Genomic DNA, 72089 nt, shown 5'->3' with positions numbered 1-72089 from the left:
GCTGGTATGCATGTTGGTTGCGATGAAGGGGAGTGTCTGAGAGAATCCCTTTCTCAGGTGCCTCTCCACCAGTCTTTCTAATGTTTTCAGTAGAAACGAAGATAAACTGATGGGACGAAAAGATTTAGGGACAGAGTAGTCCGCTCTCCCTTTTTTAGGGATGAAGACCAACCCTGTTGAGACGCCAGACTTGTGGTATGTACCCATAGGCTAGGCTCGCCGCTGAATAGTTCACATAGAAGGGTAAGGAGATTCTCCGGCCCTTGTTGAAGCAGGGCCGGAAAGATTCCATCCCCTCCTGCAGATTTGAAAGGGGCAAATTTAGAAATTGCCCATTTGGCTTTAGAGAGAGTGACAATCCTTCTGGCAATGGCCCAGCTACCACGACAAGCTCTTGGCCGTGAGCCTGCCTCGTGATTACCAGACGTTCCAGTGTCGTCATTCTCAAAGATACAATCAGGGAAGTGAGTCTCAAGGAGAAGTTTGAGGCTATCACTAGACCCGGAAGTGTGTTGACCTCCCTGGGACTTAAAGATCCCAAGTGACGGTTGGACTTGAGGCTAGCAAGCGTTGCAGTCTAGCTGCCGCGCTTAATCATTTACCTTCTGTGTAAACTGCCTCCAGGAACTTTGTTTTGCTTTTTTAATTGCTAGGCTGTATTCTGTTAGAGCTCTATGATAGGACTCCCAGATACGGCTCCTTTTGCATTGATTGTACAGCTTCCTGACATCAGCCCTTTTGCGAGCGAGGTCTGCAGTCCACCACTTACTATTGGTTCGACTCTTCCCCCGTCGCAATGGGCAATTGTCATGGAAGCTATTGATTATAGCATTCTGCAGGTCAGAAGCTATCTGATCTATGTCTGTGAAGCATCGCACCCTTCCGCCTACCGATCCCAACTGTGACTGAAGGTCAGACTTATATCCCAACCAGTCAGTCCTCCTGGGATTACGATAGAGGACCTCTGCAGCCTCATCTTGCAAGTTAAAGAGGATATACCTGTGATCCGATAATGAGGCCTCTTCGCTTAGTGCCACTTATCAACCATTCCAAGTATTCCTTGTGTGCAGATTGTTATGTCAATAACTTCTTGTCTAATTGTGTTGCGAACGTAGGGCGGTTACCTTTATTACATATAAATAGGTCCCTACTTAGAAGAAATTGTAAAAGTGCCTCACCTCTAGGGTTAGTGTTGGTGCTGCCCCATCCAGCAGAGTGATGGGCGTTGGCGTCACAACTAGAAGAAGTTGTTGACGTTCTGGCTTGTGCTTCTTCCACCAGGAGCTAGGTCTCTTGATGGAGGGAGTTCCCTGGCATCATATGGCAAGTATACGGAGCTACAATTGTGCTCTGCACTATACCTCCATTCTTCCAGGTCAGTAATGCCACAGTGAGATCTCTGGAGCAGAATTCGTTGAGGGTTAGAAAATCCAAGCCTCTCCTCAACAGGATCATAAATTAAATGATCATAAATTAATATCTCAAATCAAAAACCTCCTCAGACCTAAGGCTGTCAATTAAGTACGTTACATAACTTATGAGAAAGCTAACATAGCATTTCGTCTGTACAGCTACATAAAGTTTAAGGTGTAGTTTCTATATGAGAAAAATGAGAATAATAGGTGCACTAAAACGTACGTCACTAATTAACTGAAATTTATAGGGTGGAAAATCAACACTTGTATGTTTGTTATTGCTGCAGTGATGAGAGCTGACTGTCGGGAAACAATCGGCAGTGAACAGTTCAGTTGTAGGTGCGGAAGTGATATTAAAATGGCATCGTCCCAGCGAGGAAATTGACGTCCTTAAATATCGATGTTGTCGTATAAACGTCTCGCTGATAAATGATTTTGTTATCAATTAATTTATTCGTTTAGTTCACGTAAGGGAATTGATTTTATGTATTTCCGAAATTCAATGATTGTAGTACTATACATACCTTTACAATGTTTCTAGCATAGATTGATCAGTAGGCTATATTATGTAAAGGTGATCAAGATTTACCAAATTTCAGTTAATACAAATTGTTTTGACAACAGATATAGAAATCTTACCCGTGATTGTCACCAGGCTCTTCAACCTCAATCTATTCGGGTTAAGTTCACAAACTTATATAAAAAAAATATAAAAGTAGACTGAAATTTAACATTTCAAATAGTCAGTATTCATATGGTTAACAGACGATAATTTAACCTTTATTAGCGTATCTTACTATATACGTGTGGAACTAAAAAGTATACTATGAGTAAAAGACTATACTTTTACATTTTGTATACCTTCCCATTTCGGACGTACCAAAAGCAAAAGAAATAGATTTTCTTTTTAAGAGAAAATTCTTCTACAGTAAAACTAGGTTGTTTATTTGTAAATGCCAATTGGCTTCTGAATCCTAGATTAGTAGCAGGCCTGCACATATAGAACCGTTTTTACTTCAACTTTAAAAATTGTACACGTTTGTGAAGATTACCTACTTATTTTCCAGGGAAGTTAAAATATTTAAAAAAATTTGAAACAAATAATCTGATTCGGCAGAAATCAGATAACGGCTCGATGTTTCTTTACTAGTACATTGACGTCACTTATTAAAATGTTATATTTCTAAATCCTGTAGATTTATAGTTATAGTAAGGTCTAAGACACAAAATGGAATAGTCGATTTCATATAGAAAATGAAACCATTTGTTTGTATAGATGCAAAACAAATGATGAGCTCTGTCAACTACGTCTGTTAACATAACATGTTTACTATATAGACTAGTAAACAAACTCATATTTTATACATTAGACGCTTCTACTTAGTTATATTGTTGGAATTGTCATCAGTACACTAAAACATGTTTATACAATAAATACAATATTTCTAGCATTTTACGGTTTTTAGTTTTGTAAAAGACTACTTTTTTCTTTAAATAATCAAAATGCTAAAACAAGTCTAAACTTGGTACATAAATTGATATCATAAATAACTCGACTGAACCAAACCAGATTTGGCACCAGACCAAATTGATATGTTGTTTTGTTCCATTATTGTGGCTGTTCAAATTTAAACAAATTCATATCTCCGTTATTTTGAAACTAGAGAATAAACAAAAATGCTTTGAAATGTTTATAATATGTTCGAAACGTTTCGTATTAATTTATATCTTGAATGGTTTTAGACATTTAGTTCATGTAGATCCCACTTAAAATAAATATATAACATTTTATCTGTCTCAAAATTTACCTACTTCTTCCGGGTGTACCAGGAAGGTCTATTTCGTTATTAAAGTACCCTTTACTCAGAAAATAACATACGTACATTTTAGCCATTTTAACTATAGCTTTGCTTTGTATAATTTAACTACAAACACTATTATTAAACCATTCATACCAGCAAATTATTATATCGTTAGAGCGTTAAAAATGATTCCTAAAATAATATAATCGAAATATTGTTATGGCTTTAAAAATATGTAAGGTGTTCAGATCGTTAGGCTATAATTTTACAGTGTTTAAGAAAGAGTCAAGAAACTATACTAAATTTAATATTACCGACAATTTAACACATATTATTTGACGTCATGAGTATCTCGTTAGTACTTTAGTTTAAATTGTGCTAATGATGGCTACACTCAGTAATGTTAGCCTTTCTCGAGGCTTCATTATCTCAATCCGTGGGACAGAATGCACCTACCGCGGCGTGTTAGAAGTGTAAGAGAGTCCATAGTATTTTAAAATTGTTTTATATTTCTAATTAACTTTTGTTTTATTAGTTATTTTGAAAATACATAAGGTTAATATAAAGAAACAGTTTCTGAGTTCTAAACTACATACAATAATGTATTTATATTTCAATTAATTACAAGGTAAACCCTCATAAAAGTACAAAGTACAAAAAAATCAAGTTCAACTTTGCATTTTTTAAGTTGACAAAAGTGCAAGAATTTAGTTTTTTTTTTTAGATGTTATTACTAGAAATCTTAACACAACATAAAATAAACTATGAAAAAGACAAAACTAGTCCTTAATCAGTTACGTTTTCTTTTCGCTTTGAAAGATTTACTTAATTCCTGTACGAAATTCATAATAAATAAAAAAAATACTTATCATACTAAGAACATTTACAATGTGTGTTCAAAATGTTATTTGTTTGTTTTTTCACACCTATAAAAGTCAACCAATTGTACTGAAATTTTTGAAATTTTGCATGGACATTCCTAGGGTCTCTAAGATGAACACAGGCCTATTATTATTTTGTAAATCCTTCCATGCTACGCCCCACTGGTCTTTAAAGCAGCAAAAACTCCCATCTGGGCCTATAAAGTCGTGTAATGTGAATTCAAAGAGCGAGTTAACATGTATTCAACTGTTATGTGGAAACATTGTATTACGACTGCACGACCATATTTTTAACTATTTTAAGCAATATTTTCCATTTCTTAACATTTATAGAGTGTAGTATAACAGAATTAACAACATTTTTTTATTTCAAAAATCATGGTAACAAGGAAAACCTGTTTTTTATTCTGGATCACATGTGACACTAAATGCAATTGTATGATAGAAACCCGTGAGATGACATTTCATCCATTTCTCACTGATGAGGTAATAATACTGATTAGGTATATAAATACTGATGTAATTTTTAGACTAGACTGAGGAAATGGTATGATATGGAGAGCATGGATAGGGGTGCAAGAACTTACATCATGTATTATCTATAAATATGGCTGGCAACTGCCATAATGTAAGTATATAAACGTGTTAGTATTATTGATGTTGAGTTTGGTTTTGAATTTTCAATAACAATCTATATACATACAATTTAGAAAACTATACTGTTTTGAATCCAACCTCATTACACAATTATACATAGGTCAATTTTTTTCGTAGGGAAAAATAGCAAACTCAAACTTTGCTTAGGAAAATATAATTAATTAATTTGAACTACAAGCGCAAATCCTTAAATCCTCTTAATCATAAACACTGTAAAATGGGTACCTGTGGCACGATATATGACGAATTCCGCTTAAAAAATATCATAGGACCCAGTTATTTTACATCACTACATCTATTTTACAAGTAGTTTTGCTAAGAAAACTATGAACTTCGACTTTGGAGTCCCTCTACATTGATCTAAAATAGTTTAAGGGTTAATGAAATCGTGAGAGCTATTCAAACAAATACAGGGAATGTTAAACTAAAATTGCGAGCAGAGCCGCCGTTATGTGCTAGTATGTCTATATAATGCGACTTTTAATAATATTAAAGTAAGAGTTGTGTACTAGTGTGTAGTAAAATGTAACATTGTTTCAAAGTGAATATGAATTTCAGAGAATGTCTCTTTATAAATGATTTACAAAACCATATTTTAATATTTTGGACTTTTTTTATTCTTTGGTCACTATAATTTCTATTTCTAGAATATATTTCCAAAGTATCATGTTGTCATTTATTTGTGTTTTCTCCTTCAAGCTCTCCCTTCTTTGTTTTATTAGTTTGTACCTATTGTTATAATATGTGTTAGTAAAGCATACCCATTTTAAGATTGTAAAATCTTTATTTGCTACAAAAGAACTGTACAAATCTAATTTTCCTGTAGATGATGGTCCTGGATAATCTGTTAAATCTACTCCATCGTATTTTGCTTGTATTTATCAAAAAGTGTTCTTTTGACCATAGATAGACAAATATCCTCACAGATAAGAAGAATCCAATAATCCTCCAGAGGTATTTCTTCTCATTATTCTTCTTAGTAATCTAGAATTCCCAATTACCAAATAAAACAAATTTCATCCAACCAAGATGTTCTTGGTGTTTCAAATAAAAATTAACCAAAGAATCCATGGTACTTTAATGAGACTAAATTTTAAGAATTAATAATTTTCTGCGAATCCCCTCCCTATCGCGAGGGCAACTATAAAAAGGCTCATCAAAAGAGCACGTTATACGATCCCTGGCTGAAACTAATCGATAAGGAAGATCAGAAAGGGCGCTTTTTGGTATCCAATATAACTTTATTAGACTAGATAAGGTTTAGATGTAAGTTGTTAAAAGTTTTATCTTAACTAAAAGCAAGGTTTTTGCTATCTTTCATGGCATGAAATTATTTATGGTGGTTAGCATTTCTGTTGGCTCTTTCTGTTCGATTATCAGCTAGTCTTTGGTGTTACCCAATTCCGATCATGAATTTTGTGAATACTGGGCTTATCCTGGACACATTAAGAAATGGTGGCGACGTTCAGGCTAAAAATATCATAACTTTTTTGCGTAGGCTTTTGTGCACCAACTTTGGTTGTTACCTCATGATTTTTCAAAGAATTACTTGAGAAGAGTCATGTCAATGATTTTGTTACTAAGACTGATCACTTCAGGGGAAAACATGCTTTAAATAGATAATCTGCTGTAATTACTTTATAATGATATTAAAGGCTATATGTAGCCTAGCATATGAATCTGCTGATTTTATCTTCTAGGTACATAAATAAATATGTCAATAGCGTTTAAATTAAAATAATCTGGATAGGTTCATTCACGAGCCTTTATTCTATTTTAAATTAAGTAAATTAGGTATATAACTTAAATCTCAATCTGTATAATGACAAACTATGATCTCTCTGACCCATGTTTAATGAATTGCAATTGATGGTCAATCCACATGTACAAAATTAGGCTCATACAAGATAATTATTTTTTTCGTTTAGACAATAATGTTTTGTTATAGCAAGATTACTTCCATAACCTTTATAAAGTTCGTATAGGAATATAGTTCCCAAATACGGAAGAAATGTTACTGGCCAGTCAGTACTTGTATTGTTTCTTTTATATTGCATTTTGTTTTTTATATTACCATTGGTAGTACAAGTTTTAAGGTTGCTCTAGTTATAATTACATGAGTAAGAATATTTAAATATAAATTAAAGGAATTTTAGGAATACAAATCCTGAGAAGATAAGTTTATCCTTCGACCTCTAAAAAATTCTCAAGAAGTATTTATACCGTAAGTACTAATGATTTACAATATTAGGTAGTATGGTAATCGTCATGAATGCTTCTTATCTATTATGTGGCCGAGATAAAGACCCACTTTCTGCACAAGTGAAATGATATCAGTTAGACAAATTGGCCTGGCTTAGGCATAAAGACAAAATCCCACGAACTCTACCCGAAAATATTAATTTTGTGTATAGTACTAGTTATTTGTCGAGAATTTCTTTCAAAATTAATATTAAACTATTGCATAGTAAATGGTAACATGATTTCACTTATTGTTTTTGATTATTAAAACCCAGCAATGTATTGAAAATGTTTTACGCTTATTTTGAATCAATTTTTATTTTATTAACGAAATCTCTCGGCATACAGCTAATTAGTTCCGGTTTCTCTTAGGTGGGCTCGTGGTGCACATTATTGAAGTGACAGCAACATTTCGTGGTCAATACTTAGTGGTCGTCAAGTTTCGTGGTAATCATACATATTTCATGGTAAAGCTACGTGGAAGCAACACTTCATGGACCTAAGATTTGTGAGCACCCAAAATTTAGGGAAGTATTTTATTAGATAAACTATTTGGGAACTTTGCGGTGTCATGAAGGAAGTTTTTGGATTTAGAAATAAAACAACCAGGACCATGTTTTGAAAGGGCTATGTAAGTTCATACGGCCATTCAACCAGTTCGACCCAAAATTTGAATATCTAACATAAGAGTGTAATAATAAATCAGTATCGTTATAAAAGGCTATTAACTTATTAATATACACTCCCCTGTTCACTATAATGTAGGATACCATTTTACCACTTTTAATATAAAATTCTATGTATATTCCTGGAGGTTCAGATATTATGGTTACTTTACATAACATTCTTATTATTAATATAAAATAATAGCTATTCAAAATAGTTAACAAATATAAAAAATGTATCAGAAGCCATTAAGAACCGTAAATCCCACGGATTGAGATAATGACGCCTCTAGAAAGACCAACATTGCTGAGTGTTTCTTTGCTCACAGCCTTCATTAGCACAACTTATTGTAAACTTAAACATTTTAACACTAACGAGATACTCGTGACGTCATTATATGTGCTGACCTACTTTACTACTGATACATTCGTACATTCGTAATCTGCTGTTAGAGTTTATAGTATAAATCAGTAGGGCACTCTGTACTTAATAAATAACACTTCTGCATTTCATACAGATCATCAATCATTTTCTTAAACAATACAAAATATCAGGCCTAATGGTCTGATGTTTTAGTCTGTTTTAAATACTTTTGATAAGAAAAATAATATTCACATGGTATTATTTTAAAATATGTTATGATTTATTAATGCGGTGGTTTCGCTAGTAGAAATAAGATTAGTATAATAAAATTAGGATAAGTAGAAATCAGCATTAAATCATACAAAATAAAGCTGAAGTAAAATGCCTGGTCTTTAGGTATATTAACTCTGAGTAAAAAGTAAAAAGGGATTAAACATTTAGATTGTTTAATAGGTACAGCGCAATCTGTAAAATTTGAAAAGAATACAGTTTAAAAGTTTTCATACCTCTATTAGAACACACCTATTTCGTGGACTTTTTTTCTTTCTTTTTCGTTACACTTTTTATGTTTATTTTACAACATCATAATCTAGATAAATAATTTATATAGTGATTTTATACTAATATTAAATAGAAACGAAGACTTTTTAACAAAAAGATTAAATGCTAAAAACGTATTGCCATACAAATGGGTTTTTTTACTTTCATAAATACCATAAGTAAAACTGAATAGATACGAGTATGTTCAAATTTAAAAAGTATAAGCTTATGTAGTACAAAGATAATATATAACCTAAGATTTCATGCATTTGTGCATCAATTTGAAATTTATATTTGAACTTTTTATAAAATTATAAAACTTCGTGTAGTGGACCCCACAGACAGGAAACATTGATAATTACCCAATCACTGTGGTGGCAAGTTCTTGAAGTTTCAAAATTGTTATTTTTTTCGTGCCTATCACATATAAGTAAGTTGTGTAACATCACTGAAAGGTTTCCTAAGGTTGCTAGTTAACTATAGTCTAAAAATATTTGCGTAACCATCAAGGAGTTTACTACATATACGATACGAGTACTTGTATCCATGTTAGGAACAGTGGGAGGGCAGAAGACTTGTCATGCTAATTAAACGTACGCGCAGCCTGGAGTCGTCCACGTGATGTGTCACAATCTTGTAACAATAGTTTTCGTAACAAAAGAGAAAAAAACGGTGTGGCTCTTCTAAAAAAACCGCTTTTCGGGTTTGGAGTAATATTATAAAAATAATATAACATTTACAATATAATATTTCATTTACCTTAATATACGACATAATGGAAAATAATATTTTGAACGTAATTTTTGATTATATATTTGATCATCAAATATTTACACAGGCACAGTTTATTTCTTCAAATTTTGAAACATTCGATCTCTTCAGAAATTCTTTTTGCGCGTTGTGTAGGCTTAATGTTAATGATACAACGTTTGGCAGTGAAGATATACACATCAAAATTAAAATAAGTAATACTGTTTGGATAGAATCAACTTTTACTCTTATGACAGGGGAGACGAGATATAAAATAATAAATATTATATGTTGACCATATTTATAAGACTATTTTACCTTGATGTCACGGAAACAGGATTTTTCCGGACATTTGCCATCGATCAGTGAAACAAGAAAACAGTAACACTACGTTTCGAGATCTGCAATCTGATCTCTTCTTCAGGTAAAGAACTAACCTAATACATAATTACAAACTAAGTTAAAATAAACAAATCTTACTAAAGCGTTGTGGCACGCCTAAGTCAGGAATCACAACCTACATGTTGTTGTCAACTTCACTAACACTAAAGACATGCACTTAATACAAAACTATACAAAACACTAATCATTAAAAGTAAACTACGGAATACAGGTCACAATGCGTCTTCACTCGTCTACTGACCACCTACGACTATGTCCGGAAAAATCCTGTTTCCTTCACAATCCTTCCATCGTCAAAAATAACCTTTAAACAAAGAATTGATGTCACGATCAAGAAAATATGTCAAAAATGTATTGTACATGCATAATGTATTTTATTACAAAGTGGTCTACCACTCAACCTTTAAGTTCAACCAAAAATTTAGTTTAGACAATTATACATCATAACTTAGCGCCTTCAAATAGTGTTTCACTGTTTAATATACGTATCTATCTCGTAATTGCAGGTTATAATGTGCAGGCGCTTTGAAAACTTTTCTTCATTTTATTCGTTTATATTCACGACATAAGCGAATAATTCAGATAATAACTATCCTATCTTCTAAGTTAGACTAAATTACGGATACATGTGAAATTTGATTGAAATTGGTTCAGTCGTTTTGGAGTTTATTGGCAACATACATCGTGACTCAAGATTTTTATATATATAAGATAACGACGCTGTGAGCGAAATAAAGACAGTTGCCAAATTCGGTAGGCCCTACTGTATTAAAGATTTGTAATGTTGGATACAAAAACTTTCTATAATAAAAATAAAGAATTAAACGTTGCATTATACAAATAAATTTTAAAACTAAGAAAGCCAACAAGATCATGCTTCGTAAGACGATTTATGTTGAAGAAACATCCTGATTCGATATCAGAGAGAGAGGGAGGGAAGTCTAAAGATCTATTTTACTCCATTTTAGATTCATTTTATGAAATAAGTTTCGATGAAAGTGTAGACCTAGATTCTCATCTATGTCGAAATCGGTATTATGCTTGAAGAACCAATAAATCTTATTACAAAATGCAATAAAGAGATAAATTCGAATATGCTATAAACATAAACCTCTCACATTGAATATCACATTAAGTAAAATAAAATAAATTCACGTAATGTAACCAAGTTCACAACAACTTAAATAATAACATTAAATTTACAAAAATATAATTTATCAGCGAGATGTTTTTTATGACAACATCGATGTTTAATTTCCTCGCTGTGACGATGTCATTAAATATCACTTCCGCGCCCATGACTGAACTGTTCAGTGCCGACTGTTCCCCGACAGTCCAGCTCTCATCACTGCAGCAATAAAAACATACCAAGTGTTGGTTTCCACCCTATAAATTTCAGTTAATTAGTGACGTACGTTTAACTAATGCAAACAATTATTTTAGTTTCCCTCAAATTGGCTACACCTTAAACTTTACGTAGCTATCCAGACATTGTGTTTGGCTTGACAAACAATATGGTGAGGAGTTAGCAACGTGTTCGTACCAGTGCGTGTGTTCCTTACACTTTTTTCAACAGTTTCAAGTTCAAAATTACCCAGAAAGTATTTTGAGACCCCAGTACTTAAAATGAAAAGAATTAAAGTACGAACAGGTCTCCCATCGTCCAATTGAAAATTTGCAAAACTTTTTGCAGGTTGAGTTATGGTAATCTCGCCGTAAATTAAACGAAAATTTCTGCAATATATTTCTCAAAGAGACAGTTATGATTACTGTATAATAATAGATTAATTAATTATTTGAAAGAGACTATTAATTATTGAAAAACTAATAAATGAATGTATGTAACTTAACAAATATATTACTTGTTCCCAAGGACGCTAAATACAATTTAATACAATTGGACTATATTATGAAATATATCCATTTACAGAAACATTTAAAAGCAATAAACATTTTCAAACCAAGGAAATTTAGACTTATTACTAATAATAAATGTGTTTGTAATTTATAATATCACAATAAACGGTAGCCTATACAATTAATAAATACATATTCATTGGTTACAAGTTTTTAAGCTGGAATAGTACGCATCAGACTGAACAGCAGAAGTGGAAGTGATAGAGAAAAACGATCTTTTTTATAAAGGGCTTTTTAGCTCAGGATCAGTTTGCTACTAATCAAAAGATCCTAACAATTTTAGGGTATAATAGAATAATCCTGTGTACTGATGTAATAACTGTCTAAAAAGTTTATTATTATAAACTTTTTAGACAGCATAACTTTTCAATTAACATAACTTGTTTTTCAGTCCAATGTACTATCTGTTGCTCTATGTGAAAAAGATTCTGATTATGAAAAGAGCACATATAAAATAAAAATTGTTAAAAAATATACTACAAATATGTTGTACATGATTATGTACACTGATCTGTTATGCAATTAATATTTACGACCATGTACGGAACATTGTCGTTATGGCTTACAAGATATTAGGCTTCATCACGCGTCAAAACAGATTATTCAACGATCCTAAAATAACTAGTCACCTTGAAGTTTACATTTTATAACGACCCAAAATTGCGTCAACCACATTTGTCTCCTAAATTTATTGCAATTTGATCGGTCGGAACTGAGGCGAAAGTGACTGACTCGTCTGTATTTTTGAGAGGTGTGATGTTCGGGTTTATCGAGACGCTGGCCCTCGTGCCGTGGCATGTGCCGACACGTGGTGGTAGAGCAGCGCGTTGTCTCAGGTTGTGATCAGGAGGCAATGGAATCGTTGGTATGGTTGGTTCCTCTTAATGATAGAAATACTTAATTAATGCGAATTTGATGCTTGTCACTTGGGGTCGCCGAACCCGTGTCCCACCACTACTTAAATTGGTAGTTGTTTTTTTTATCGTTAAAACAAACCATTTTATACTACACAATAATACTTTTACTATTAGTTTCACATTATAATTTAGAAAATTAAACTGTTTTATTAACTAAATTGCTATATTAAATTCCACAGTTTTATTTTATTTTAGATATATATTTTTCTTTTTTTCTCCGTTATTAGGCTATACTCGTATATTTTGTTTCCTTTTTGGAAAGCTGAGCATTATATATTCTAACTCTGTTATATCTTTTTCTAACTAAATGGGTTGCCTTATGAATATTCCTTTATGATTTAGTCAACAGCTCCCTCTGTAATTGGACTTTGTGTGTTGGAGCAGCTGGTTACGGTATAATTTACGCTGCGAGTGTTAACGTTTCGTTTGTTATCATTATTTTAATCCGTTTAAAAATGTTTTACTGTGTAGTTATACGTTACATCATTAGTTTTGATTAGTTTACATAACATATTACAGACATACATAATTATGTTTGTTTTTATCTTTGTATTTTGAGATGTAGTTAAAATTAAGTATGGTTTTATTTCTTTAAATAAATAATTAGAACAAAGTTCCTTTACTACAATTCACTAAGACATTCTCATAAGAAATATGCGATCTATGAAAGTAATCTCCAGTTGTCTGGAGTATTTAAACAACTTACTTGGTTTAAATTAAAGTTATTAATGTATAAAATTAAAATAATATTAAAATGAAGTTACTGGTACAAACGACGCACATCAAACGAGCTATTATAATTCTCAAATCATTTACAGTACACATAGTTTAATTTGTTTTTTGACATCTCAAATGTTTTTTAGATAAATATTGTAAAAATATTTTAGAAGTATATACGATGATAGCATTGTGAAATACGAGTAAGTTAATTGCTGTAGTTTCTGTAATTTCTAACCGATTCTGAGGGATAATATTTGTTTACTCAACCAATGGATTGGACGAGTTCGTTATACAGCGCTAAGAAAAATGAAGTTCAAAGACAGCGGCTATTTACATAATTAAGTAATTATTATTTCGGATATTACACATCATAAACTAAAATTACACTTTTTTGTAATGCTATGCAATTTCAAGTTGCCTTTATACTTAATCTTTAGTTGTTTTGTTGGCATCTCTTAACATTTCACAATTGCAGCAGTTCAAATTGTAAACACATAATTGTTTTACTGATTTATTTCTTTACTTTCAACGTCTTATCAAATTTACAATAATTACAAAATTAGATTTTTATCCAGAACAAAAAATATGCTAAATATAAGATAGGCAATATAACTAAAAACTATATAAACTGGTGTATAAACCAATGTAAACCTCAAGAGTCGAAAAGCAGTAGACATGCATGTTAGTAGCTTTAACTCTTAAAAACCAATAAATAAACAGATAAATATCACACACACACACACACACACACACACACACACACACACACACACACACACACACACACACACACACACACACACACACACACACACACACACACACACACACACACACACACACATATATATATATATATATATATATATATATATATATATATATATATATATATATATATATATATTATAAATGTAACAAAAATATAAGTAATAAAAATAATAATAAATCTGGAGATGACGTGATTAACTTGGCAGTAATAACAGCCCATACTGAAAACATGACAGTGCTACCTTACTAACGCAACAAGACCTTGACAGTGTTAACAAGTACTATTTATGGTGTCTGTCTATGAACCAAGGGACCTCTTAAAGCTATATGGTATGGAGTTAAAAATTAATGGTGTCATGTAATTGTTTGCCAAGACGCAGCCCCGCCACACGAATGAAACGTGTATGGACTCTGTCGAGCTCTTTACGAAGGAAGCGTTGATAGGGTTACCACACAGTACATCAGTACTCCATGTAAGGCCAAAAAAGTGTAAAGTAGAGACTCCTCAGTGTGTGAAAATCGTCGAAGGGCTTGGACAGACTCCAGACAAGACCCAGGTTGCGGGACGCCCTATTATAGTAGCGAACCTGCGAATCCCAGGAGAGTGAAGAGTTGAAGATAACTTCCAGACCCTTCAACTCAGACTGGCTGGAAAGGGTCACGTTGTCTAGTGAGTAGTTATAAATCAGAGGCAAAGTCTTTCTGCTAAAGGTTCTGCTAAAAGTTCACTCTACACTTATCAAAATTCAGCTCCATAGCGGTATAGGAACACTATCTGGAGCTCCTCGTATAGTCACTGCACATCCTGTATGGACAGTACCCTGGAGAAAAGCTTCCAAACTAAAGCATGACATAGAGATCTCTATGCATCAATCACGGGAAGCAGAGTACCTGAAGTAGATCACAAGATCAAATGATTCCTTGTGCAGTTTTTCCTCAACAGTGAATCGCTTCAACTGGCCAGAAAACCATATGGGAAACCAACGCTGACAGCATTAATAAAAAAGTTAAATGAGGTATTGACGTCATTTTAGGCTAAGTTTTCGAAATCGACTCTGGACAGATCCACCCTTAGAGTTGCGAGGTTATATTTGCGTAAATTAGGATCCTGAATCCGGATGCAGTTCTGCGTCAGAGGCAGTTCAATTAATTGAACAAGATAGAGCAGGGTGATGAACATCTTCCGGGAGCAATAGGTCACTGGAGACAGAACACTGCGATGTAGTAGCAAAGAACAGACCCAAAATTACACCTAGTTGATTTTAAATATCATTGAGTTGAGAAAACCGGAACATCTCAGCCATATTAACCTGTATTCCGGGGGGGGGGGGGACACTAGCAGTATTAAGAGGGAAGCTATTCCAATCGGGGGACATCAGGCTGATCTGGATGTATGTAACAGTTGTCAATCAGAACCCTGTAGCCATCACTCAAAGTGAGAGAAATAAAGACGCACGAAACTGGGTATTGAGTCGTAGAGAACGAAATCACTTTGAAATAAACAATAGCAAACAAAAAAAAGCAATAAACACACCACCACTCACTAGTTTAGTTTTATTATGTAGCGTAAAGTAAAACAGAAGAGTTTTAGAATGTTTTCGTCAGTTGCAAACAACATATTTTAAGGCGTTTTATATCACAAGATAAAATGGTTTAATTTAAATGGTTTCAAGAAAGCGGCCTTATAAAGTTTATGAAATATACGACAACGTAAAAATATAAGCGAGTATATCGTATGAGTGAGTATATTATAATTAAAAATGTGTATAAACATCATTTCTGAATATTTTAATTTAATCATGTCCAAATTTTTATAAACAATATGTATGCTCTAAATTATTTTTGACTAGTACATTTCAACATAATGAGGTATTTTAATTATTTGAAGGATTGCGGATAGTTAAATAAGCAAACCCATAGAATCTTCAATACCACTAGAATTGTACAGCCAAATCTAAAATAATAACGCATTTAAAGTGTTACATTTGCATATGATGTGAAATCTTTCTTCCGGCTTAGTTTTTTGTGTTGAAAATATTTACTTCTCAAACATACAGCCAATATTTTAAAGCATTCCCTTACCATTGACTAAGAAAGTCTATAAACTACACGAACACTTTGACAATACAACCATTTATCTCTAAATAAATATCCAATATCCAACTGGTGTCAGCTGACCTTCTCGTCATTACGTAACAAGAGACCTGCTAATTGGTAATCATAATCTATCTATCAAATCGGGTCACCGCTTTACAGAGCTTCCGCCTAAAATATTTCAGCCACAAATTACTATTTTAATTTCTTGAACAGTTATTTGGAACGTTATCTAAGAATATTGCATTAAAATTCATACAAATAAAAATATTACCATCATGTTATACTTTGCAAGTATTTGCTACAACACCCTGTATATAACATCATAATACTTACAAATTAATCAACTGCATAATAACTGCATATAGAGCATAAACGTCAGACATATCCTGCGGTTTTATAGATTAGGTGCTGAGGGTAAAAGAGGTTTATGGGTGTACATAATGTTGATCTAGGTTGTGTCATAAAAAGTGTTGATATTTTTAAATACTTAAAAGATATATTAAAAAACCTAATATTATAACTAAAAAATATTGGAATAATGACAGTTCAGAATTTCCTATACATATGTATGAAAACTCGTAAATATTGGAGGGCATACAGAATACAATTTATATGATATAAAATTATTATCAGGCGTGAATGATGAAATATCAAAACAACACAAGACCAATATATTTTACCACTATAGGGAAACAATAAAAGCACTCCGTGCATTAAAAGAAGGTTGTTGGCTCAAGTGGAAGTTTTTACGTCTAACATTTTAAAGTGCTCTAAGCTGACAAGAAGTTCATACTGATAATCTCCAAGTTTATTTAGATTCCAGAGTTTTACAAGGATATAAGAGCTTCCCTCATTGTGAAATTAATCTCGAACTTTCGTTCGGTTAGTTTTATTTATGATATTCTACCATACCGATATCACAATTTAAAACCATAAACATTTGTAACAGTATCTAATAATATAGTGTATCTTCAGAAAATTGGTTGCGAAATATTTGTCATCCTTTACTAATTAGAATTGATTGTATTTTTCTTTACTGGAAACGTTTTTTTTATTAATCTTTAGCCAATGAAAATGAAAACTGATATTCATGAAGTTTGATATAGTAGCGCAGCATTTTAACTAGAAATGTTTTTCATATCCATAATCTATGAAACAGGCAGAGTAACTATGAAACAGGCAGAGTAACATATTACAAATAATGAACCTCTAGTAAATATTGATAAAACATAATAACCTTTGTGTTGTGTTCATAAGAATACAAAACAATGCCCACAGTAATCATCGTAAAACAACACAATAGCTCTCTGCAGGAATATGAGTTGTTTATGGAACGCTGTCCATGTTAACACTGATCTATATAAAATTTGTTTCAACATAGTCATTTGTGTGTATGATTTTCACCATAAAACATTAATAAAGCCTAGAATGTTGTGAAAATTGTGAGAATCAACTGTGTTAATCAGTCAATATGACCAGACCCATATTGAGGTGGTTCCAAGTCTGTGTTATATAATTGATCTATTAGTTTTCTGGGTTATTTTGATAATAAAAGATTAGTTACGTTATCAGACTACAGTATTGTTCCTATACAGCGAAGGAAATACTAGAACATACTGTAACAAAATAAAAACACTATGTTACGTCATAACAATTATTTAAAATATACAATTGTAGTTACACAGATCTAAAAATATTTGAAAGCAACATATATTATAAAGCTAGAGCATTACATACAAAGCTGTTGCTGTTGTTACAGACAATCGATATGAAAGTGAGACCGAGCGCACGTTCGAACCTTTACCGCCTTACTAACCTTTCCACGTGAGACTCTGACGTCACCGAATAGAACACACAACAGGAACCCCGAAAGGCCAGTCTCACCTCACGGAAGCTTACATACAAGGAGCTGGTACCACTTCTGAATCATATAAGATATTTGTGGTTGCATACATTTTGTGAAACTCAATTCATGAAAAATATATTCCAATAAATTAATTACAAAACTGACGAAATAATAACATTTGATACATAAATTAATTCGGAACATTCTACTATATCTCGTTGTCTAATATCATATTGTCTTACTATTATAGTGAATAATAAATACTTAATAAGGTATTCGGTACGGTACGGTGTATTCCACATGGCATATTTTACCACCGTTTGTCACGTAGGTTATCAGTGATATTATAAAAACCCGGACTGCTGGAATTTCGAGTCAGGACTATGTTCAGTGCGCGTACGCTTAAATAAACTGCATCCGAAATGCAGTAATGCATCTGATTACTTAGTGGTAACAAGGCGATGCAACATTTCATGTTCGTTCCCATGCCGGTTGCCATGTATTGGGGATTGTAATACAAGCTCGTCACTGAACGACACGTGGGGGTCAGATTGGGTATCGTATATTATACTGCACGCGACACATGGTTCCACATTTATCCCATTTTGGCTTCGGGACTGATTAGCCGTCATTATTTTGTAAGAATTGAATTTAATTCTGTTTTGTTTTGAGTTCGTTCGCTTATAAATCAGCCAAGTAACGGGGCATCCAGTCATACTCTGTTTCAACTGTCTCAGAAACACAATTACAAAGCGAACAGCACCAACACCTTACTCGTGTACAATCACTTCGTGTTGAATCTGATTTATGAAGAGAGCAGTCTCTAGTCTCGCTCAGCTGCGTATAATAGTAACGTCCTACAAATTAATACACTCACAAATAGTTGATCAATTAACCTGTAAACGTTCATTAGCATCTTTGTAGTTAATTCTAAAACCACTTCTCTAAATAATCCTGAATTTCTTATAGATTGTACCTAATACCAACATGTACAATGTGAATGTTATAAATTAAATAATTACAAAATGGTAATACAAAACTTTACTAAAAACCACCTTCATAGTCAAAGTAGTAAAAATGCAGTGTTATACCTTTTTTTACTTATTAAAATTACCTACATGAATTTCATTAAACTTCGATTCATGATAAATGTGTTTATATTGTTTCTTCAAATTCAGTTCCAAAGAATGGAATCCATGGTTTTTATCGAAACTTTGGGTCTTATGAATAAATAGCTTTAAAACTGTCGAGTAAAGTCTCGAATCTCGCAGAGACTAAGCTGGATGTTAGTATTCGCTGTAATAGACTAAGGGCTGTAAGCTACAAACGTGAAAATTCTCAATAGATAGATAGATGCGTACTGTCGTTTAAACGTCGGGAGCCTTCTATATTATCGACTCAGAGCACTAAGTGGTAAGAACCCTACAAAGATCGCAAAGACCAGGACCTCTTAGAGTCAAGGACCTTTTATAAGCTATAATCTGCTAAAAGGTCTGGATCGCCAAGAGGTTATGAGTTTCTAAAGGCTGAGACCTCCTAGAAACTCTCAGCATTGAGAGAGGCTTGAAATTTCTTGTGGCCGGTTTTTTTCTAGTAACATACCACTTTACTAAGCTCAAATGAAAATAAGAAAGCTCGAGTCAGCAAGGGACTCTCCTTCAGCGTTAATACTACATGCACTGTCTGTCCCTGACCCGGGCGTCCACATGTTATCACATTAGATGACAACACTTAACGTCTTACTTAATATTTAGCTCATTTATAAAATAACATTTCTAACTGAACTCATATCGAATACAAATACCTAAATATGTAGAATTCAATAATAGTTCAACGTTTTTATAGTTTTGTATGTGCCACATAGACAGATTGTTGTATTGTATCCCATTTCTTAATATTATATCTATGATGAAGAAATTTGAACTTGGTAAGATTAGAATATTTAACATCTTAATTTAAATTCATTCTACCCTTCTAGCTGCCGAATCTACGTGGTCTGTTGCCCCAACATTGTAGAAAGAAACAAAAATATGCCACTTTTAACATGGGCAATATAGGGGCTTCCGAACGTCACTAAAAGAAAGCGTTTGACACAAAAATATGTGTCTAAATATATATAAGCTTCTTTAGTCAGAAACGATCAATTTTGTATGGTCACGATCTTTTGTTTAGTCATGATCTATCTGACCAGTACAGAGACGAATGAAAATAATTGCTTTTCGCATTATCAAGCTCTGTTATATATTTGTGGAATAAAACTATAATTACGTAATTTAGCGGTTGTGTGGTCCAATTTGATTAAAGTACAATATTACATTTCCGTTCGTTAGTCTCGCTAAAACTCGAGAACGGCTGAACCGATTTGGCTAATTTTGGTCTTGAAATGTTCGTGGAAGTCCAGGGAAGGTTTAAACGATAAGAAAATATAACAAAATTGCAAGGAAAATACTAAAAACAACAATTTGATTTTCCCATACAGGCTGTTCTTACCTATCAAACGTTTGATTGATGTCATGTTAACTTAATTTAAAACAGCTGTAACAAATACAAATGACGAAGTGTCTCAGTATCATATGTTTACTTACTACTGTATGCAATTTTGGGTAAAAAAGCTGTCGCCATTATAGGTTAACATTATTAGTGCAAGAAAACATTAATATCAGATACTGCTTACAATGCCGAGAAGAAAACGACCTAACATAGGTCGTCGAAGTAGATGGAATGTGCGGCGAGCTACCTCACGCGGTAATCGCACTGATGACCAGCAAGAGACTGATAATGATAACAGTCGTATTGGTATGGCACATTTGCGTTCTACAGTAAATCAGAATGAAGTAGATAGACAAAGAATGCAACGAGTTCGAGCACATAGATCACAACAGCAGCGAGCCCGGGAAAAGGAAATTGACCGATTCCGCAAACGCAATGCTCCTGTGAACCTGGAACGAGCAGCACTCTCCTACGATCCAGAAATCGATTATAGTGGCGACAAATCAAATTAAACATATATTGATCACTCTTTATGGTAAGAAACATATTTTCTTACATTTCTCGGCACTTGAATCTTTAAACAATATAACTTTCGAATGATGAGGGTTAAAATTAAATGTTAAACTCCAACTAAATATCAAAATTATTTATAAACCCGGCTTGCTAACGATGTCTTCACTTCGCTCGCTAGGACCTGACGGCGTGGTGAGAGGCCTCGGTGACTCGGACAAGTCTGGCACAGCCAGAATATTGCTGATGTTGTGCTCTTGACTTTCTCCTATTTCATCCAACGAGATTGACGGCGTAGTGGGAAGCCTCGGTGACCCGGACAAGTCTGGCACAGCCAGAATATTGCTGATGTTGTGCTCTTGACTTTCTCCTATTTCATCCAACGAGATTGACGGCGTGGTGGGAAGCCTCGGTGACTCGGACAAGTGTGGCACAGCCAGAATATTGCTGATGTTGTGCTCTTGACTTTCTCCTATTTCATCCAACGAGATTGACGGCGTGGTGGGAAGCCTCGGTGACTCGGACAAGTGTGGCACAGCCAGAATATTGCTGATGTTGTGCTCTTGACTTTCTCCTATTTCATCCAACGAGATTGACGGCGTGGTGGGAAGCCTCGGTGACTCGGACAAGTGTGGTACAGCCAGAATATTGCTGATGTTGTGCTCTTGACTTTCTCCTATTTCATCCAACGAGATTGACGGCGTGGTGGGAAGCCTCGGTGACTCGGACAAGTGTGGCACAGCCAGAATATTGCTGATGTTGTGCTCTTGACTTTCTCCTATTTCATCCAACGAGATTGACGGCGTGGTGGGAAGCCTCGGTGACTCGGACAAGTGTGGCACAGCCAGAATATTGCTGATGTTGTGCTCTTGACTTTCTCCTATTTCATCCAACGAGATTGACGGCGTGGTGGGAAGCCTCGGTGACTCGGACAAGTGTGGCACAGCCAGAATATTGCTGATGTTGTGCTCTTGACTTTCTCCTATTTCATTCAACGAGATTGACGGCGTGGTGGGAAGCCTCGGTGACTCGGACAAGTCTGGCACAGCCAGAATATTGCTGATGTTGTGCTCTTGACTTTCTCCTATTTCATTCCAACGAGATTGACGGCGTGGTGGGAAGCCTCGGTGACTCGGACAAGTTTGGCACAGCCAGGATATTGCCGATGTTGTGCTCCTGATTTTCTTATATCTCATCCAAATATTTTATTTCTTCATCAGTTAAATTAAGTTCTAAAAATGTTATTCCTTCAGATGATGATGATGATAGCATTGTTGAGACGAACTTCGGTTTTGATAACAATTGTTGTTTCACTTGATTTTTTTTGTTCCTTGGCCCAGTTAATTCTTATTATGCGGCTCAAATTGTGACCGCACTTGATACAAAAGTTGAAAGTATCAGCGGTTATTGTCAAACATTCGTCGCATCTAACTATTTTTTAGTGCAACTGGGACAGGTATTTGTTTTATTCTGCCGTTCTATCCACTTTTTGCAAAAGGGACAATGCATTGTAAAAGTTCTTCTTCTATAAAAACAAATCAATCAATTTAAAGGAAAGTGACTATCACGTTACAAACGAATTCAGCCAATTATAAAAACAAAGCGATCTGACACTTGATCTGACAGAAATTTAAAACACCTTTTTAAAGACACCGTTATGTTTTTTTTATTAATTATTGTGGCATTGTTCAACAGCTGCGGTGTATTCATTGAATTTTGAACAGTTCTAAGATGCCATAGCATGGCCTATACTATGATGATGAAAGTTACCGGTCCTGCAATACATAATTAGGGTTTAAATTAATATGGTTTATGTTAAGAGGTAAGTGAAACGAAGTTCACCCGGTCAGCTAGTTTATAATATAAATATGATGCATGCATAACGCAATTTTATACGCTTACGTCAACACATGTAATCCGTTTAGTGTTTTTACCAAACTAATTTTTAACCAATAAAAATCATCAGGTACGAAACAAAAAATCGCAAAAACATTAAAAATAAATGGGAAATTGTTACTGTTCTCATGTTAGATCCACTAATATTAGTTTTAATTACAGAGATTAAAATAAGATGATACATACGTGGCAAAGAGTGAGAGAGGGTTCAGAGGTGTGGGGATATCACGGGAATAATAGTTGTTAAATGGGACTGTGCCAGTAACAGTAAACTACAGGTCGAAATAGAAAATCTATTGGCAAATTGAATTGAATTCATAAACCTGGACTGGATATTGTTGTGCACTAGTAGAGTATCCAATATCCAGTGATCTCATTTCCGTCTCATCTTCGTAGCTCACGTCACCAGACTTTAACTCATATAGAGTAGCCTTGGGAAAATATTATTCAGTTCGTTTCGCAAAACATTGTCACGACGAGTTGTCATGTTCATCTCCATACTTTGCGATATATTGTATATCACATGTATAACATCATGTTTACTGACTAATGCCCAAAAAGAGAGTAGATCTACGAGTTCTTGAAATATCGTATTTGAATCAAACAACGATATTATAAGGGTTTAAAATGGTGTACACTTCCATGAAAACAGTGATGTAGAGGAGAAGTGTTTCTCCAGACATTGTCAACTGACAGTAAACCAGGCAAACGTTAAGAGGGAGTAAATTTCTGAAAAGAAACTGAATCAATCAAGAAGGGGTGCTGTTCCCCTTTAACGTACTAATTAACATGATCTCTTGACTGCGGCTTAGATACTTACTTTAGGGAACTTAATTAAAATTCATTAGTTTTATATCTGCAGTAATACTTTGAAATAAAAAAAAATGTTTTAATATCTTCCTGTAATGTTTATTAAACTGGAGAAATTATGATTATGCCTATATTATAGTTATAGCGTATAGCGTTATATATGTGAACTTAAAATAGTTTCTGGATATTTTCGGGACAATACATTGAGATATTCATAAGTGGTATTGTAACCCAGATACCAACAGACCAGGTACATTTGAGATTTGAATAGATTAGGTTTCACACTATAATTACCAGCCAACACGATTATTTGTAAAGAAGTCTGCCTTTCCGGATTGACCAGGAAACGCCAAAAGAAGCTTGGAATTTGATTTGGCTGTGTTAGTTAGACTTAGTTAGACCAGTGCAATATTTAGTTGGTTCGGAATTGTCAATATTTTAATTAGCTAGTATTAAGCACTTTTAATAGATGAACTCTGGACTAGCTTCGTAGTGTCACCAGACAGTTGAGAACACTTACGTGGCTCGTCCCAGTTAAGGTGCTGATCATTGATTATGACCAAACGTATGTGGCCGGACGTATCTCTCTATAGTAAGCGTTACATTACCAGTTTTACCAAAGCCAAAAATTCCTATGGTATGGTTTTTTTTTCATGTAGCAGAATAAAGTTATAAATTTCAATAGGTGTTAGATAACTCAATTTTGATAATTTTTGTTTCAGCACTGCAATAACAAAATACAAAAAGTATTTTAAAATCATGTAGCCATTACTGTGTTTTAAAAAGATTTAAATGGAATTAAAAGGGAAAGTACTGTATTATGAAAAGCGAGAAAAATATTAAACGAATATTTAAAACTGTTGCAGTTCATTCCTTAGAAGGAGTATCCAGTTACTTTGTTCTTTCTTAACCGTATAATTTATCTGTAACGGATAAAAAATAAAGGAGAGAAGTATCAAATATAAAAATTACTAATAGCCTCAATCCTATAACATAATATACGCGTACTTCTGTATACAAAACACCATATTATTCAATCGTATTATATGGTGTATCCAAACTCACTATCAAAGAATAATATAAAATAAGCAAACTAACCTATGATCGGAAGACCAAATACCTGCTTATTTAAACGCACATGTGACAGATACGGCCAATACAAAAAAAACTAAAAATTATTCAATAGGAAAAAGTAAGCGCTCTTTGGTGTAATGGTAACACATTCAGCCGGCAGGTGAGAGATCCGGGTTCGACTCCCGGCGGAGCAAGTGCTTTTTGTGATTCAATGTTTATTGAAATTAAATAAGGCTATTGCCATTTATACAATTTAATGTAAATAAAAGTCGTTTGGCAGGTATTTGGTCTTCTTATCATATGTTAGTTTGCTTATTTAAAACGCATATGTGACAGATACGGCCAAATACAAAAATAAATAAATAAATAATTTAATCGGAAAAAGTAAGCGCTCTGTGGTGTAATGGTAGCACATTTACCCGGCAAGTGAGAGATGCGGGTTCGACTTTCGGCGGAGCTAGTACTTTTTGTGATTCAATGTTTATTTATTATATTTATTTACATATATACACGAGGTTATATATTGTTTATCGGGGTAAAAGAGCTAAATCAGCTTTGAAATATAATTAATTCGAATCAAAAGTGCTCCTACAAGCACAAAACCTAACATAAGAATTATTGCGAAAAATGCATTGAATAATGTTTTCAGTAGCGTGATTAGTTTAAAAATACAATTTTATCATATACATTACCTGATTTATTTGTTTCAGTACGTCAATTTTCTCGGGAAATCAATATTCTTAGTAAGTAAAGTAAAAAAAACGTCAAAGATGGAATATCTAAATTTGTTGCCATATGATATTCGCACTCACAATTCAGTGTATACACTATTTTCCAATGTTTTAAGTACTGTTCAGTAAATAATGTTTTGTTTTATCCTTTGATGCACAAAATATCAAAGAGAAGACAAAGAGATAGGGGAGTATTAAGTAAATTTCACGTACAATATTATCATTGTTGAGTCTCGTTACAATTCGTATTTGACTGATCTGTAGAAAGTTTAATTTAAGTGTTGTTAACATTCCAATATTCCTTAAAAAGGAAAATTAACCCATTATACCCCCCTTTGTTCACCTTTAAGTCCCTACTTAAACTTAATAAGTAGGGCAAGAATAAATTATATGCCCTAAAAATCAATTTAGGTATGGGAATTTAGTTTTCCCTTTGAAATAAATTAGAGAATATACCCTTACAGTGCTTTTAGAAGAAATATATGACTAAATAGCCTATCATACATATCAACGTATGACTATTCTGCTCACAACTCTATAGTAAGTGCCCTAAGACCACTGAATGATCAAGAGTTGTACAGTGTATACACCAGTCTGCCTGGAAAGTCCAATACAATTAGAAGGTTTTCCAAGAGGATTGTCAAATAATTACTTTTAAGATTCTTAGAGTGCACACAACAACTCAATTGAATTTAATATTTTAAGCACAGTATTAATTATTTATTTTGTCATAGATTGATTTGAGAGCATGTTATATATGAAAGCCTCAAATAAGGAAGAGATTTGTCAGGTGAAAGTTATTGTTGAGTTTTTCTGGTTCAATAAAATATTTCGAACTGTACTTCCATCACTTCTCGCATAACACGATTCCCTAAAATGCGAAGAATTGGGAGTTAGATAAACGTGCTGTAACCCGGTCAGCAAGCAATGCAAAGCCGGCCTGCCGATGGCGATCACAGGAAATCTAACTTTTAAATACGTCACTGCGGACCAAGCTAGTTCTCCCTGCCAAACGATCTGACCCGCACAGGTACGCACAAGTCCTCCCCTGTATTTGCTTTGGTTGAACTTTGCTTGGTTAGTCTTGTTAACTAGCGTACAATAACTAAGTTATGCCACGTGAGTCGTTGCATAACTAAAGTACAGTGTATCCTTTGCTTCTAAAGTGTTTTATCAGGTCAGATAACTAATTTTAGTCATTAGAAAGGAATCTTCGCATTTAATATTTAATTTTAATGTATCCATTTTAAGTCACTATGTTGTGTAACGTGCGTTAGCACCAGTGTTCCTTAGTTTTGGGCTCATTTGAGCTAGATGGCATAGGACTAAATTAGATTTTTAGAAAATTATAAAAAGTATTGTTGTTAACCCTATTGTATTCCTTTACGCCTTTTTAAAAATTCTCAGAACTAAAAGAGTTTTCGTGATTCCTGACTCTTCTAAGTAGTCCTCTTGATCTTACATATTAATAACTGAAAGGCATTGCAAACCCGCATAGCAATGTATATAAATAACTCAGGAAGTTGATGATAACCGGCATCTGCACAGATGTTCTAGTCATCTTGTTTCACACTTGCGAGATCTTATCAAGAACCTTTTATTTTTACACGAATATTATTCGCCAAAGGGTCCGTTCACTACGGAATAACGATGTTAATACTGCAAAGCTAGTTTTAAATCCCAATACTTAACCATCTTTTATGGCATGCACACCATTGTCCACCTCACACAAAATATGGTGCCCTTCAGAAGTATCCACCAATTGCTCTTGATCTGCACTTGCTTTACCCTCAATAGCATAATTATTGTAACCACATTGCGGTTTGCGACAGCTTTGTTTACAACTGCAGCAATCCTCGATAAATGGAAAATAATAAGGCACTTAGCTCACAAATGTCATGAGAGTTTGTCGGTTTGAGCGTGGACAAACTAAACATTGTGTTGACCTAGGATTCGAAGAAAGCAGTGTTCTATAGGGTAGAAGAGTTTACTTATATTAGAGATGATACTGTTCAGCAATGTAACGAAAAAGAGGGACATAAAGTAAAACAGCAGGAGGGAAGGCAGACTAAGAGCATTCATTAATTTGAAGTAAGTAATGGCTACGCAGTTGTCGAGAGACACATAATAGTGACAAACGTCGTAAAGTTACATTTTTATTATCTTCGTACATTTGAATACGACTATAAAGATCTGTTATACAATAATGTTCCACATTAGAGTTGTCCCATAATTGTTTTTGAGGGGCAGACATAACTTTTATTGGCCTCAATACGCCTCATCCAAAAATATTGAATATAATTATATCTTAGTTAGCGGAAAATAGCTAAGAGAGTAACAATAATATTTATTATTTTGGAGAATTATTTTGAATTGGCTTTGTACATAATTATCCAAGAGACCAAATTTATAACATCCATTGACTACATAATAATACTGACGGCCCTCCGTTTTATGAAGCTGTATGTGAAGAAAGGATAAATACCAAAAGTTCAACAAAGGAAAAGGGTGAAATAGGAGACAGACCACAATATTACGTAGTGTGAGAGTGTATATGGGAACTTTCAGACGGAACTGGCTTTAACTTAGTGGAAAATTATAGATGTGGTATCAGAATGAAATCAGATACAGAGCAACATGTATTAATAGAGTGCGCATTGTATGAGGATGGAAGGAAATATATGTGAGAAATCCTAGTAGCAAAAGAGTGGAAGTGGAATAAAATAGGTTTTCTGCTTAGAGAAACCGAAGATGCATTCTTCATACTTACGCCTGGAAGAATGCGAAGGCAAAGGTATGAGTTCGAAAATGCTAAAATAAATGAAGACACAAAGCATGAAGAATATAAAGAACTGAGAATAATTAAAACCAAAATAAGAAGAAATTCAGTACATATTAACAATAACTGTCACTAATAAAGGAAAGGGGAGAGTTAAATGATGTACATAGGAATAAGTAAATAATTCAAAATTCAAAATTAGACTACAAAAGTAAACCCTGCAACAATCCTCAGTGTGATATATGCTAAATTATACTACCGGCTAGTTCAAAAGTAAATTTACACAGAAAAGTTATCCCATAATTGAAGAAAACAATAGATGGATAATATTTCAAAAACTATTATTTATCAAGTTCATGTACCATTTGCGCTAAAATATACAGCAACTTGTTCTAAAATCAAGCTAAGCTAACCACATGGGCTTAATCCTATAATATTATAAATGCGAAACAGAGTTTCTTTGTTACGCTTTCACGCGGAAACCATTAAACCAATTGTGCATTTATACCTGGACATTTTTAAGGTTCCTGTTTAACTTATAGGTCTATTCTTATTCAAAAATCCCTCCGAGCTACGCCCCACTGGGTTATAAAGTTGCGAAAAATCTTATCAGTCTATAAATCTGCATAATAGGTAATCTGCAATAAATATTAATTTAAAAGGTCTGTTAGATGTAATTAAATGTTCTGTTTATACATTTTTTATGACAACATAACCGTATGTGTAAGCAATTTAATCATAATTTGTTTACATTTATAGTGTGAAAGTATAGAGTCACAACACTTCTTATTTCCACCTTTTTAGCAACCGCTGTTGAGCACAAAGTAAGATATCCAGATACAAAAATTAAAAGTCTAAGTCAAAATATACTTTTTAATTGTACATTTTAGCAAATATTAAGTGTGCAATGCTTGGTCAGTTTTATAATGCAGATATAACAGACAAACTTACCATATACGTAACTTATGCTATAAATTTAAAAACTTTTAAAAATTCCATCTTAGTTGTCTTTAGACATAAGTAGCCTTCTCAGACCTGTGTACAGTATATATACATTTTCACTAACGGTAAACAAGGCAAAATCGTCCATGGAACAAAAAACACTGAGACCTGAGTAAATTATAGTGATCACAAAAATACATTATATAACAGATTTCTTTATCGTATTAACAAGGCTAACTCAACATTGGCGTTGGAAATATAATTAAGTAGAATCAAAACTACTCATACACGTGCAAAGCCTACGAAAATGCGAGTGAAGTCGCGGATAACTGATAGTATTAAAGACACACACACACACACACACACACACACACACACACACACACACACACACACACATCGTTCTTTACCACCTACTACAACTAAAATTTACATTGATTACTATCACTATTTTGTTGTTTTTAAATTTCAATATTTTATATTTTATTTACATTATTACTCGAAAAAGATGTTAATAACGCCGGAATATTGTTTTTAATAAATGTGTTACAGGTATAAACAAGTCCACAGAACTATATACCGACTAGTTTAACAAGTTGTGTTAAGGTACGCATATGTTAAGTCGTCCTGATAGCAGTCAGCAGTAAGCAGGTACTACATAGTATAGCAGCGATAACTCACGTGTAATGTTGGCTCCCCGTTGTGACCAACAGCAGCGGCTGTTTAAATTGCTAATATGTGACCAACAGGCTCGGTAATACCCTTTACGGTTACTTTGTTCTCGGAAAGGACTGTAATTAAACTGACTACAGTTGTAAACTGATTTACTCTATAGGTTCATCCGATATTCTAGTAATACCCTTTACGGTTACTTTGTTCTCGGAAAGGACTGTAATTAAACTGACTACAGTTGTAAACTGATTTACTCTATAGGTTCATCCGATATTCTAGTAATACCCTTTACGGTTACTTTGTTCTCGGAAAGGACTGTAATTAAACTGACTACAGTTGTAAACTGATTTACTCTATAGGTTCATCCGATATTCTAGTAATACCCTTTACGGTTACTTTGTTCTCGGAAAGGACTGTAATTAAACTGACTACAGTTGTAAACTGATTTACTCTATAGGTTCATCCGATATTCTAGTAATACCCTTTACGGTTACTTTGTTCTCGGAAAGGACTGTAATTAAACTGACTACAGTTGTAAACTGATTTACTCTATAGGTTCATCCGATATTCTAGTAATACCCTTTACGGTTACTTTGTTCTCGGAAAGGACTGTAATTAAACTGACTACAGTTGTAAACTGATTTACTCTATAGGTTCATCCGATATTCTAGTAATACCCTTTACGGTTACTTTGTTCTCGGAAAGGACTGTAATTAAACTGACTACAGTTGTAAACTGATTTACTCTATAGGTTCATCCGATATTCTAGTAATACCCTTTACGGTTACTTTGTTCTCGGAAAGGACTGTAATTAAACTGACTACAGTTGTAAACTGATTTACTCTATAGGTTCATCCGATATTCTAGTAAGATGTTGCAAGTTTGTAGTTACTAAGATGTAGAATCGCAATATATCGTGTCGAGATTCGCTAAATAGACGCACGTTCTTTTACAACTGTTTATATTATATATATATAATATTACATGTCAATATTACATGAAGCGACAGAAATACCTCCTGAAATACTACGCAATGTTATGGATGGCTACTGCAACCGGCTAGCTCACTGTCAAACTGCAATGGGAGAACAATTTGAACATTTATTGTAAATAAAAGGTTAGTTGGAAATTATTAATAAGTAAGTACTTTGTTCTAAGATTGTATTTTCACATAGTGAATAAAATAGCATTGCTAGTGTGTAAACTATGTTAATTCATAAACATAAAGACGACGAATTCATTTTAGTTTTATTTATTGTGTTATAAATTTATCACATAATTTGGTAATTTAAAAAAGTCAGTGGAAAACACATCGGTTAGTAGAGTGAAACGCCGCCTACCGCATCAGAATACGACGATCCAGTCAGAACCGGCAGCGCATTAATGTACTTCACAATGTTGTACATAAACAACCCGCAATTTCTGATTGGATAAACCTTTTGAGATGCGGTTTGCGGAATTCAACTCTACTAAGTGAGCTCTTATCAAATGGGGTATATCCCGACCCATGCTTTAATTTAAGATTTCCATGTTTTCCTCTGTGGGCCGTCCCTCTATGGTTGCCATGTCATGGTAATAGCAAGGAATAATAGTTCATATAGCCATATGACACTGTGCAAAGTTTATAGATGTTATCTGCTATGGTTTGTAAAATATTAAGCCGTACCCAGACCTTTTTCAAACACCTTGTTTAAACACCACAGGCTCTGTGGTGTAATGGTAGCACATTCACCCGGCAAGTGAGAGATCCGGGTTCGAGTCCCGGCGGAGCAAGTATTTTTTGCGATTCAATATTTATTGAAATTAAATTAGGCTATTGCCACTATATACAAATTTAATGAATGTAAACAGAAGTCATTTGACAGGTATTTGGTCTTTTCCGATCATATGTTAGTTTTGGTTATTGAAACACATACTCGTATGTGAAAGAAACGGCCAAATACAAAATAATTGAATCGTAAAAAGTGAGGGCTCTGTGGTGTAATGTAGCACATTCACCCGGCAAGTGAGAGATCCGGGGTTCGAGTCCCGGCGGGGCAAGTATTTTTTGCGATTCAATATTTATTGAAATTATATATACGTATATAATCTCTACTTAGAGCAGTTTTCAAAAGAAAACTACAATTTGTTATTGTACAATATTTCGTTTTAATTAACAACTTTGTCAAGTACACTTTTAAAACATACACAGAATAAAATAAACAAACAAAAGAAGAAAGATAATAAACATTCTAAAATCTAAATACAATTTTGGACATGTAAACAAGTTTGGATTAGTTGTTAATTTAACAATAAATAACATAATATAATATTATATATATATATATATATAGCCTTATTTAATTTAAGGTAGCACATTCACCCGGCAAGTGAGAGATCCGGGTTCGACTCCCGGCGGAGCAAGTACTTTTTGTGATTCAATGTTTTATTTGAAATTATATATATATATATATATATATATATATATATATATATATTTGGTGGTGCACCTTGGTCATAGCTATGTTTCCTTATTTCAGTATTTATAAATGTTTTGGACTGGCTTGGTTCCTATAATGGTAGGCAATGGATAGGTAATCATATGGTAGAGGAACTTTGAAAAAGAAGCTATACCATAATCTGTATGTAACATTCTATTATATTGTTTTTCATTACATTTTTTGCACTAATTAGAATGATATGACTAATTGGTTGCTTAAAACCATAAAAAATATGTACGCATACTACCGTAGAAAAAATTATCATTGGAAAGGTAAGATTAATTAAATATCTTAGCAAGTGTTAATGACACGAAAATTCAAGGTGATATGTATTTTAATTCAAAGCTTCGAAAACTATATTGCTATTGTTCCCATAGTCCCCTAGTGGAGTACGGTTAATTAAAAATAAAAATTAATATCTCTCTAGATATTTTTGTAAATTACAAAAATTTTGTGGAAAAAGTCACAAAAAGAAGGTGATGCAATAAATAAAATCACATAATTAAACTTCAATTTTTCATGGTCAGTAAATAAGTGTTTTATTATTTCCCTTATTACCTATTTTTGATTCTCAAAATAAAAAATAAATTGAAAATTTTATTATTTTCATTGCCTATTTTTATTGAAATATGGAATAAATATAAAATAATAATAAACTGGCTATTTCTGTCGTTTATAACAACATATTTAAAAAATAAAGTACACATATATTTGATTTAATAATAATTAATGTTTTAAAATTTAAGATTTTTTAATGAATTATTTATATTTAAGCAAAATCGAAAATATCATAATTATCACACAGTTTATATTGTATCGCAGTTGTTGCCTAGTCATATTTTATAAAATAAAAATACGCTTCTTTTTTGTTAAAGTACAATAACAAATACTATTAACCTTATATAGTAATCTTACCTTTGAAAGTGATCTGAGCAAGAAACCTATGATCAATCAATACCTGTAAACAAATAGACATAACTTACAAAAAACCCAATACTTATTAACAAAAAGGTTTATACACTAAGCCTACTTATAGCAAAATAATATAATAAATTGTATGTCCATTGTTAGCGAAGCTTATAACACCCATGGAGAGTATTGAGAACAATCGATCTACACACTTTAAATATTGCATGAAACAATTGTATTATTGGCAGGACCGAGTTATATATACACGTCCCTCCACTTAATTTGTCTGAGTACTAGCAAAGCTTATTATTCGGGAGAGTAAAATTACTCTTTTCTTCGTACACAGGATATCTAGAGAAGGAAATTAAACTGTAAGCTTGAAATTGTTACATGACTCATAGGGAAAGTGGAGTTTGAATATGATGCATTCTTCATTCTCTTCTTAGCGCAGACTGTTATGCTAAAGCGACACGTGGTCTGCCGTATTACTACATTGTTTGGGTATTGCAAGATGGATGTAGCCAAAGATCCCACAACAATATTAATATCTGAAAATGCTACTAGACTTGTTCGGTCGTTAGGATTAAAATGAAGCGTGCAAAAGAAATTTTACTTAAATGTCAGGATACACTGATTGCGGATAATATCTTTAAATATATCTGAAACCTAACTACCTCTATGCTATATATGCTTCTGTTACTATTTTAGCTGTCTATTCGGGAACACCACTACTCACCTGGCTGCAATGTGCACCCGACTGTACTCAGGCTCGCTATTGGGTTCCTGTAATGGTGAGGTAACAATCGGAGAATGTGCTGTCGCTCACTGATAGATGGAGTCATTGAACCCACATTCGCTAATTTAATACTTAATTTATACATTAATAATCATAACAAATTATTTTCATATACTGTAACAGATGTTGCAGACATGTTTAATTTTTTTAATAATCTAGCATCAATAATTATTGTTAAACAAAAAGATGTTTTACATTAGTTTAGTTTTGTGTTTTTATTATTCCGATTGAAGTCCTTTTTTATTATGATTATTAAAAAGTAGTAAAATAAGTATAATAAGTAAGTAATAAAGTAAAAAGTAAAATAAGTAAAATAAGGCGCATAAAACCCAAGCAGGAATATAAAAGCCTGGTTTTCTGTCACAATTTATTTGAAAGGAATTGTAATAAAGAATAATTAATTAATTTCGAACCAAATGATAACAGAAACCTCGATTTGGAGATAAATAAAATAGAAGCCATGTTACTCTTTGGTGTTTTTGGCCACCGTTTAATAAAGACTAAAACTTTCAATATTTGGTTTTGATCAGGCCTTAAAATCATATAATCACTTGAATTATATTTAAGTTTAAACCTTTTAAGATACAAACCCAGGATCCTCAGGTTTTCAGATTCTGTAAAATCAAAGCATTTAAAACTAATTAATTTATTGGAATCTTTAGTTCATTTAGTGGTTTAACTTGTGTTTAGTTGGAGTTTATCATACCGTTTCTCGCTTATATAAATAATAGACTAGTGGTCTTCAGAACACATTGAATGTTGTGTTATTCGTAGTCCTTAACTAATGTATGTTTCAGACTTTTTATAGATATCGAAAACTCATTGTATTACGTACAAATGTAGTATACAAAGCGTAAAAGGTCAAAAAATACAATAGTAAAAAATTATATAAGAAACTTATGTAATATGTATTGAAATTAAAAGTGAACGGATACCCTTACAATAACGTACTATTTGTTCTTTAATACGGTATATTAAAAGTAATACATGATGCAAATACGAGGGCATATGGTTTGAAAAATTATATCTCTGTTATCTATAGCAGTGTGTGTTTGAATTCTATTTCTAAGAAATAGACAGTGAATTGGATAAAAAGAAATTCTGAAAGTTAATAACACTAAATTGTTTTACAAGCACAAGGAAAATAATACTGGATTCTACAAAAAGCCGTGAGGGTGCAATAATAAAGTAATATTTTCCATCTATAGAGGAGGAGGAAATAAAGGCTCGATTTAAAAGTTGATCTACAATCCTCATCGGGATACAGACACAATTCATTAAGACAATAGACAATAGACAAAATTCCTTCATTCATAAACTTCAAGATTAAATGGTGTCCATAAATTTTACATGTACTGAAGTTAACGATGGATGTTATGTGGAAATAAGTTATCAGTTCTCCCCAGTTAAGAAATTCTTCCAATTGAGTAAGAAGGACGTTCTTGGAGCAATCTGGTTAGTTCCCTTCTGAATTGCTGTTTTTGTCTGCAGTCAAGAATTAAACCTCTAGGCTAGTATGTTCAGGAATTTGGCGCCCGTAATAAGTACCGTTGCTTCTCACATAGAGTCAATCTATGAGAGGGAAGTGAGTAAATGTTTGCTGCTCTTGTTTTGTGTGAATGTACCTCTCCTCTTCTTGGTATGATTTTGGTTGACTTGGTATGGACAGCTACTTTGCTAATATGAATAGGTCAACTGTTTGTTAGAATATTTAAGTTTGTTTAAAAGCATGCCCAGCAATAATCTATGTCCTTAAAAAAAAATCCCCCTTGACATTATGCGGATTGCTTTCTTTGCAGCACCATGATCCTGTTAGTGTTAGTTTTCGAGGAGCGGCCCAATGGCTATAACATATCTCAGGTAGCTTTCAAGACAGCGAGTAGCACAGTTACCGTCTGACGTATTAGATTCAATCACGAGAGAATTTAATATGGCATTGGTCCTATATACTACTTCATTTTACATTAGTTTTGTTACCAAAACACTGTACAATACCTGTGAAACTGCAGCTCGTTATTAAACAATGAATAAACAACAACTAACTTGTTTAGTGTACAGAAATGTCAAATATCCCTAGTAAATATAATCTAAATTAGTATTAGAAGAATTGTTAGATCTATTGATATGCTGGTTATTAATAACTACGTTATAAATGAATACTAGACTGGAGAGAAATTAAACCTATTTCTGCCGGTGAAGTATTAATTGAAAATCTTATCTATGATGGGCGACTGTAATCTTGTTTGATTTGAATTGAGTATCGAATAATAGCTGATTTAAAAACTAATATTTATTTTTAATCCTCTAACCCGTCAATAATCTATTTTTTTGAACTTACTTTCGTCATTTTAGTTTATTACAAGTGGATTATTCTTTATACAATTTTGTTTGGACAAGGGATTTAGAATTAAATCATTTGAATTACGTTTAAATTTTGAACTATCCAAAAGTATTAACAAAACTTAGAATAGTTTTAAATTCACAATAATAATTTCATTACAAAAACAAAATGTATTATAATGTATAAAAATATCTAAATGTATAAAAAATAACACTGAAAATAGTAAGAGTTAATTTAAAAAAATTGAGATAGAAGGAAGAAAATGATTATGGATTATTTATCGATTAAATTATTTACCTGCAGTAGTGATGTTAAAATTACCCGAATTTAAATCAAGGAAATATTCCCTAATTTATGTACCCTCCAGATCAAAACTGTAACAATAAAAAATAAATTCAGTAATTATACTGGTTAAATCATACTCAAAACACTGTGATATGTTTTAGAAATAAAATTCCTGGTGTTTTATAATTCAAAAGCCAAATCGCTCAATAAAAATAGGTCCATTGTGGTAATTGGTCTATAAATAAAAACACGAACTCTTATATGTATAAAATGTGATATTATTGACAGAATTAAAAACATCATAAAATAACTGAATTCAAAATGGTTATCGAAATAAATAACAAAGTATAATAATAATATAAAAACAAAATGTACCATGTTTAATCCGAGGCACTATTTGGAAGAATATTCTTTAGCGGATACATAAAATTCTAAATTTTAGAAATAACAGACTTTATTTGACTTAAATAGTGAAAATTACATGTCATATACGACGACCATTCTTTTTGTCTCCAAAGGAAGCTATTTCACCGACAAGGAGTTACTCCCTATGTACTATTTGCTATTAGGTATATATATAGTAGGATTAGATTTTGTTATTATAATAATGATAATACTAATGATCACAAATTTAAAGATTACCTTTAAACGAGCGCTCAAGAGCCTGAGCTTAAATTTGGGTATCTACTATTTTCAAGAATGTTTTGTTTTTCGCCACAAATTGGCGGGGTGGTCGCAGCGACCATTTTTCTAATCTAGAACGCCGGAAAATAATACCTAACATAGTGCAATACTCAAGATAGTGCGTAAATCCAAGCTCAGATCACATGAGTTGTTATTAATTATTTGTTTTTACCTACGTATTTAGCCTATAACAAATAGTAGTGAGGATAGAATGGCCTCTTGTCTACATCACCGACGTCGTTTCCTTTTATAAGCTTCCAGGCAGAAAAAAAGAACCGATCATCATAATGACTTGTAATTTTTATATTTATTCAAATAAAGTGTTATTTTCTAATGTAGTATTTTAGGTCCCCGGTAAAAAATATTCTAAAATAGTGGTGTCAGGATAATACCAAAGTACAAATTAAACTACTAAAGGCAAAAGCTTACACAACGTATTTAATACTCAATTCAGTTTGTTTTTAAGTCCCCTATTCACGGTCAATCTCAATGTCCATAAAATCTTCTTTATCCTTCTCCTCGTCTACAATTGCAAATAATAAAAGTCATCGTTTTTTAAATCGCAATACCAGACAAATGCACCAGCAAACATAAATTCTGTTTTCAAACCTCTTGACAGCGTGAACAAAGACTTCAGAGCTGTTGGCTATAGCAACTTTGATGCTTACCATCATATACTGTATATTCTCGTTTTAGTTTTTATTTGACACACTAAACATTTAAGGCCTCCGAACAGATAGGATCTGCAATCAGGTCTGGAGATTTAGCAGATCTTACATTTTTATACATATTCATTTTTGAGAAAATATGTTTATAACATCGATAAAATGTGCAGTTAGCATCAGCCACATTATTTGCCTTGTTGCCGGAGTAATATCGGTCAAAAAGTAAGAAAGTTAAAGAAAAATATATTATAATACCGTTCTCAATTCAATGTCTGCAATGTCCAGAGTTTTATACTGAGAAATATACCTCATATTGTGCCGATTTACTTCACCATTGTTTCTAAAGAAAGCCACATCACACCACAAAGCAGTCAAGAATTTCCAGATTTATAATCTCTTGCCTAATTACAAACAGTAACGAAGAAAATAGTAAAAATAATATAAGTTTTATTGATGATGAAATTTATCTTATCTTCATTTAACTTTTAAACTGTTAAATGATAATTTTAAAAAACATGCAAGTAACTAAGAAGCTTACAGATATAATAGCAGATTATAGATTTTATAAACTTCCAGTAAAAAGAGAACGACCGACGTGCTGCGCGGGTCTGGGAAGAGAAGAAAGGAGTAACATACCGTACTGTAGTATTAAATTATAACCTTACGAGGGGAGCTTTTACTGAATAAAGCAGATGGTAGGTAGAGATCACTAAGAAAGGATTATAATCCGGTATATTGCATCCTTTTCCTCCTTCATAAGTCTTTGTTAAGTTCCCTTTACAAGATTAAACAAATCTAAAATTAGTTATATTTTAGTGTTAACCTTTCCTCTACATAGAAGCAGATTTAAATATTAATTTAAAACATGATGAGATTAATTTATATTCTTATCCACTACAATTTTCGCCGTTACATGTTCAGTATACATTTTCTTGGTGATTTATTGAGAAGATGTATTGTAATCGGGTGTTTGTTGGATAAATTGTTTTAAAGTCTTGGAACCTTTTTGGTCACATAATTAAACAACTTTTCAGCATTACAAATAATACTATGTGTACTTGGGCATCTTGAAATCTGGCCCACAGAAAAATTAAATGAAGAAAAGTTAACAAGAAGGATATAAGTATGAACAGAATGGTTATAAAAGATGATTTTTGTTAATACTTAGAAGTTTAATTTGGTAATAAGATTTAAATATAAATCACGTAATTTTCCTAAATGAAATTTCATTTAATAATCTTATTTTCTTATGTTATGAAGTCAGGAAAATATGCCATTCCTTGTACATAATGTACATTCAAAACTGTATAATATCCTTATAGTTACAGTTTTCGGGTATTTTTAGAAAGAATTGTTAAATTCTCAATTTAAAGGTCTATAATTCTTAATTGAATGATAAATAAATTCTATTTTCCCTTCTTTGGAAAATAAATAAAATAAAATAATATAAATTTATATCATATATTATTCATAATATATTACATTATTATGAAGTCACAATCTGCGTATAATATAAAGAATTTTCCGCTGTACTTACCTCACCGACTAAATATTTTACTGCATTTACTGATTATTGAAGGTATTTAATTACTTTTTATTACATACGACTGCGGAAACGAATTATTGCAACCACGCTATATGGGAGTTGCCATCGTTTTAACCCTACTTTTAGTTTAGGTTGGTTTTATTTGTTTTTCATTCATTTCAATTGCCTTTATCGCGTTATCATTATAATAATATAATCGCGTTGGTTTTGGAGTGTGGGTCACTCTCCACACGGGGCAGTGGTCTACAGGTATAAGCTGTGTGAATTGCGTGACAGGCTGAACAAAGAACAAAGACTTCACTTTTTGAGCACATTTGATTACAAATTAAATCCTTAGACATAAACCAAAGAATGTGTTTTCCCAAATATGGAAGAAATCAAGTTTTGTAAAGAAAATTTATGTAATAACCCTTAAGAAACACTGCTGTTGAAAATATTTTCGTCCTGAAACTGTGTTCCTTGTTTCCAGTATTATTAGCAATATTTTAAAGTTCATGAGTTCATAACATATATTGATCTTTTAATGACGATGTTTAACATACGGTTAGCACATAAAATTTCCATCTTCCAATAATATAAGTCCTACACCAATCACTTAATTCACTTCTATCCCATAGGAACAGGAACATGAGAAATCTATACCGGGTACAGAAATATCAGAGATTTGCTCAGATCTTGGAAGCCCTATGAACATCAATAACTGAAAATATCAAGACATTGTAGATAAGGTATAGGTCTACAATGTCTATAGGTCTAGTTTTACTGTGAAAGATGACTAATGAAATGAGTGGGGTTCACGCCATCTTCTCATAGTTGATCAAAATTGTGCGCACGTTTCGAACATTTAATCACCTAGTAATACATTCTAGAAGCTCTGTTCTTAATGTAATTAGTTATAAATTTAAACAAACACTCCATTAAAAAAGTATGTTATTGGAGTGTTTGTTTCAAATTTGTCACCTAGCAATGTTTCGTAAAATACTATTCAATAATAAGTCTCAAAAAATGTATTAATTTGGGGCTGTGCCTCTTTGTTTGATATCTATTCATTGATGACTAAGAAATAAGCAATAAAATATCCATGCCAATTAGGTTTAATAAGTCAGACCAACCTAATAAGTCATCATCACCTATAGAAACCCTAGAAGACTATGTCTGCTCCCTCTTTTGTCATATTTCATTGAAATCGACCCTTTGGTTTCAAGCCATAGAATATCCAAGCAATATTTGGATACGTATTCATAGAATAATAAAAGAACCAGACCAGTCACATTATTCATTGTTTCCATTCTAGGACTTCACCTCTATGATTGTATTTCTTTGAAACCCCGCTTTGTTATTACAATCAACTCAAAGTATCGCTATGTTATAACCGAGTCATATGTCGTACAACATAACATAAATAAGGGCCCTTACATGGGTCAAATTGAATGTCCTTGGATTAAATAACGTAATTTCAGGACTCACAAGAAAATACGTTGTACCAAATTAGGAGGAAACTGGACATAAAATACGTTTATTAAAATGTTTACAAGCAGACAGATATATTGAGAAGTATTTGTTTGCTTAACGAGTAGCTTCATACGGTTAATTAATTATATTACATAACTTAATTATTTGTATTAGTAAAACCCCTTTCCGATTTTTACTACGCCTCCACAAATATGATAATTTATCATTGATTGTAATCATGATTTAAAATTTTTAAAACTTTATTTAATGAGCTAAACAATATAAAACTCTTGATTTGGCATTTAGTACAATAGAGTATACGTTGGCAATAACACGTTGAAAGTCTACAAAGTAAAGTAAACGTATCTTATTTTACCAGGCAAAGTTAGGGCTAAGAAGCCCTCTATGACACAACCTGGGGACCAACGTTTTAAGGTGACTGCCGAATCACCACCAATGGCCGGGCAGGCGGGGCTGCTTTCAGGAAAGGATCGCTTAGTGGTCACCAATCCAAGCAGCAGCCACGCTCGACGTTGCTTGATCTGGTTATCTTGCGATAACCGTTGTGCCCGCTACACTGAGCCATTGACAAAGTCTTACTCAAATTTCAAATAATAGTCTTAAAAACTTTCTGTTGTATTAAACATGTTATGTACCTCATATGCCTGTAACTTAAGATTTACAGTAATATTTAGCAAATTTAAAATGTCTTTAATAGACATAGTATTACTCTCAGAAAAAAAAACTATAACTGATACTGTACTATATATGACTGTACTTTAAATCACACACATAGGTGGTATGACTGATCCTATAAGATTGTTGCCCGCATCTCTTCAATGCTAATGGCCTGTCACTGTTGGAAAGGTAAACATAAGACAACAAGTGGTTGCCTCTCCCACTCCATCGACCACTCCGCCACGTCGAGACAGTCTCCACTCATTTTGATATCGTTCCATACACGTCTCCCAGCAGTTGATATAAACAAGAATATATATATATATATATATATATATATATATATAAATTTATTATATATATATATAAACATATATATATATTTATTAACATATGTATATAAACATATATATATATATATATTAACATATGTATATAAATATATATATATATATATTTATTAACATATGTATATATATATATATATATATATACTAGGCAAATCAAATATAAACGGTAATTTTCAAAATTATATTTATTGAATAATATTATACAGAAACTATACCTTCAACATTTTTCAATGTAGTCTCCTGCATTATCTACACACTTTTGCCACCGATTTGGAAGCTTGAATATTCCCTGTTCATAAAAAGGTTGAGGGCGAGTTGTTAACCAATCACGCACTTGTTTTCGACGTCTTCAATGTTTTCAAATCTTTTTCCTCCAAGTGATTCTTTCAGGGGCGCAAACAAAAAATAGTCACAAGGGGACAGGTCTGGACTGTAAGGAGGGTGTTTAAGAGTTTCCCAGCCCATTTCTTCCAATTTATCCCTTGTCAACAATGCGGTGTGAGGCCTTGCGTTGTCATGGAGAAGGATGACATCTCTAATGGGCACACCTCGTCTTTTGTTCCGGTAACTGGTTTTTGCTGACTGTAGCACCCGGCAGTAGTAAGCCGCATTCACTGTTCGTTGATCGTGAAGAAAATCAATGAGTAGAACTCCCCTTGAGTCAACAGAAATTGTTGCAAGAACTTTTCCGGCTGAGAGACGAGTTTTGGCTTTCACTGGGCAGCCTTCATGCTTCCTTCGCCACTCCTTACTTGCCATTTTCGATTCGGGAGTGTAATGGTGGACCCACGTCTCATCACATGTGACGATGCGCCTCAAAAAATCTTCACCTTCTTCTTGAAATCGTTGCAGAAGTCTCCCAGCAATCTCCGACCTGACCTGTTTTTGATTTCCGGTCAACAACCTCGGAACCCAGCGAGCACTAGTTTTTCTGAAGCCAAGGTGGTCTGTGATTGCAGACTGAACACTCCCGTAGCTGATACCAATTTCCGACGAGAATTCTTGAACAGTTAACCGGCGATCACCTTCAATAAGCTGTCGAACCGCACTAATGTTGTCATCTGTAAGACTTGACCTTTGGCGTCGACCGTGACTTTCGTTTTCAACACGTTCTCGGCCATCCGTAAATTCTCTGGCCCACGTATATACTCGATTTTGGGACAGAGTAGTGTCCCCAAACTGTGCCTGCAAACGAGTAAAAATTTCCGAAGGCTTAACACCTTCATTTGTTAAAAATTTTATGACGATGCGTTGCGCAACAGATGGATGTACCTCTCTCTCTCGGTCATGGCTGTACTGAAGGCAGAACACAACACTAGTGTGAAGCAAGCAGTTCTCCCCACTCCTATAAGCAAAACGACAATCGCCCACAGCCGCATCACGTCCGAATGTGTTTGGTACAGTCAACAGCAAAATTACCGTTTATATTTGATTTGCCCTCGTATATATATATTCCATATATACATGGAATAATATAAATAAACTTAAATGTAACAAAAAAATTTAAATGATCAATCCAAATATAAAATTTTTATTAACACACACACACACACACACACACACACACACACACACACACACACACACACACACACACACACACACACACACACACACACACACATATAGAAATTATAGAATTTATTGCTATTGTTGTTGAGTGGTACTCCTTCAAATTGCCATTAATAATATTTCTTCAGGCAAATAAAAATTTGAAATATAAGTGGAACAATAAATATGAATTATTCAACGTATTCATAACAAATTGTCAAGTACTGTAACATAACTATGGTGGAAAGGGTTGATTCAATGTGAATGTTAAGTTTTAGCTCCAGTTCATCTTCTTCTTAGTGCAGCGTCTGAAATCCGACGCCGTTACAAACTTTACTCCCGGAATTTTAAGCTTCTTTGTTGCTGACTTTTTCTGTTTAGATGAACTCTCCAGATTCCAGAACATTTTAAGAAATATTGTATTTTTAAGTTGATTGTGTATTATGGTGGAATTTTATATACAACTTTTAATTCTTAGCTGTGAGTTTCTGGTACGATTCAGTTTCCTGTTTTACCACTATTGTAATTTCGTGTGTTAAGTTACCCATTTACCTAATAGACCTCGATAATTCCTTATACTGTACACAGGAAGGTTAAGCTGAGATCGCGCATGTTTGTCTATAGTCTGTGAGAACGAAAAATTCCTTACACATCTATTTATGATATTATAACATTATTGTTCTGAGGGATGACATTAAACAGCTAAGAGCTTTGTAAGAGAGTATCGAAATTATACAATGCTCATGATTTTTATTTAGCTTATAGAATGCTTAAAGTAACACTAATAATATTTCAATTACTGTTGAATGAATCAATCGTACAGTTTTTCATTCTGTACAATCCACCAACAATTAGGAATATAGAATATTTTGTTATGTAAAAATGTTAAATAAATTTATAGCATTTTGATACCTGAGATTGCCTAATAAGGACATATTAGTAAAAAAACCTATTCAAAAGGTATGAATAAATAAATAAGTAGTTGAGTATTACTGTTGAGTATTTTTTAGTATTCAGAAATAAAATATCATCACAAACGATATCGTTATAAATAATACAATGGAATTTTATTAGTCTCTACACATCCATGCCTACTGTTTTGATTTCTGTTAATATTTTAAATTTTTTATCAGGTGAAAGATTCTAATGTATTTTTAATTTTTACTTTCAATAAGTTTTCTACATATTTATTGAACTGTTGACTGTTACACACTTTCCAAATATAATTATTGTAATTGCCTTTGTTTATAATACTCTGTAAATCTGGTATTTTCAAAGCATTATAAAACCATGTGCGCTCACAAACCACCCAAGGGACCTAAAGGCCCTACACTTGACACTGGACCTGGAACAGCATCACGCACTCGCAGATATTAGCTATATAGTAATAATAATATGAGACTATGAGCGCTCACAAAACACCCAAGGGGATATAAAGGCCCTAGGGAGTTCACAGCTCACGGCCCCGGTCAACATTAATCTGTTAATGGAGCGGTCCGCACTACACTTGACACTGGACCTGGAACAGCATCACGTACTCACAGATATTAGCTTTATAGTAATAATAATATGAGACTATGAGCGCTCACAAAACACCCAAGGGGATATAAAGGCCCTGGGGAGTTCACAGCTCACGGCCCCGGTCAACATTAATCTGTTAATGGAGCGGTCCGCACTACACTTGACACTGGACCTGGAACAGCATCACGCACTCACAGATATTAGCTATATAGTAATAATAATATGAGACTATGAGCGCTCACAAAACACCCAAGGGGATATAAAGGCCCTAGGGAGTTCACAGCTCACGGCCCCGGTCAACATTAATCTGTTAATGGAGCGGTCCGCACTACACTTGACACTGGACCTGGAACAGCATCACGCACTCACAGATATTAGCTATATAGTAATAATAATATGAGACTATGAGCGCTCACAAAACACCCAAGGGGATATAAAGGCCCTAGGCTGTTCACAGCTCACGGCCCCGGTCAACATTAATCTGTTAATGGAGCGGTCCGCACTACACTTGACACTGGACCTGGAACAGCATCACGCACTCACAGATATTAGCTATATAGTAATAATAATATGAGACTATGAGCGCTCACAAAGTACCCAAGGGGATATAAAGGCCCTGGGGAGTTCACAGCTCACGGCCCCGGTCAACATTAATCTGTTAATGGAGCGGTCCGCACTACACTTGACACTGGACCTGGAACAGCATCACGCACTCACAGATATTGGCTATATAGTAATAATGTTATTATTTTAAATTTAAGTCTTAATTCTTTCTTTGTACCAAACTTAAAGGAAGTGTTTTGATTTTTTTTGCTTTTTAGGTTTTTAGAGTCAACAGGTAGGTTTTAGTAAATGATGAATGTTTTTATATCATGAATGTTTCAAAATTGAACTCCAATTTTATATTTCGAATGTTTTTAATCTTTAACTTTACAAAGATGTAACACTCATTTCCGACAATCTGAATCTACCCTTTTATGCAGGTGTAAAAAACTTTGAGGAATAAGGTTAAACGTATGCACAAATTATAAACTAGATGACATGTGTTGTTGAGCTGGCCAAAAGTCATGCCTAAAACATGGATAAGTTGTACGTCAAAATGCTCAAGCGTATAACCGAGGGTCCAAAGTAATTGAAGGGAGTACCGGCCATGTTAATGTACAGAACAACATATCCGCATCGCCTAGATAATGTGAAAAACCGATAAAAAATTCATTGGTTTTATTTTGTCAACTATCATTATTAATACTTTGTCTGTATTACTAAAGTAAATTTTGAAATAAATTATCTATAAATATTTAAAGGATTAATACAGGAAGTTATTGATTTATTGAACCTCACCAAACAGTCGAAAGTAAAATGATATTCTGTTAACGAATATAAATTGTAAAATAATTATTTCCTACATTAAATTTTTATACAAGCTTCGTACTAAACTTGTGTTCAAGTTTTATTTTTCTTGCCCAATTAAAAATTTGTAATATCTTTGATAGAAATACTTCCACAAACTGTAAAAATGTAATCACTTCAATAGATTGTCATTATACATACAGCAATAGAATTCATTGCATTATAACCACTCCTTGGACTACTATCTCTGCAGGGAGTATCCAAAATTTAAAAATAAGAAATGAATGACCAGGTTTGGATATATGCCGTGTACGCAATTAATTACCGTTAACAGCTCTGCCAACTCCTTTGTGTATTAGGTATTTGGTTGCACATTCTAGTATTAGAATTGGTTTATAGATGTTGGCTAGACTTCTATATAAACGTTAATTGTTATTAAGATATTTCTAATGTTTTAATGGTCAATTATTTCGTCTGTGTAATATTTATCTTAAACATCTGGCATCGGAAAACAGCTAACTTCATCTTATCCACAGAATTATATAATAACACAAACCTACCAATACAAATTGTATTTAGACAACAAATAAATTACTGTTCATATGTTATTAAATTATATATTAGTATACATTGGATAATTTCTTGCACAATAGTAAAACAATATACGTCTACAAAATACTCTACATCATATTTTATTTAAAACAATTAAAAGTACTACTATTGTATATAATATATACGAATTCTATAAAAATAGCTTCATATAAACTAAATAAGACTACACGCTTACAAAAGCACACACTTGCAAAATATAAATAGTGTATTAACAACATACCCCTTAAGGAAAATACCCCTAGGAAATATTTAAAGAATTTAAATGGTCCTAGACCAATGTTGTGGGTTGTGAATATATATATATATATATATATATATATATATATATATATATACAATATATATATATATATATATATATATATATATATATATATATATATATATATATATATATATATTCGATTTATAGGAAAATTGTGTAACATAATAATTTTTCGTTACACCAGAAACTATTTAAATGATTCGTTCTTCAGGTTTCGAACGAACCATTAATTTTGTTTTACGAAACGTCCAACTTCAATTTGATTAATACATTATTCATAGTTTCTTCTTCCATAAATTCAGTTGTCTTTACCTGTCAATGAGGATACTGTATTTCAATTCAAAATGTGAGTAATGGGATGGTAACGCTACGTTTTAGACGATATCAATATGAAACTTCATTACGTGTTAACTGCACATCCTTTCCTGTGTGATACTGTTTACGATATTACTTCAATACTAGCAATATTAATTAATAACTCAATAAATTATTATATCATACATAACAATACCAAATGAGTACAATACCCAGTTTTTAAAACTGTCGAGTTCTTTTTGAAAAAAAAATCTAAACTAGCAATTTTTAAGATATATGGGGTATGACTAAGTATGGGGTGAAGTTCTTCAAAATAGGAACTATCAATGTATAACCTAAAACTGTTATTACACTTCTCCTAATTAATGTTGAAAAACTATATTACAGATTCAAAGCATTCATTGCTACATCATTGTTACATAATTCGTCATTCTAGACAAGGTTTGGTACTCAAGATGGCTTTGGATCAAGAATTCGTAACCCCTACCATATATAAATATTTACTTGAAAAATATGAAAATCATCAGGCAAAACCCAACTTACCCAAGCTTTAGTATGAGTACCGCCATGAAGAATATTATGTTGATTAATATTCTTTAAGAAGCATATAATATTTAAAAGGTTTCAATTTTGTTTCAATTATGGTTATTAATATAAATGTATATATTAAAAATAACGTTTTACTATATCAACTATCATTAAAAACTAGAAACATCACTAGTTATGTTAAAGGTTCTGCACGATTTATTTTATTGACCCCACTGCCCCCACTCCTTAAAAGTAAAGAATTTTTGGTCTTACTTACAAAGAGCCACTATTCTGAAAGCCATCAATCCAAACTTGGATTTAAAGTAATTTCGTTCAACATTGTCAAAGATTTAAACGTCAGCGTACTTTCACGATCTGACAACAGCACAAGTTTAGTTCAAACGCTAAACTGCAGCTGTTGGCAATCCTGAATTAATGGTATAGCGTGATTCCTCTTTAATTGTACAATTTGTCTGAACTCACATGGTTCGTAAGAGTTAAAAATTCTCTTAAACTGAGTTATGGATAGTAAAGTTGTTTTATTCAATATTTGCCAATAATAAATAAAACAGAACATTAAGTGACGAGTCGATTATGTAACTTATGAGATTTGGGCATGTTAATTTAATGAGGTTTCTATGCTCTTTATATATGAAAAAATACGAGTAAAGCAAATTTCCGATTGTACATAAAAACTGTTTGGCGAGAGCAAGTAATGTAATTGGAGTGGAGTGGAGTAGCTCAGACCAGATCAGGTGCAGTGATCCAAGTCGGTCAGAGCGGAACAGGACAAACTGAGAGACTTGTTGTATTATTTTGGAATACCACAATGAGTTATTTCTATTCACTCATGTTATTATTTGAATTATTGATTAAGGATGAACGAAATTGAAACAAATCGATTTTGATATGTTGTAAAATTTATTTGATTACGATTTTGGTTAATAAATATGATAACCCATTATGACAACTTTCCTGTAAATTTCTTGAAAATAAAATGTTGGTAGAGGGAAATTATATTTAATATTGGTGTTTTATTATTATATAGTTATGTAGCATGTTACATTTTGTTGAACATGAAAAAAGAGCAGAGCGCAAAGACACGCTGTAACAGCAATAAAATGTGGTTTAATTCAGAACTGAGTTAAACTAAGAGATAGAAAATGAGCTAAGGAAACTTCTCACTTTACATAATTCTATAAGGACATTTGAGCTGGGTTCATTTTTTTTAACCTTGGACATTTTTATAGTGGTTTCACAGTTTTATACTACACTGGTTTATTTGTTATTTGACTTTAAACATTTTCAACATGCGCCATATTGTTTTATATTAAAGCTAATCACACCATTGTTTTGTTTAGTTTCTTCTTATTTATTACTACCTATGTGCGAAGTTTGGTGTCATTAGCTTTACTAGTTCCACAGATCTATTTTTTTTTTTTATCAAAATTGAGGCTATCGGCTCAGTGACACATTTCTCGGCCAATATTTATGGGACAATTTGTTTTGGAATAATGAGTACCGGTACTATCAGCCACAGCAGTTTGTGAACACCCTGCATTTTGTCATTAATACAATATTGAATGTCAAACACTGTCACGCTCTAATTAATCGTAGAATAATGGTAGACGTCTAATTTTAAAGTCATATTTAATATGCATCCAAACAGATTTAGATTTTTCGATATTTCAATTAAAAAAAAAGAAATTGAAATATCGAAAAATCTAAATCTGTTTTGATGCATATTAAATATTTCAGAAAGTTGTACTCTTTATGAGAATATTAAAACATGTTTGGAAGGTCCAATTTAAGACATGGTGTACTCCTTGCTTGGTAACGAACATGTACATTATAGTTAAGGAATAAATTGTGAAGAGAAAGCTATCCAAGAAAATGTTTTGGTGGGAATTCGCAACCAAATTATGGTTACTAAAATACATAAATTACATGACTTAAACACATACTTCTAAATATCTTTTGCACGACGAGTACAACACAAATTTGGATAATATCTACCATGAGATTGGGATAATATTTTAGATTTTGCATGAATTTTACATGAATACCTAGTTTTTTAAGGTCCTATCAGTTACTTTAACCTCTTTAAAGCACCACCGATATCGGATATTCCATTATATACGTGAATATGAAGACCACGCATTTAGATTCCACAAACCTTTTCACACATCTAAAATTAAATATTTTACTTTTTCAGGAAGACAATTGAATTGAACTATTACAATTCACACAAACAATAGGCTATAAATAAATAAATCGATAAAATGTCTTCCTACGCACTGAATATTATTTTTGAAACACCGTATGCTTTGAAACATTGTAAAGCTTACATAATTGTTAAGAATAAACCTCTAAAAATATGGAGGTTTTGAAATTTATATGGGCTCATTATATAAATAAAATTTTCTATATATGTTTATTATTTTAGATATTTTAGGTTGCTATTAACATGTATTGTAAAATGATGTAGAAGTGAAATAATGTTTCGCAAGTTAATAGTCGTATACACTGCTGCCATACTGAGAAACTTTTAATTGGTCGTCCTTAGAGAAAGTACTAAGTACCAGATTTGCTTGAAATAAATTAGAAACTGTGTTTGTAAATGTATTTAATTATATTGCTCTTATGTTATTTTGAGTATATTTAACGTGTTCTAAAAACTCTTCTCATTTTCAATTTCAAAACCTTAAAAGGTGTTTTTGCAAATCTATTAAAAAATGTATGTATTTATAAGTATTTAAAGACACAAGATATTTAAATTTCTGTTCTTAAATATATAATATTTTAAATATAACTAAATATAAAAGTATTACATAAATTTTATTCTATGAGATACATTTTATAGAATAAAAATAAAAAAGAAGCGAACACGTACTCGCTCTGACTGGACTCAAACCGGGGCGAGAATGCTAGCTAGCCACATAACAGAGCCCTTACTTTCCGAAAGTTTTCCTGAAAGTTCCAGTATCTTTTTTAGTAGAGGTTATCATTGCAATGGAAAATGTGAAATCAGTTTTACATAACGCAGTTTTAAAACACATTCAAGTATGTACTGTACTTTAAATACTGAAGGTGGTTTCATTAAATAATACAACAGCGTATTCTAATATGATTATACCAGATGTAACGTATTGACATTCCGTTTCTTTGAGGCTAGAAAACCAGAAGATCAAACAGAAAGCTCAAATGGGCATTTTAAATATATGTAGTCACTTTCCGAATTTCTACAATTCTATTTCCTCAATGTCTTAGACCCTGATATTTCTCTCTCGATCAAACAATTTTGAGGGCTGATCCTAATTGCTTACGAACAGCAAATAACTACACAAATGTCTTCTTAGGGAAGGTTGTACAAACATTCTTCAAATTAAGTAAATTTCATAAAACTCTGCCCCTATAACGGAATTTTCCGGAGTTTTTCTCCGATCATGGAACCCTAAAAACCAAAACTTCCATATATCCCAAAACTCCATATATTCCAAAACTTGTATATATATATATATACACACAACGAGTTGATGTATATATATATATATATACAACGAGTTGATATATATATATATATATACATCAACTCGTTTTAAAGGTATTTGGTCTTCCCATCATATGTTAGTTTGGTTATTTAAACACTTATGTGACAGAAACGGCCAAATAGAAAATAATTGAATCGTAAAAAGTAAGGACTCTGTGGTGTAGTCGTAGCACACTATATATATATATATATATATATATGTGTGTGTGTGTGTGTGTATGTGTGTGTGTGTGTGTGTGTGTGTGTGTGTGTGTGTGTGTGTGTGTGTGTGTGTGTGTGTGTGTGTGTGTGTGTGTGTGTGTTTATGCAAAATAAAGCGAGACTTTGAACAAGATAACTGCATTTATAATTATTTAACTAACTTTATAATTGTTATAATGCCCAGAATAAACTTAGGACAAAGGCACTCACAGTTGGATAAGTTATTTACTCGTTTTTACTTACCCAATACATTTTTTTAGATGACAGTTATTAGAATTCGGGGAAAACTTTTATCTTAAGTAATTACGAACATAGACCAACTAGATACGGTAATTATTTTAAGCAATATTATTAATCAGAAACAATTTATATTCTTTCACTTTTATTTATATCTGTTTAGATTTCACGGCCGTTCAAAATTTGGATGAATAAAATCTTTCATTATACCTCTTTCGTTATTACCTGCATCAACAGTTTGATATAATTTTTTATGTTTATCATATTTAATATTTAATTTATATTTATATTTTAATTAACGGTCTTCATTTAAGAGTACGGAGTGTATGTAAAGTTCTTCAATTGCAAATCTGGGTCTTACTCTTAGAAAAAAGAAGAAATCGTACAATAGAAACAGTATAAAATTAAAAAAATTATTATCTGAATATGTGTGGAGGTGGCAGTGATACCAAATATCAGTACCAGGCCAAGGAATATTACTATGCTATATTAGAATTCCCGTTTTCCTACTGTATGCCTTTTAAATAGAGAGAATTGTATTTCTCTTAACAACGAATTGTTTTGTTAGTTTGATTGTTAAGTTTCCATGGCAACAATATCAAACCGGCAATCTGGCCACGCAAGGCACAAGAACCACTCACTTCTGTTGGCTGATATTTGGAGTCAAAATTAATTGTACACCGTAATCCATTAACATACTATTGTCTTAACAATTTGCGTCACGATGTTGATACCAATTATTTTTATTGCTTTAAATTTATTTAAAGTAAAATAGAGAACTATGTATTTTTTAAACGTTTTATTTAATTGTATATCCTTTTTTAAGGAAATCAATGAACATTGACTACATTAGGTACTCTGTTTAGGATCTGCTGATATTTGTTAGTTTTCTCCGAAAACACGTTAGCGAATTTGATTCCCAAGAACAGTTGAGTTGGTAGGTATAAAGCAGATTAAAGTAGCCACGGTTATAAATACCGCTTTATACTTCATAAAGAATACTTGATAAAGCAACAAAGTTATAGGTTTCTGGAAGTAAAAGTTAAACGAATGAGAGAGGCTAAGGTCTGAAAGGAGAGGGAGAGTTACTGATTAGATACTGCCTGATTAAACATGCTCAGCTGATAATAAGAACTGATCAAAGCTTCGTGTTTGAGAGTCGCTAAATCCTCGACATTATCAACAGTGATGCTGATTACATTCACTTTAGTATAAAGAGAAACTGCTCAAAGGTGAGATTCGTCAAAGCGTCTTGTCAAGATGATACTTTTTAATTGCTGAATGCCATTTATAATATTTTCTCCTTCAAGTCAACGATAAATGAAGTTGCTAAAAGTAATATTTTAATCTTTAATTCATACAAGCTTATCAAACTAACTTATTTTAACGCATGAATAGTCAATTTTAATTAATAATCAAATCAGCGCAGTTAATAAAATATCTTCAAACACACTCTCTCATAATTAATAAAAGTTCTCCATTATTAAAGCTCAACATTTCAAGAGTTCACTTTCTTAAGATACCTTATTGTCCTTAGTATGAAAAGGTTTCCTTATGTTTCCTTCCGATCATCTTTTCCTAAAGTCATGATTCCTCTTCGATTAACTTTCTCATTATTGGAATAAAAATTCGCATTGCTTTAATTTTTTTTATTTTCCTATTCATTTATTTCTGTAATTAAGTTTATATGTTTACATATATAATCATACTATTATGTTTACATACAGGAAGCACCTTTTTTCAAAATTCTGCATAAGTCTATTATGAAAAGATTATGAAATAACAATACAAATGGTATTACTTTGAACACCACGCATGATACATTTACAATATCTTTAAATATTATTAAAAATAAAAAAAAAATTAAATAAAAATTAAAGTTTATAAACAACAAACAAAATAAAAATAGTAATAAATAAAGCAAAAAATAAAGAAAGTGAATAACAAATAAATAGAAAGATATTTACAGCTTGTATATTTTAGTATCAGCATAAGTAGCCTAATAATATATTATTTGTCTTAGCACTATTAAAAAGTTAATATAGAAGATCGTGTCAGGTTGACTCAATATCGCTAAGATATACACATATTTCTAACTAAACATAGGGAACGTTGTTTAACGATTCATTGGCTACGACTTCACGCGCCGCCTACGCATCATCAGTTTCATTGACATTTCAATAATATTCTACACTTGTTTCCAAGTCCCACAATGCCATAGTATATTTTCCTATCGAATTGTATCCATTCAATTCAACTATCTTCCGAAAATATAAAATATTCATTTTTACAAGTGTTAAAGGGTTGTGGAACTGGATAGACAAACTAATGCATGGCTTTCATATTCACGTCTATAACGGAATATCCAATACTGTGCAAGGGTTTAAGGAGTTTTTTAACTGAAAAACTAGGGTAGAGGATCATTGTCCACCGGCCGCAAACTTCCCAATGTCCACAGTTGCTGCTCCTCCACTGGATGATACTTTATGTATCTTAGTAAACAAAATTCGGTTGTGTATCTCCACCAAAATATTTCTTAGAAAGCTTTTCTCTACACAATTTTTATCAAAAATATAGATGATCGTTACCAATTACGGAGTATATCATGATTCTAGTTTGGGCCTTCATTTTAATTGTGGTTGTTAAAAGTCGGCTATTGAAAAACTCTTTAAAAATCTTTTTGCTACACATCCAAACTCTTTTTAATTTTCTATTAAAAATGCAGCACCTGATTTTATAGAGTAGATTGATTTTAGCAGTGTAGTCTGCTGCTGCTGTCATACTGTACGAGTTGATCTAATTTGATTTAATAAAACAGAATGATGTTTTGCAGGAAATTTTATATTTATAAGGCAATACAATAAACAACTGGTAAACAATGATATGACTTGAATTCAAATACATTTGAGAGCATTTACTGAGTTTCAGTCCATGCGCGTATTGTTTTGTTCGTAGTAACTGAGTTTCAATCCGTGTAAGTATTGTTTTGTTATAGTAATTATTGAATTAGTAATGCCACACTTATTTGCAAGTTAAGAATACACATATTATTTATGGTGTATGTAAATGCAGTACTACGTCCGATGTTGAAGAATACAGTCAACTTGATCCTTACCGCAGTATTCCAAATGCTAGAATAATTAGTACTTTCTTACGATACGGGAAATAGATCAATTCCTATCGTAAAGTTCCAGTATGACCGCTCTTGCCAACATAGTGGTTCTATCTCTAGCTTAAACAAAAATATAGCATTTACATCCAGGAGACAACGCCCATCGCATTGAGTACTACATTTGCTTAAACACTCATCGTCCACTTTTTTAGTATATTTTATTTACCGATCAGTCACAGTTCACTCGTTGTGGTATCAACAATTTACGAAACCAACATTCTTGGGCAGACTTGAACCCTCATGCAGCAATTGAACGTAACAGTTACTTTTAACAGCGTTTTAGCATTAACATAAGTTGTGGATTTATTCATCATCAGCTGTTTGGACCGTTTATTCTCCAAGAGCGCTTAACAGGTCAGGCATACTTTCAGTTTCTTCAAATACCTAAATGCCAGCCTCCTTTATAATGCCTGGCCTTGAAATGTGGCTTGTATGTGTGGCCTCTTGCAACGCGAAGCCAGCTGTACTTCCAACCACATTGCTGTATTGCCACATTGTTCAAAGATTGTTTCCACCAAATTGAACTTTTTCCATCAAAAAACTTTTTCGGTCGCGGAGGTTCTACAGTATATGGTAGCCACCCAGGTCACCAGATTATACGTTGTTGGATTTTTGCATGTGGGGATGGATAAAGCAGAAAGTTTGCGAGGTCAAAGTTAATTCCCGTGAGGCTCTATTTAGACGTATTGATGAGGCTTTTACGGAGTTAATGGAACTCCCTGTTGAATTATACGGAAAGGAACCAGAGCCATGTTAAACGAGCAGAAAAATACATTGAAGTCGGCGGAGACACTTTTGAAAATTTACTGTAATTTGGTTGAATAGGTTTAGATTAATGGTTTCCGGTTACTAGTTTACGCTTGTTTATGAATACAAAATTAAAATTAAACTGAAAAGCTGTGGTTCGTATTAACTATATCATTAAGGTGAGTAATTTCCCCGTGATCTACGGTTAAAAATAAGGGTGTAACAGTGTTTGAACATTTTTTTAAAGTGGCAGAAATCAAGATAGCCCTTAGTACAAACGGCTCTATCTCCACTATCAGCACAGCAAACAGTAACTATGCGATTCGTAACCTAATAAATTACCTATCTGATTCCGTGCACTGAGAAATGGTCACGCTACGATTCTAAGAGTTGTCAGTTGGCACTATTCTTGTCTAGCTGAGCTTTAAAACTCTTTCTTACTGTAATACGTAAAAGATGAGAACGTTTCAATGTATTATCAAGCCATTAAACTGGTTTTGATTGTGTTCTGTAATGTTCTTATGAGGAATACTTTTGTGTGTATATATACATACATATATACTATTAATTCTATTGTTCCTCCCACCACAGATTCGCTCCGCCATAGAAGGAAGAAATTGTGCAAGTTTCTGTTTACACACTGTTCTTGATGCCACTGCTCTCAATACGCGCTCGCTGCTGTTTTACTGATTAATTTTGCGTTTGCTAAGGTTTCAGTTTATCTTTAAACGTTGTTTTCAAACTTTTCCGCTTACAGTTGTACAAATAGACGTAAGTAGAATTGTGGAATATCATGTTAAAAGTAAGAAGCACAAAATATACAGTCTTGAATTTAATTATGTATTTAATTATTAGGTTATAGGTGTATGATACTGTTCCCAGGTGCAGTAAAATTAAATGTTGTAAAAACGTCCTTGAAAGCCTACAGGAATTTAATCATGTTTGGTATTATATAATCATATACCTATCCCCAGTTAATTTAGCAACTAGCTGAACTCAAGAAATAGGTAATATAATTAGTACTATTACAAAAGCATCTAACAAATTTATATACGCAAATAATTTTGTTGTTGTTGTTGCATTATTATTTTGTATTAGGTACTTGTTATATTATTACTTATTATTGCACTATTGTTATTCACACCACTTTTGTTGTTTCACATTGTTTTAGTTATATCTTTGTTACGCCTGTTCATTTATTACGTCATAGGCCTGGTTAGTTGTTGAATTTAATTTTTCACACCGTACTATTTTTATGAACATTTGCTATTGTTAGTCATCTTAAGTAATGTAATTTGTAAAATGGTTATACCGTGGGAATTTAAATAAATAAATACGCCATTTCTTCTTAACATGAACTAATTTTACAAATAAAAGACTAATACATTTCTGTTTGAAATCCATGATATTTTATTACGACTTAAATTTTAAACTTGCATTTAATACTATAACCCTTTAAAGAGACTAATACATTACAGCACTGTATGGACATTGGGATTTCCGTTAAAGCCGTTAATGTCCCTGTATTGTGGACGTCTCCATTTCTTTAACTGATGGAATATGTAATTAGAAAAAATACAAAATAAAGTATGGCGAGCCAATAAACAGTGGCCATGTTTGTTGCCCCATGGCTTCGTATTTAGTAGTCTGTTAACTACAATGTAACAATGCAATATAACAATGTTACCTACAATGTATCTCACTAACATGCAGGCTACCGAGATTGTAGGTAGGTCTTTTAATGTAAGCAATTTGCTTGACAGTTTGTCTTACATATTTCTTTGAACAAGTTAAAAATATGTTTTAATCTAAATAATTTTCATTATATATTTACATAAGACATATTTTAGTACAATAGTATGTGCGTATTACATAGTTGAAAGTACACGATATTTCACACTTGTTAACAGAGGTGTAATAAGTTTTGAAATAAAATATCTTTACTTCAGAACTTTTAAAAGCCAATTTTAATCGGAAACCATGTTTGTTATTCCAAGGCGATGCCACAGAATTTTTTGGGTAGGTACCAATTAATTGTAAAACTATTATTGAAGAGAATTAATTCCAATATTTTTGTGATATAATTCTTTACACTTATTGGAGTTTTTAGAATGATATAAGCAAAAACATGAATCATCGCTTGGTGTATTACATCTTAACTACAGCGAATATGTTACGGTACTTAAATATCGATAGTTGAAATATCGACGCAGAAAGTTATATACTCTTCTTGATGGTTGATGTATAAACAAGTTGTATTAAATAAACCTTATAATTAAATTACTTTTTATTTCCTTGTTTTTGTAAGTACTACTAGTTTACTAGTTTTAAAAGTGTAAATATATGTTTATTTGGTACATTTTTTTTTTATTTTTTGTGCGTTAAAAGTTTTTAATTTTTGTGCGTTAAAAGTTTTATTTTTTGTGCGTTAAAAGTTTTTATTTTTAATTGTAATGCAGTAAAATATGTTCAGGTAATAGTATCATATTTTATATTATTTCAATTACTAGTTGTTTTTTCGAAGGAGAATCGATGGAGCCTGTTAATCTTTAACCTAATCGTTAACCCTACCAGTCCCCCCTCCCGCCCACCTCAAACCGAAATACGGAAAGCAGTATTGGTCGTGGTATCACTGTTTTAATGCTACATAAAATTAATGGTACATAAAGTCGAAATAGATAGAATAAAAGCTCCTTGGCCATATTACATCTTAGCACCTTCATAAATGTTTAAATGCTTTTTCCAAACAGGAATTGCCGTACTGTGAAATAAAAGAAAAAACAAACCCACGGCTTCGTTGTAGACACGCTATGCTTACTTTATAAATCCAATCTATGCACTCTATCCTGTCTCCTTTCTTTTCTTCAGGATATATTACAATTCGTTTCAAGCAGGTAACGTTAATGAATCTTAGTATTTTAGTATCTTATTATATTAGCGTAAAAAGAAATTTTTTCTGACATTTTGAGGTAGTAGAAAGTCATCGAGTTATCTCTTCAAATGAGGCATGGTTTAAAAAGAACTTAAAGCATTACTTGATAAAACATGCCATTCGATTCCGTGGACGAGCTTTTAAACGGTACTACCAAGCCTGGGCCATTCTGGTATAAGTAATTTACGGCTTGTTATTAGTTTGTTAACATTTTTAACAGTCAATGTTCTACAAATGTTAACTTGTTCTTACGATAAAAGGTTTGATTGCCATAAAATTACATGTTGACAAAAGTCTTTCCGTCTCGTGGCTGTATGTTATGTTTCATAGACCTGTTAGGAGAGAACCATTTGTAACCCTGATATAAATAGAGACACTTCATTGTATAGTCTCTGAGATAAGTTATGTTTAATTGGAAAAGGTCAATTTCAGCGCTCTATCCTGTCTCTCTGCTCCAAGACGGATTTATATTGACTCCAACAGGGACGTTAACCCAAAATCAAAACCGTAAAGAAATATGTACTATTGTCAACATGATTTATTGGTATTCTTATAGCCTATAAAATCAATATTTTCTTTTTCTAAAAAATCCGATTGTTTCAAAGAACGTGAAAATATTTACTTCAAATCTTACAGTTCAAGATATATAGAAAAAGATTAAATTGTATGCACTCCTCTGTTTTAAGTCAATTAAAACTACTGTACATTGTACAATGTCTTATAAATGTTTTGTTTTTTAACTTAGACATTATTATACAATACTTTAAATAATCGTTCTTCTAGTCAATGATGTGGTAAAACACATAATTATGTATGAAGTTCACGACTTGTGAAAGTATAACTTGCACAAACTGGAGTTCTGCCGAACTGTTCACCGACTAAGTATCATTAGCAAAATATGTATTAAAAATCTGTAAATATAGAAGATTACTACTTTTATAAACACCGTATGGTTTATGGCTCTGTACCTTCTTAGTTTTCGCAAGCTATCGAGAGTAAAGCGGTACTACATTCTTAGAGCACTACGTGAGAATTTTATTTACTTCTTGTCTAAACATCATCGTAAGCAGTGACGCAGTAGTATGACGGAGTTTGAGATAAGTCAAGAGTCGCCACTTGATCGATCCTCTCCTGATCAAGGGCTTTGTTTTTACGCAAGCAAATAGTACCGAGGTTTGTCGTGAATTTTAATGACAAATTACATTTTAAAAATGTGAATAGGTTACTTTCAATGTTATTGAGATTCAGCTGAATAATAATATAACTTACGGACGCTAAATTAATAACTAATGTAGCTGGTCTCACTGCTAAAATACTTTTAAAAATGGGATTAAACTCCGACAATTTGTAAAATATCAATTTTTTTATGTTAGTTTCATTATTTCTACAAAAAATTATATTACCTAGCCTAGTTATTATATCAGTAATGTAGAAAATAAAATCTTTTACCACGTCAGTGCATGGCCATTTCTCCATAATTTTGTTGTCCTACGAAGTTACTCTCCTGTTTAATTTATTATTTATTAGGTATAATACACAAGACAAATATTGTATAAGTAAAGCCAATATTAAGAAGGCAGTAGCTTTGTAGTCTTATGTTCATTTACTTCTCTATTTTACCATCTTGATTGAGTGTTTTTGTTTGTTACAATCAGTGAAATGGAGGCTATTGATTGTTTGAAAGTTATTACATATATTAGAATAAGTACACAAGAAGTAAGTTTGTTTAGCTATTTTATTACTTTCTATATGCCTGATTTATTACAAACCACATATCAATTTAACAGCTAAAACTAAGATGATAATATAAGTAGCAAAGTTTTTAAATGAATTACAATTCAGATAAGGTTATGTCTCTGCTCGTCTGTATAAACCTTGTTAATGTCAACGGTAATCCGGGAGTTGCCTTCATCTCCATTTTTATCTCTTGACTTGAAATTATTCTTTCCTCCCCGATGAACTGTTTTAAAAACTGATGAACTGTCCCTAAATGAATAAAGATAAGGTTTATAAAATCGTATGTATATGGCTTCTTATATATATTGAATATATATATATATATATTCTTATATATATATATATTCTTATATATAACACCCGGCAAGTGAGAGATCCGGGTTCGACTCCCGGCGGAGCAAGTACTTTTTGTGATTCAATGTATATTGAAATTAAATAAGGCTATTGCCATTTATACAATTTTATATATATATATATATATATATGTATATACACACACAGGTATGTACACAGGGCATACAAGACACATCGTCCACTATTTATATGAGAAAAATAGCTAGAACTACCAAATAACCAAGGGTTCGGATCTTAAAAGGTTCAAAGGTAAACATAAAATATCCTTCATTTCTATCCGCAAATTAGGGTTGCTTTTACCATTCTCTTTGTTTTACTTTCTTAGTCGAAATATCTTTAAGACGATAATCTACAAAGCAGGTTTATAACAATTATTAAATCAAATTCCTACTCCAAATTTGGAAAAATCACAAATGGCATTAAACAATAAATTGTAAACGCAAATTTAGGCCCTACTATTCCTTAAATTAAAGGTGTTATTAAACTGAGCGACTACTATTTAATGTTTTCCCATATTTCTAACCGCTTTAAAATGGTAAAATATATCTATTTTTCCCTTATTTCCAAAAAGGTAACCTGTAGATTAACATGCATTGTTATGATTAATGCAGTTGAACTACCCAGGTTAGCACGGATACTTTGGATTTATGACAGCCTGAACAGCTGTATTAGGTATATTAATAGTGATCTTAACGATATTTCGAGTATAATTGATGATTCAGATGTACTAAACTTAAAATACAGAGTTGTTACCGGGATAAGGATTTGTTTTAAGATTCAACTCGGAGATTCAAAATCTTGGACTCAAACACGTTAGTCCTGTCCTATTTACCGTATGGCACGTCTCTACTGCTATCTGCAGCGCGGCTTCCTTTGATCCCGATCAATTGCTCGGTTTGGGATCGCACTCGGGACGGTTTCTTGGCACACGACGTCACAAACCAACTACGTGTCCACTTTTGCCACTCGGCAAAGGCGATCTATACTGTTTGCCTTTAGACTTACGCGATACTATTAGGACTAACGTCTACATTTTCCGATTTACCCCGCGTCTCACATTTCGTACATAATATTAAAAAATATTCTGAAAATTTTACATTTTCGTACGTAACACTCGAATGTAACAATTCGCATATTTATCCATGGAAACACAAAAATTAAATCTTTCATCTTGCTTATTTTCATGGATACAAGGTGTATTTTTAAAATATTTATACGGACAGTGGACATTGTATACGAGCTGCTTCCTACTTGGTAAAAATTTAATTTTGAAGAAACCCACGAACCAAGAAGAGTTTACCTGGACCCCTCAGGGTTTTCAAGAGTGCTTTCTACATTGTAAGGTCCTGTTCAGGTGATGATACTAAATCTCAAAGGAAGTCAGAAGTTCTACTGCCAGTCTCCTATCTTGCATCCATCAAAATAAACCTGACACTGGTGTGGAGTGGTGGGAACGCTGATTTAGCACCCCGTGGAATAAGCACCCCCTCGGGCTTTGACGTTACGGCTGGGGGTGCTAATTCTGCGCGTGGACATGGTCTTAACCCTGAAGTAGCACTCCCCTGTGCCAAGGGGTGCTCATTCGGTGCATGGACATGGCCGAGTCACTGAGTTAGCACCCCCTAGCAATCAACCCGCAACACAAACAGATTTGTCTTTCAGAGATTTAATTTAATCAAATATAATAGTTATCTGGCATTTTATAAGCTACTATCTACGATTGTGTTGAAATTTAAGATAAATGATGAAATAATATGTTTCTTAAATATGCCTAATTTCTCTTCAAAATTACCATACGACTTAAAATTACATAATAAGTGCTCCGACTAACAAAGCTAATAGACCTAATAGGATTCCTCCCTTTCGCACTCACTGTCATATTTGTATAAAAATTTTCACTCATGACTTTGTTTTCTTCATTTTGCCTTTATTTAATTAATTAAATCATATCCATCGTTTATTTTACTTCAGTTAATTCTTTCAATTAATATGATTATAAAAATAATTAACGCACTGTTCAAGATAAAAAATAACATAAACCTAAAACTTTCAACTTTTGAGTCTACGCACATGTCATTAGAGCCCATGTAGGCTCTTTCCCCTTTAAGTTTCTTTGTTATATAGTAATAAAATAGCAAACTAAAACTAATGATAAAAGCTGTTTTTATTTGTATTTAATTTTAATTAGCTTCCTTAATTTCGATGCATGGATTCATTCTTTTGAGATATAAGATTTATATTATTGTGTATTAAGTTTTTTCAAGTCAACTATATGAATACTATAAAAAATACCATCATTTGTTATTTTCCTCTTCAATATAAGATATTTACTGCTGTACATACAGTTATACATTTTTGTGAAAATAAAAGCTATGATTTGATTTAACATTGGGTTATTTGGTTATTTTAGTTGTAAAAAGTCGATTCTTTAAAATATTAGGGGGGCAAAATGCAATTATGGTTTTTCAAACACAGTGAGTCAAGTATCTATGCTGTCATTTTTATTGTACAGGCATTGCTTATTGGGCCGTCCCCACCAATGGAAAATCTACTAATACTATCTAGTTAAGGGTATTCACTGAGCATTAGCTGTGCAATTTTAATGCAGTCGTGAAAACTCAATAGATCATAGTTGTCGATATAGTTAATCTACGTTATTTGTACAGAAAGCCATAATTAAATTATTTATTTGATGTAATATCTTCACGAAAATGGATTGTTTTAAGTTTAAGTATCTCAAATTAAAAACTAATATAATTTTGTTTACTTCCCGATCCCATCAAACAATATAGGTTCTTGTTTTAGACAAAATAGTTCACTGTTAGTTTATAGAATAGTTCTTTGTAGAATTGTGTGGAAGGTCCAAAATTTGACCTAAGAAGTGACACTCCTCTGGGTAAAAAATTAAATGTATGTGCGAAATATTGTTGTACTCGGCAAATATTGGATGTAAGACTAAACCTATGATCTTATTTAATTTACATTTACATTTAAATATGTATTGAAACATAAAGAAATGTATGATTCATATTTAATCTAATAATTACATTTCAAAATATAATAATATAATATCAAAACGTTAAGCATGAAGAGGACAGTTTTTTAACTGTAATTTATTACAAACAGAAATAGTTTTCAGTACTCCTGCCCCTATATAATTACTCATGATAATTTGCAATAAAAAACTAGATTATCATTAAAAAACCTTATATGCACTATTACGCGTACCGTGGATTATCTGCACAATGAAACAGCTCCATAGGCAACACTGTACAAAAATCCGTAGAACTGTACTCACAAAACTATCTCATGGTTAAGCCCATAAGTATTACTATTGCGTACGTGTAGAATGTCCTCTATGGAGTCATGCCTAACTTCCTCATAAAGAAAGGAAGATATATAAACATAACATACAAAATATCCCTTCCGGCTGAGCCGGAAGATAGGTATATTTCACATGAGGCTGTCAACTTGAAGATGCATTATTGGTAAATGAACTTACTCCTGTGGTCAAAACCTAATGGATGAGACATTGGTAGCCAAGGATGGAGCATATTAATCCGCATAGGTTCCTTCCTAACCAAAAAGGTTCATATCCAATAAAAATATTTCGTCGACTTCTGACAATTGTACCTCTAGCAGATATACTCGTCTAGTAAAGGATTATACCCTCGATTATACAACTTATTTTCTAACGGTATCGATGATAATTAATGTTATATTACCAGAATGTTGTAAATAGAATTTATTTTGATACTTTCATTTTAAATGTTATCAACAATTATGTAAAAAAATACCCCCTGTATGTTTGGCGTTTCGTTTATAATGAGTAATACTATTTTAAAACGTTTATCAGAATATAATATATGTAGATAGTAAAAAGGCTTTTTTATCTACAGTACTATAGGAATTGAAGGAATCGTGACTGTTATTAAACTACAACATCAGTTCACAAGACAATCATGGAATGTTGAATTGAAATTAGAATTGGAGTATCTTCCAATGGCCTTAATTTATTTCGTAAGTGATAAAAATATTCTATCATATCGCAAAGTGTAATGAATGATTAACCCAATGGATGGCAGAACCTCTGTGGCCAAATTTAATTTTTCTGTTGTTACGCTATTATTTTCAACTCGTTGGAATTTAAAAAGTTATTTGTAAACTAGATAGTCACAGATTTATAGAAGCAGAAATATTATTTCATTAATAATAACAAAATTACTGTACATAACATCTAATTTTGTGTACAGTTAACTTTTTTGAATTTGAATGTTTTATTTTTCGAGCAGCACAAATTCCTCGAACCTCACTTAGCACAAACGTAACAACTGCAACAAATAGTAATCTTTTCTGCAATAGACAAGAAAATTATGACCACAGTTCAAAAATGTAATGTTAAAATTACCTGATAAGAGCGGCTAAAATTAAAACAGCTGATTGCTACGGCCCACATTCAGTGCTGTCACATAATAAAAGCGGATATTGTTTAGTAATCGGTTTTTAAAAGCCAATTACCTCCCTTATTTCATAACCGATTTTCGTAAACTTGGTATCGTTGGATTTTTAATTAAATTGTGTAAATAGAAATGTAATAACTGAGACCTCTTTATCATGTGTCGTTTTTTTATTTATGCTTAAAGATTTTAGGAAGCCACAGTTTGGAAAATAAGGGTTGTACGAAATTAAATTTGTTTAAGTAATTGCTCAAGGTTAAAAAGGTATATAAAAATGTTAACATATTAAAACAATCCGTTATCAAATATAAATAGTTCAGTGGGGAAAAAAACTGGTGGCTATTTGAGTAATTTTTGAGTTTAAGAAAGTTTGAATATTATAACTTGGTTTACCAAGGAATAATGCCTTAAAGTGTTGGTAGAAAGTTCAGTGACACTCTGTGTAGTATTTGTATACACATAGTGTCCTGTAAATCTTTGGTGAAGGGTATATCCCGCTACTGCTCAAGTCATGGCAAACGCATTTCACCATATGAAAATGGGTCTTTGGTGCGTAGTTTCCTATCTGCCTGTCTGTATGTGTTTTTTTATAAAATAACAACATCTTAAAACGAATTCACTAAATCCTACTTAAGTCGGGTCAAACATTTGTGGTAATAAGGCCAGAAAATATAATAATATATTATTATATTTTCATTAATATTTCAAAATGACGGCCATTAAACTGATTAACTTTGAATGTCTTTGATTTTTGAATTGTGTGATGCAACACAATTAAAATACATGTTTTAGGTCTATGTAAGGATAGCATAGAGTCATATATTTGATCTTTAATGAATTTTTTAATATCTGTTGTTTTAGGACATATTTATCTACTAAACTTTAGTCGTGTGACAATCAAATGTATTTCTAATAAAACAGCTTATCTTGGAATAGCTGTACGCTATGAAACCATGAACAGATTTTAGATACAGAAATTCATCTTATTGAATAATATTTTAAAAGATTTGGACCGTGTTTGTTGTTAGTTCTGTTTTGTACTTTTTAAGAGTTATTGAAAATTTTACGGTTTAATATTCACGAGATATATTTAAAATTAATTCTTTTCAACTTTGTCTGGACTTGTCTTCTGTTTTGGATATTAGTATCCTACATAGTAGGTAAATGTTAAACGTTTATATTTCATAAAACACATTCCTGTATTTGTCTCAAAAATAGTGATTTTGACTTCAGAATCATATAATCAAGTAGGACATATTTCCTAGAGTCTTGGAAGATATATTAAATTGCTAGTAACATAAATAGAAACACGTACGAAAAGTTGTAATGTTATGATAGGAAATGGATAATAAGAAGGGTGCTGTCCACAATATTGACTACAGTATCTGCAATACTGACACTTACATTTAGGATCCGTGAAATCACTACCAGAATCGAGATTACATCAGTATTCATCTTGTTCTACAGAGAAATAATGATTTATATCCACTTATAGTACTAATCAATGGTGAGGTTACCACTTATACCTTACATATTAAGGGTATTGAACCCTTGCATTCAGCATAGAACTTAATAAAATTACTGCATCTTTCCCTCCAACTGCTAACAGTCTAGATATTTTTCTGGTTCTTTCCACTTTGACATAGGAGCGTTACTAATTACTACTAATTACTAATTATTTCACAACAGCATTGTGGCTGATAACTTCATAGAACGTAATAATAGAAATGTTATCTTAAGGATCGGACACAATATAGGCTGGCACAGACAACTTGTCAGGTTATCCTTATAAATTGTAATGTTAGCCGTCCCTTAAAACAAATATTAACATTGTGGATGTTTCAGATCCTATGACGCTGTCACGGAATCCAAATATTTTCATGTTTTCCTGAATTTTCCTAACACCATTGATGAATACGTGTATCTTAATGTATACTAAACCACCATAAACATTTTACAAGAGGTATTGGCTAGGGTTTTCAATGTAGCACATCAAGATGAGATTAAGCATATTTTAAAATCTGTATGCCTTAAAGGGGAGAGTGGGTAGGAACTTTAGTAAAGTACGATTTGAAGGAAGGGGTAAGGAAGGGACAAATATGATTTGCAAAGTACATTTTTTGCGTAAGAAGGTTGTTGGATTTCGACGTAACATTACATTGCGGACTCTTGATTAAGTCCGTAGATGTAGAACCGCCGCATTGCTTGTTATAGAACCCTCATTACGCACGTGTGGCGCATGTATTGGTAACTCCTCGCGTGCACGTCACCTACACGAGACTTATCTGGAAGAAACGTGGAAGAATCCTCTACCTCCTACGTCGCATTGTCTCTTGTGTTCCCAGGTTTCGGTGGAGGGATTGTAGAAGATTACATTCAGCAGATGTTTTGTTCAGTTTGGACGGTTATAATAATCACATAGGAAATAGCGACAGAGCGTTGACTGATTGGAATTTAGATGCAGGAAGGCCATGTTATAAAAGTTATGAAACCATTACAATTGTACTATTCAAGTTTATAAATTTAAACATTTGCTACGGCCAAAGCTAGCCTGAATAAAAATTGACTAGATAACGTTATTGGATCATTCAACAAGATTTAAATATTTTTTTACTAATCTATTTTTATAGTTTATTGCTGAAAAAGTGAATTTTTGTGAAGTGAATGTATAACTGACTCATCAAAATTATATAGGTAGAGACTATGTATTCCCATTTGTCTGAAGTAATGTCGGTCATAAATGTTTTCCCTAACTTCATAAATAAAGACTAATGATGGTTTTCCGGAAGCAACGATTGATCGAATGACAGAGTTAATATCTGAAAGGAGAGTTACTGAGGAGAAACCGCCTGATTAAACAGACGCAGCTGATAATAAGAACTGATCAAAGCTTCGATGTTTGAGAGTCGCTACGTCCTCGACACTGTCAACAGTGGTGCTGACTACATTCACTTTGGTGTAACGAGAAACTGCTCAAAGGTGAGATTTATCAAAGCGTCTTTTCAAGATGAAAAACTTTTGGTTAGCGTTTAACTTTTACAAGATTTTGTTCTTCAAGTAAACGATAATTGAAAGGCAGTAGCTTTAGGTTTTAAATCAAATTTTGTTTAGAATGAATATAACTTTTACAAACAATATCTAAATATTTAATATATAATACTATAAAAACTTCACGCCATAGTAATAAAATGACACTGTAATTTGTTTTCCTTTTTTGGAATTTTACAAAATGTTACAAAATATTTGCTGATTAGGATATGTTTAAACAAGTAATACATTGAAAGTTATGTTTAAGGATACAGGCTGATCTTTAGGGAAACAGCTTCAGTGAATTCAGTTAAGATGGATTTTAAACTGAAAACCCTGTTAGACGATGTTTGGTCTGGGTAGGTAACACAGTTATCGAGAAACGCTCACTTATAAAAACCTTGCTTTGTACATATATACCGCTAAAGATGGGTAGGGATATTTTTTTAGTACTACGAAACCCTTAGACGCCGGATAGAACAGTGAAGGGTGGAAATATTTAGGGTTCGGAAGGGAATGGCAGTTTCCAAGTTCAGCTCAAATCCGTATCAGTGAAAGAAAAAAATAACTAAATTAAAACTAATCGCGATTACTAGACGAAATCTTGTTTGAAACTAAGGAGCGCTCATGGCAATGTATGTAAAGCGCCGAGCTGTCTTGAAAAAACGATAAACTAAAGAAAAATTGATCGCGAAGACTAGTTTGCTCGAAAGTAAGGAAAGCTAGTGTCAACTTACGTTAAGCAGCCCAACGGCCTCAAAATAACGATAAACTAGATAGTTTTGCCAGGTCTAATTTTTTCCCGATATGAAATAAACTATCTAATAGCGTATATAACTTATTAAACGTTAATTGTCAAAAGACAAGTATAGACTAGCTAAATAATTATAAAATACGGCTAGGACTTACGTGAACCTTAGCGCGCCGAATCGTGGGTGGTGAGGGAAAGAGGGGGACTGAGAGAGTGTGGTGGAGGGGGGGAGGGAGTGGGAGAGAGAGAGAGAGAGAGAGAGAGAGAGAGAGAGAGAGAGCCAGGCGTAGCATACGTACATGCCGTAGTATCTTAGCCCTCGTTGTAAGGCGCTCTGCCTTTAAAGCGAGCTCCAGCGGACTTATGCCGAAACTCCGTCGTGGTTGTTCCCTGGTCGGGCTAGAGCTAGTGAAATGCGTAGAAGTTGTGCTACTATGGAGTAGTTGTATGTGACAGAAATAAAGTTCATAACATATTATGCAGACCAAACATTTTCGTTAAAAAAACTTTCCTTATTTAGCCCCTTCAGTTTCACTCTTCCTATTTACTTTTAAAAACCTGCAGTGTTTCTGTACGTATAACCACTATATTCACCACAGTAACACCTTCTAAATGTCTGTCATATGTTGATCCCACATTTTTCAATACTCTGTCCTATATATTGAAGACCTCATCAACTGAGAAATATTCAAATTGACGAACTATTCGGGTTATAAATCTAAGCTGTTAATAATAGGAAACTTAAAGTTTACTTTAAATTTTATTTACATTTTATTTGTGCTACCTAAAATCAATATATATGATTGTGGCATTTTAACATATGCATTATATACCCAGAGATTTAGTATTGTATAATAAATATATACATAAGCACGTCTTTGAACAATACACTTTGGGTTTGATTTTATTTGCAAATTTAATATACAAGTGCTGTAACACATGTGGCTAAGTGATGGTGCTTTCACCAATAGGTAGGTTGAGGTTGTGATTCACAACTTAACTGTAAAGCGATATCATGATGCTTTTAGCATATCGCATGTTATACAGACAAACAGTCCCAGCAGGAAAGGCGAAACGGGCAACAGTCGTGAGATCATATTTCAAAGTAAGAACCAAGTTATATTTCAAGTCGTCTTGTCACTGTGTTGTGAAATATCAGTTCTCACACGCACGTACTACTCACTCACTATATGTGCGCTTTACTCTACCCCTGCATTGTATCTCCCTGTTTGTTTTGATACGCACGCAATTTATCAATTACAATAAAATGGTTATGCCCTTGAAAACCACACGCTTTTAGAGAACCCTAATGATTACTGCCTAGTTTCCTCAGACCTCAATACTTCCAACAAATCGTTTGATGAAATTCCTCTCGGTCAATTTAAGGCTCAAGTAAGTTTGGCAAAAAGTACTAGGCCAAACTTTCTGGAAATATCATTTTACCACTCAAGTGATTTTGAAATTGCAGAATGATTTTTTTAATAACAATATTTACTCGTATTAATGGTAGTAAGATTAAGTTTCTGATAATTTTGTGTTAACTTATTTAATTTCTGTATTTGTCATTCCATTCATATATTCTGTGATAGAAATGTAATGGGCAAGAATAAAACCGTATTTACTGTTCTTTACCTCATTATTTATTTAAAGTTACGATTTTTTTTGTAAAAAAGGCCATCATTGTGATTTAGGAAAATATAAATCTCTCAGACATCTTTAAATGGGGAACATTTCTTTGGAGACGCGTTTAAACACACGTACATTTAACAGTTAACCCTTTACTCATTATGTATATACTCGTATTTAGATGAACCGCCCTGAATGTGCTAGTTTCATTAATGTGACACACTCCCTATGTATACCGCCGAGTAAAGAGTTAAAATTGCCACCATTTTCCAATATGAAGTTTCTTATGTGTTGCTGTACATTTTTATTATTATTATTATTGATAGACCAAGTAATTTTAATATTTTTATTCTTTGTCCTTTAGTTCAAAGTGTCCAAAAAGAATATGGCACTTTGTACAATTAAAGCGTCTTATCTATTACTTTCAGATACTAAATGTAGTTTTAGTTGTGTTAGAAGAAAGCACACATTGTTAATGCACATTTACAATTTTTTTTAACTAGGGGAATTCCCAACTTTAAGGTGATATATTTACATTTTGAAGCATTCAGAGAGAGTTTTAAAAAGATTGCGGAAGTAACCTGAACATGTGATTGCCGTTCTGACTAATTATTTTAGCATTCGTGAATCTTACCGTGTTGACATTTGCACACACCATTTTACAGAGGCACCTACTTTGACTGGAACATGGACTAATCATGTTCATGTATAATTAAAATTATATTATGACACAAACTATTTATATTCTTACTTACATAACCTCTGCCAAGTAGTATAACACGAATACACGTAGGTCGAGGAGATTTGTTGATCAAACTCTGATACTGCGACTCTTGCAAGAGAAACCAGAGCATCACATATACGTAGCTTAGTAGTAGAGCGTGGGCCGCGGGACTATCCAACCAAGTTCCAGGAGGTAAAATCGTCGCTGCGTAGTCGCGATTTGAAAAATTAAAACCCTGCCGGACGAGAACATATCACTATTGAGAAAACTCTGTACCTCAGTGACACAGTGTGCTTAACTGGAGAACAAAACAATATTCTCTCTAAAGAGATGACATTTTGTCTTATATATTAGGGA

General features: G+C 32.7%; 1 protein-coding gene across 1 annotated transcript; it reads right to left on the bottom strand.

Moving 5' to 3' along the window:
- Positions 1-42393: 42393 nt before the first annotated feature.
- Positions 42394-48258, bottom strand: LOC124361283 (histone-lysine N-methyltransferase SETMAR-like). The gene is made up of 3 exons (XM_046815331.1): positions 48233-48258; positions 45745-45841; positions 42394-43260 (listed from the first exon to the last, which is right to left on the bottom strand). The coding sequence occupies exons 1-3, from the start codon at positions 48256-48258 to the stop codon at positions 42394-42396; spliced, it is 990 nt and encodes a 329-aa protein (XP_046671287.1).
- Between the last annotated feature and the right edge of the window lie 23831 nt (positions 48259-72089).

This window comes from Homalodisca vitripennis, chromosome 4 (genome assembly GCF_021130785.1).
Source record: "Homalodisca vitripennis isolate AUS2020 chromosome 4, UT_GWSS_2.1, whole genome shotgun sequence".
Taxonomy (NCBI): Eukaryota; Metazoa; Arthropoda; class Insecta; order Hemiptera; family Cicadellidae; genus Homalodisca; species Homalodisca vitripennis.
Note: the sequence above shows the minus strand (reverse complement) of the source record. Positions and strands in the feature narration are given on the sequence as shown.

Bases quoted from the DNA above. Each gene is read 5' to 3' on its own strand.
- LOC124361283 (XM_046815331.1), bottom strand. From the start codon at position 48,258: ATGGCGGTACTCATACTAAAGCTTGG. The intron at 45,842-48,232 runs GTAAGTTGGGTT...ATGCTGTTCCAG, and splicing joins GTACTCATACTAAAGCTTGG to GTCCAGTGTCAAGTGTAGTG. The intron at 43,261-45,744 runs GTACTTTGTGAG...ACTCGTTTGCAG, and splicing joins GGGCCTTTATATCCCCTTGG to GCACAGTTTGGGGACACTAC.